The 71,802-nt window shown below is 38.0% G+C and overlaps 5 protein-coding genes across 8 annotated transcripts in view; 4 read left to right on the top strand and 1 right to left on the bottom strand.

Moving 5' to 3' along the window:
* The window catches only part of sesn4 (sestrin 4), a 17,555-nt gene extending 15,455 nt beyond the window's left edge, over positions 1–2,100 (top strand). For all 3 annotated transcript variants that reach the window (XM_017475161.3, XM_017475162.3, XM_047157169.2), the window contains one exon: positions 1–2,100. This exon is cut by the window's left edge and continues 897 nt beyond it. The gene's annotated coding sequence lies outside the window, so the exon portion shown is untranslated.
* Positions 2,101–12,028: 9,928 nt separating this feature from the next.
* Positions 12,029–19,123, bottom strand: foxo4 (forkhead box O4). Its single transcript, XM_017474488.3, has 3 exons — positions 17,476–19,123; positions 15,704–17,188; positions 12,029–15,470 (listed from the first exon to the last, which is right to left on the bottom strand). Exons 1-2 carry the CDS (start codon positions 17,905–17,907, stop codon positions 15,725–15,727), a joined length of 1,896 nt encoding a protein of 631 aa, XP_017329977.1. The 5' UTR covers positions 17,908–19,123; the 3' UTR covers positions 12,029–15,470; positions 15,704–15,724.
* Positions 19,124–19,547: 424 nt separating this feature from the next.
* On the top strand, positions 19,548–35,119 carry si:ch211-126c2.4 (serine-rich adhesin for platelets). Its single transcript, XM_017474487.3, has 11 exons — positions 19,548–19,687; positions 23,018–23,088; positions 23,206–24,731; positions 25,594–27,465; positions 29,463–29,520; positions 30,518–30,670; positions 30,778–30,867; positions 32,157–32,270; positions 34,247–34,339; positions 34,497–34,568; positions 34,714–35,119. The coding sequence occupies exons 4-11, from the start codon at positions 25,609–25,611 to the stop codon at positions 34,722–34,724; spliced, it is 2,448 nt and encodes an 815-aa protein (XP_017329976.1). The 5' UTR covers positions 19,548–19,687; positions 23,018–23,088; positions 23,206–24,731; positions 25,594–25,608; the 3' UTR covers positions 34,725–35,119.
* Positions 35,120–44,190: 9,071 nt separating this feature from the next.
* Positions 44,191–55,832, top strand: slc7a3b (solute carrier family 7 member 3b). Its single transcript, XM_017474386.3, has 12 exons — positions 44,191–44,347; positions 48,678–49,103; positions 49,432–49,593; positions 49,948–50,119; positions 50,445–50,557; positions 50,646–50,868; positions 51,435–51,574; positions 51,946–52,048; positions 52,320–52,519; positions 53,872–54,038; positions 54,167–54,275; positions 54,715–55,832. Exons 2-12 carry the CDS (start codon positions 48,734–48,736, stop codon positions 54,807–54,809), a joined length of 1,854 nt encoding a protein of 617 aa, XP_017329875.1. The 5' UTR covers positions 44,191–44,347; positions 48,678–48,733; the 3' UTR covers positions 54,810–55,832.
* Positions 55,833–57,173: 1,341 nt separating this feature from the next.
* ubl3b (ubiquitin-like 3b) lies at positions 57,174–71,481 on the top strand. 2 transcript variants are annotated; one of them, XM_017474387.1, is made up of 6 exons: positions 57,174–57,849; positions 58,520–58,661; positions 65,152–65,260; positions 65,500–65,586; positions 65,835–65,912; positions 69,879–71,481. In XM_017474387.1, exons 2-6 carry the CDS (start codon positions 58,632–58,634, stop codon positions 69,929–69,931), a joined length of 357 nt encoding a protein of 118 aa, XP_017329876.1. In that variant the 5' UTR covers positions 57,174–57,849; positions 58,520–58,631; the 3' UTR covers positions 69,932–71,481. The 2 variants fall into 2 exon arrangements, with proteins under 2 accessions (XP_017329876.1, XP_017329877.1); XM_017474388.3 differs by having other exon boundaries at positions 57,238–57,849; positions 58,524–58,661.
* The last annotated feature ends 321 nt before the right edge of the window (positions 71,482–71,802 follow it).

Below are 71,802 nucleotides of genomic sequence, written 5' to 3'. Positions count from 1 at the left end.
TCAAATGTCTACAGCATCTGAGCAGCTTTCTAAAAATAAGTTGTGCTTCAGTTGACTCGGTTTAAAGTGCCAGTTGTGCTGCTGGTTTATCCAGTGTCAGTGTGAATAGTATGGATAACACACACAGCACATTTGTGATCGAGGAGAATCTATCAGCACTTTCAAAACCAATTGGTGCTTTTTTTTTTTTTTTTTTTTTTTTTTTTTTAAATAAATAGGAATTTTACTGCATAAGTTAGCTTATGATGTAGCTTACACTCCACCCAAATTCCCACGTTTAGAAAAAAGCTTAAATTGAATTCATGATTCTTAATGTAGGTCAGTTCTAGTCAAATGAAGGATTTTTTTTTTTTTTTTTTTTTTTTTTTTTTTTTTTTTTTTTTCTTTCCCTGATTTATCTACAAAACCTTTCAGTGATACTTTGCCATCTGGATACTTTATAATGTAAAGAAGGTCAAAGGTCAGGCCTGCTGTGATGCTTCCTGTAACTGACCTGCACAACTTGTTTCCTTGCACTGGACTATTTTGCACAGAACTGCATAAGTGACCTGCATTGCCTCTGAGCAGCTGTAATAGTTATTGGAACAAATGACCCGGTGAGGCCTCTGTTCACTGGTACCACGCTGATGCCATACTTACTGCAAATGTTCTGGTTGTGGAAAAGGCCAAGCGTTACTTGCTAGATAAAGCCATGATAGTATTGAAGTGGTGCAGAAGTGTTGCTCATGTAGGACACGGGAGCAAAGAAACATGGGCGCCAATGTTATTATAATTTTTTTTTTTTTAACTTATTTTTAAACATATTGCATTACCCTGTCACTACGGCTGTGTTCAGACTGGGTGTTGTATTCCCTGTCCAGCCACCCCCCCCCCCCCCCCCCCCCCTCAAATGTGATTGGTCTTCTACATTTTGACAGGATATTGATTGATTGGAACTGAAGGGTTTCTGCATTGCATCCTCGTACGTGTGAGAAGAAATAATCTTAATGAACTTGAGCACCTGTTTAAACATAGCCAGTGATTGAGTTATTGTTGTCGATTTAGTTTTTGTTTTGGAAGGGAAGAGAAAGTGGAGCAAGATGGCCGACTTCAGTGCTGAATCTCATCGGCCTTTTATCAAGTACAGCACTGTGGGACTATCGGAGGGATGACCAGTCGCATATCGGAGAAAAAGAATTTTTCATCTAATGCTGAACTTATGGACTGACTTGTTGGATTTAAGAACTGTGTAGTGGAGAGTCCTCCACTGATGATGGAGATTTATTAAGTGCAGTGCCTTTTACTGATTTAAAGCTAAGGCAACCGTGGACTGCTGTTGATGCTGGAGGCTCGTTTAAAGAGTGCTGGATTCAGCCCTGTTTGGTAGCACGGGCCAAGCTGTTGTCGTCTTCATGCTGCTTCTTCCTGCTCCTTCCCAAGCAGTCAAACAGAATGGGGACAGTGGTTTGCTTCTCACTACTGGCCAAGCTCCAGCACTGTCGAGTTGTTCCACATTTTTATGGCGCTAATGTGCTGTCATTTGCCTGCCATCAGCATGTCCGTATTGGTTTCTTCCTCACTGCCTTCTTCTGTGACATCAAAACATGGCAGTGGACTAATCCCCCATTTGGCTTTCCTTCTGATCCATGGTGGAGTCTGAAAGACTGAACAGGTGTGGCTTTAGCCAAGTTGTTTAATATTTACCACGTAAATGTAGAGATGTTTAAAATAAAAGTAAAAAAATTTAAAAAACACGCAAAAAAATGTCAAAACTAGGAAAATTTAAGCAAAAAAACTTTTCGTTGCCCTGAAATAAGAACTTATTTTTTCTATAAAGAAATGCTATACCACTTGTGTCTGGGTTTTTTTTTTGTTTTGTTTGTTTGTTTGTTTGTTTGTTTTTCCTGATTTCTAATGCACATATTTCATCTGGATGTTTCTGGCTTAAGTTGAGTGTTATTTCTGTGCAAGCTCCTGCAGAGTCAAACCTGTTCTGCACTACTGTGGCAATTGTGCCATCTAGTGCCAGCTGTTTTTTTTGCTCTCCCATTCCCTGAAATGGAAACAGACCATGAATAAATAGAAGCCTTTTAGAATTGGAGGATATTGAGGCAAAGTTGATCACAGGTCCGTCTGTTTTCCTTTCCTTAGTGAATTCAATTCGGTTCTATTTGTGTAGCACTTTTAACAAAGGACATCGTCCCAGAGCAGATTTCCAGAAAAATATATATATATATATATAAACTCGGGAGATAAATTTTGCATTTATGAATGTATCCCTAATGAGAAAACCAGATGCGACAGTGGCAAGGAAAAACTCCCTGAGATGATATGAGCGAGAAATCTTGAGAGGAACCAGACTCAAAAGGGAACCCATCATCATCTGGGTGACACCGGCTATTACAGTTATAAATCATTCCCTTCTTTAACTGTATACTACTGTGTACCAGGAAATTCATTATAGTTTTCACAAAAAGGACTATTCTGCTGCACTTCTCCACTGTTCACTGATGGAGACTTGAGTGCAAAAGTGTTTGTGGCAGTTGAAGTCCTAAACCATCACAGCATAACTGTTCATGTTTTTTTTGTTGTTGTTTTTTTAAAAGTGGTACCATCCTCAATAATCTCAAAAATCAGGACTCTTCCATGTCAAATGTTCTTTCAAAAGCATAGGTAGTGCTTATGGGAATGAGTGAAATCTGTTGGTGCTTTTAAATTTTATTGAAAGCTGCTAAATCCATACTTTGGCCATAGTCTTCAAACTTGGTGATCTCCTCCGCCAGTAGGTCTGTTCCCACCAACAGTATATCGTCCTCAACCACATAGTCGATCTTCAGCTTCTTTATACCGTAACCAACTGGTACCAGTCTGGAGGCATTCCAGAGCAACCCATCGACCTCCTCCATCTTTGCCATGTCTCGTCATCCCAAGATTTGATATCCAACAGGATGGAAGAATTGGCACTGAATGCATGGTGGGTTTTTTTTTATTTTTAAGCTTTTTTTGGGCTGCATATTCTTGGAGTCGCTGCTCCTTGCGGCGCTCTGCCTCTTCGTCCACATCGCCATCCTCTCAGAGAACTTTCGTTCAGCCTCATCATAATGAGGCTTGTCAAACCATATCTTTTCTTGAACCAAGTACTCCACTGCACTCTTTTGCATTTTATTTTTATTTTTTATAATTGAATGAAATGTTTTGTCAGAACAGAACCATAAACACCCATTCAGTAATCTTCTGTCCCTGGATATGTGTTTCTGAATTGGGCATGGTTTTCAACTTACAGTGGCGGGGGGGGAGAATTTGATCCCCTGCTGATTTTGTAGGTTTGCCCACTGACAAAGAAATGATCAGTCTATAATTTTAATGGTAGATTTATTTGAACAGTGAGAGACAGAATAACAACAAAAAAATCCAGAAAAACGCATGCCAAAAATGTTATAAATTGATTTTCATTTTAATGAGGGAAATATGTATTTGACCCCTCTGCAAAACATGACTTTCAGACGTTTCTTGTAGTTGGCCACCAGGTTTGCACACATCTCAGGAGGGATTTTGTCCCACTCCTCTTTGCAGATCTTCTCCAAGTCATTAAGGTTTCGAGGCTGATGTTTGGCAACTCGAACCTTCAGCTCCCTCCACAGATTTTCTATGGGATTAAGGTCTGGAGACTGGCTAGGCCACTCCAGGACCTTAATGTGCTTCTTCTTGAGCCACTCCTTTGTTGCCTTGTCCGTGTGTTTTGGGTCATTGTCATGCTGGAATACCCATCCACGACCCATTTTCAATGCCCTGGCTGAGGGAAGGAGGTTCTCACCCAAGATTTGACGGTACATGGCCCCGTCCATCGTCCCTTTTCATGTGGTGAAGTTGTCCTGTCCCCTTAGCAGAAAAACACCCCCAAAGCATAATGTTTCCACCTCCATGTTTGACGGTGGGGATGGTGTTCTTGGGGTCATAGGCAGCATTCCTCCTCCTCCAAACACGGCAAGTTGAGTTGATGCCAAAGAGCTCCATTTTGGTCTCATCTGACCACAACACTTTCACCCAGTTGTCCTCTGAATCATTCAGATGTTAATTGGCAAACTTCAGACAGGCATGTATATGTGCTTTCTTGAGCAGCGGACCTTGCGGGCGCTGCAGGATTTCAGTCCTTCACGGTGTAGTGTGTTACCAATTGTTGGTGACTATGGTCCCAGCTGCCTTGAGATCATTGACAAGATCCTCCTGTGTAGTTCTGGGCTGATTCCTCACTGTTCTCATGATCAATGCAACTCCACGAGGTGAGATCTTGCATGGAGCCCCAGGACGAGGGAGATTGACAGTTCTTTTGTGTTTCTTCCATTTGCGAATAATCGCACCAACTGTTGTCATCTTCTCACCAAGCTGCTTGGCAATGGTCTTGTAGCCCATTCCAGACTTGTGTAGGTCTACAGTCTTGTCCCTGACATCCTTGGAGAGCTCTTTGGTCTTGGCCATGGTGGAGAGTTTGGAATCTGATTGATTGATTGCTTCTGTGGACAGGTGTCTTTTATACAGGTAACAAGCTGAGATTAGGAGCACTCCCTTTAAGAGTGTGCTCCTAATCTCAGCTCGTTACCTGTATAAAAGACACCTGGGAGCCAGAAATCTTTCTGATTGAGAGCGGGTCAAATACTTATTTCCCTCATTAAAATGCAAATCAATTTTGTAACATTTTTGACATGCGTTTTTCTGGATTTTCTTGTTATTATTCTGTCTCTCACTGTTCAAATAAATCTACCATTAAAATTATAGACTGATCATTTCTTTGTCAGTGGGCAAACGTACAAAATCAGCAGGGGATCAAATACTTTTTAACCTCACTGTAGGTTTCTTCATTTCACACAGATCGAACAATTACTAGTCTACTGACTATTATTTGGTCTTATTTGGTGACCAAAGGTCAGCATGACCTTAATCAAGGATGACAGATTCTGACTGACAGTATCCTTTCTATGTCAAGTGAATTCCACTTCTGTCCTGTTTCCAAATTATTTATTTCCAAAATAATTTGCTGTCTCAATGCAAGACATAGATCTATTTGTTATTTTATATAAAACACCTATACACTTGTTCATGCAGTCACCTAATCAGTCAATCATGTGGCAGCAGTACAATGCATAAAATCATGCAGATACAGGTCAAGAGCTTCCATTGATGTTCACATCAAACATCAGAAGATCAAAGGAGAATGGTCAGACTGGACAGTCAAACTGACAGGAAGGCTACAGTAACTCAAATAACCACTCTTTACAAGTGTGGTGAGCAAAAAAGCATCTGAGAACATGCATGACATCGGACCCTGAGGCAGATGGGTTACTACATCAGTAAACCACATGGGATTCCACCCCTGTCAGCTAAGAACAGGAATCTGAGGCTGCAGTGGGGACAGGCTCACTGAAACTCCCCAGTTGGCTGTAAAAACATCACTTGGTCTGCTGCTGTTGTAGGCCATTCACCTTCAGGTTTAACATGTGTGTTCTGAGATGCTTTTCTGCTCACCGTGATTGTAAACAGCAGTGTTCGTTATTTACGTTACCATCGACTTCCTGTCAGCTCAAATCCGATCATTCTCCTCGGGAGTTCTCTCATCAACAAAGTATTTACGGATCTAATATATAATGTGTAAGTATATACCTATCTAGTATATACAATGTTGTTTTGAAAGTTTGTGAATCCTTTAGAATTTTCTACATTTCTGCATAAATATGACCTAAAACATAACCGCATTTTCAGATTTGTCCTAAAGGTAGATGAAGAGAACTCAATTAAACAAATGAGACAAATATTATACTTGATCATATATTTATTGAGGAAAATGATCCAATATTACACTGTGAGTGGCAAAAGTATCTAGTGTGACCCGCTTGTGCAGGAATAACTGCAGCTAAACATTTCCAGTAACTTTCCTGCACATCGGCTTGGAGGAATTTTAGCTCGTTCCTCAGTACAGGACAGCTTCAGCTCTGGGATTTATTGCGTTTCCTCACATGAACTGTTTGCTTCAGGTCTTTCCACAACATTTCTATTGGATTAAGGTCAGGACTTTGACTTGGCCATTCCAAAACATTAACTTTATTAGTCTGTATCCATTCTTTGGTAGAACAACTTGTGTGCTTAGGCTCGTTGTGTTGCTGCATGATCAACTTTCTCTTGAGATTTAGATGTCAGAGAGAAATAGTTTGCATATATTGTAACCTTATTTTTGACAGGTCTAGGTCAAAGGTCAAAAAGATACATATTCTTACTCTATATCTAGGTCAAAGGTCATGATCATAAAATATATTTATAGTTATGTTAAATCGGGATCACATACATTCCTGACACAAACGTTACCATACATGGTGTGGCCATGTGTATTCCAGACACCCACACACGTTGCACACACGTTCTTTCTTTTCACATAGAATATGAAACACTCTGAGGTAGGTCATAAAAATATATATAGTTATGTTAAATCGTGATCACATACATTCCTGACACAAACGTTACCATACCTGGTACGGCCATATGTATTCCAGACACCCACACACGTTGCACACGCATGTTCTTTCTAACACTCTGAGGTAGGTCTAGGTCATAAAAATATATATAGTTATGTTAAATCGGGTTCCCATCTATTCCTGACACAAACGTTACTAGTTATGTTAAATCGGGTTCCTGTCCATTCCTGACACAAATGTTACTATACATGGAATGGCCATGTAGGTTCCCATCCGTTACAGATAAACACAGACACACGTTGCACACATGTTCTTTCTAACACTCTGAGGTAGATCATAAAAAATATATAGTTATGTTAAATTGGGTTCCCATACATTCCAGACACAAATGTTACCATACATGGTATGGCCATGTGTATTGCACACACACATCCAAACAAAAATATGACACACACAAACACACTTTATTTTCACATTATTTAAAAGGAATTTAAGTGTTATGTACTAAATTACCGTAATTATGAACACAAGTTGTTAAGTTGGCAATCATTTTTAAAATTAAGTTTCTCCATTTACATTGTCTGCAGTAGAATGCAGTCTGTTAAACCAGGAAAAATGACTGCCTTTAAGTTGTATAACAATAGTAAGTAAAATCCAGTGTGATTTACATTACAAATCTCATACGTAACATCTCTGCAGGATTTATAGACGTTAAAGCACTGAATGAAATGAGCAATATAGACAAAAAAGAAACACTCTGTGTCTACTACTTTTATCTCTCTCATAGAACTATCCACAGTCCAAAGGCTGTGGAGCTAGAAGGCTACGTGTGCGAATGACAAAAGATTTTTAAAAATAAAATAAAAAATGTATCAATACATAAATTAGATTACACAATGTAGTTGAGGTTTACATGAATAAGCAGAAATGTAATCATGCTTGTCTTTCCTATAGCACAAATGAAAAGCCCTCTCTAGATGAGCAGATTTGTCAAATGAAGCTTTTTCCTTCTTATCCACTGCTACGGTAAACTAAAGAGTAGACATTCAAATTACACTGCTAAATATGACTAGCATTAGCTACGTGTAGTAGTGCGAAATAGTCCATCTAATGTATTAGCAGGTGTAGCCTGTACACGAGTCCACTATTGGTCATATCACAATTGAGAACATGCCCCAAATTCACTGCTTTAGTAGAATTTAATTGTAAGTGAAATGATACTCACATTGTAACGTCCTTAGTATTTGTTCAGTCTACAGGTCCTCTAACATTCTGTTAAATGAATAAAGGTAAATGTACTACAACGTAAATTTTGTTTTAAATCAATTAATGCGGAAATTACACACAATATTAAGTTGATGTAATTATCAACATTATTATGTCAACACAGAACTCATCAAAATAATGTGTACAACTTTAAATATTTAATTAATTCAATAAATTAGAATTTTTATCTTGCAACCACACATTAAATTTAGATTGTGGGGGTTTGTTTTGTATAGCTCCGCTGTTAGAAAATACATGATGGTTGAATGTGAACATAAATGAGCAGAATGTAAGCTTGTGAAATAAATGAAACTTTATTGATTGCACTTTTGAGAAAATGGCATGACTTTGAATAAAAATTTACTGAAATAAATACTCTAAAACATTGATATACCCGAAGAAATGTAAAAAAAAAAAAAAAAGTTTTTACATACCTTCTAAATAGGTCCGTAGTTAGCTTTCAGATGTCAGATATAAAACAACTTTTTGAGTCACAGTGCCAAACTACTGGTATTATATTTTAATCCTACTTTTTCAGCATGAAGGACTGGCATTTATTTAATAGACAGATGGTGCAGCCATATACTTGGTCAGAGGATTTAGGAATTTCTTTGAGAAAGGTTCATTGTTTTTGTTCTTTTATCATAGCTTCAGTTTGTATACTTACTTTGGTTAGTGACTTAAACTGTTTTATTAGGTATTGACAGATTTTATTAACAGGGAACGATGATAGATGAAGATTAAGTTGGTATGCGTGTACAAAATAAAACTGTCTATATGTATATTTGTCTGCTATGTATCTGTTTAAACACTGCTGTAATGGCGATATGAAGAGATAGAGATACCCATTTACTAATTCATAGAACCCCTTTACACCTTTTCAAGTTCGTTATACATTTTTCTTTTCAAGCGTTGTGTTGACATTGCAAATCATCAGTCTGAAGGTTGAGGGTTACTTAGATGTTTGCTTCTTCAGCATAAAAAAAAAGTCTAAACATTAATCTTATTAAACTCAGAAACAATATAACTGTCTGGTTGTGATCATGATAATAGGCAACGTGAAAGGTGACTTAATTCCCAATGAGATTTCTCTATGTTCTATATGACCTTTCTACAGTATGTGCCATTAAGTCCTAGTTTTCAGCCATCATTACAGCATGGGAGAGGAGATCTCGTTTATCAGATGTGTGATGTACGTCTAGACAATCTGATAACAAACTACACACAACATTTATGTTGAGAAAATTCATCTTGATCTTTGTTCCCAAATAACATTGGATACCAGTAGTTTGGCACTGTGACTCAAAAAGTTTTTTTTATATCTGATATCTGAAAGCTAACTACGGACCTATTTAGAAGGTATGTAAAAACTTTTCTTTTTTTTTCTTCTTTTTTTTAACATTTCTTCGGGTATATCAATGTTTTAGAGTATTTATTTCAGTAAATTTTTATTCAAAGTCATGCCATTTTCTCAAAAGTGCAATCAATAAAGTTTCATTTATTTCACAAGCTTACATTCTGCTCATTTATGTTCACATTCAACCATCATGTATTTTCTAACAGCGGAGCTATACAAAACAAACCCCCACAATCTAAATTTAATGTGTGGTTGCAAGATAAAAATTCTAATTTATTGAATTAATTAAATATTTAAAGTTGTACACATTATTTTGATGAGTTCTGTGTTGACATAATAATGTTGATAATTACATCAACTTTAATATTGTGTGTAATTTCCGCATTAATTGATTTAAAACAAAATTTACGTTGTAGTACATTTACCTTTATTCATTTAACAGAATGTTAGAGGACCTGTAGACTGAACAAATACTAAGGACGTTACAATGTGAGTATCATTTCACTTACAATTAAATTCTACTAAAGCAGTGAATTTGGGGCATGTTCTCAATTGTGATATGACCAATAGTGGACTCGTGTACAGGCTACACCTGCTAATACATTAGATGGACTATTTCGCACTACTACACGTAGCTAATGCTAGTCATATTTAGCAGTGTCATTTGAATGTCTACTCTTTAGTTTACCATAGCAGTGGATAAGAAGGAAAAAGTTTCATTTGACAAATCTGTTCATCTAGAGAGGGCTTTTCATTTGTGCTATAGGAAAGACAAGCATGATTACATTTCTGCTTATTCATGTAAACCTCAACTACATTGTGTAATCTAATTTCATGTATTGATACATTTTTTATTTTATTTTTAAAAATCTTTTGTCATTCGCACACGTAGCCTTCTAGCTCCACAGCCTTTGGACTGTGGATAGTTCTATGAGAGAGATAAAAGTAGTAGACACAGAGTGTTTCTTTTTTGTCTATATTGCTCATTTCATTCAGTGCTTTAACGTCTATAAATCCTGCAGAGATGTTACGTATGAGATTTGTCATGTAAATCACACTGGATTTGACTTACTATTGTTATACAACTTAAAGGCAGTCATTTTTCCTGGTTTAACAGACTGCATTCTACTGCAGACAATGTAAATGGAGAAACTTAATTTTAAAAATGATTGCCAACTTAACAACTTGTGTTCATAGTTATGGTAATTTAGTACATAACACTTAAATTCCTTTTAAATAATGTGAAAATAAAGTGTGTTTGTGTGTGTCATATTTTTGTTTGGATGTGTGTGTGCAATACACATGGCCATACCATGTATGGTAACATTTGTGTCTGGAATGTATGGGAACCCAATTTAACATAACTATATATTTTTTATGATCTACCTCAGTGTGTTAGAAAGAACATGTGTGCAACGTGTGTCTGTGTTTATCTGTAACGGATGGGAACCTACATGGCCATTCCATGTATAGTAACATTTGTGTCAGGAATGGACAGGAACCTGATTTAACATAACTAGTAACGTTTGTGTCAGGAATAGATGGGAACCCGATTTAACATAACTATATATATTTTTATGACCTAGACCTACCTCAGAGTGTTAGAAAGAACATGCGTGTGCAACGTGTGTGGGTGTCTGGAATACATATGGCCGTACCAGGTATGGTAACGTTTGTGTCAAGAATATATGTGATCACGATTTAACATAACTATAAATATATTTTATGATCATGACCTTTGACCTAGATATAGAGAGTAAGAATATGTATCTTTTTGACCTTTGACCTGTCAAAAATAAGGTTACAATATATACAAACTATTTCTCTCTGATGTCATGTCATTTTCCTTTAGAATTCACTGGTGTACTTCAGAATTCATTGTTCATCAATGATGGCAAGTCATCCTGGCTGAGATGCAGCAAAACAGGCCCAAATCATGATACTACCAACACCACGTTTCACAGATGGGATAAAGTTCTCATGCTGGAATGCAGTGTTTTCCTTTCTCCAACTATAACACTTCTCATTTAAACCAATAAGTTCTATTTTGGTCTCATCTATTCACAAACCATTTATCCAATAGCCATCTGGCTTGTCCACGTGATCTTTAGCAAACTGCAGACGGACAACATTCTTTTTGGAGAGCAGTGGCTTTCTCCTTGCAACCCGGCCATGCACGCCATTGTTGTTCAGTGTTCTCCTGATGGTAAATTCATGAACATTAACATTAGCCGATGTGAATGAGGCCTTTAGTTGCTTAGAAGCCACCCTGGGTTCCTTTGTGACCTCACTGATTATTTCACGGCTTGCGGTTGGAGTGATCTTTGTTGGTTGACCACTCCTGGGAGGGTAACAATGGTCTTGAATTTCCTCCATTTGTAAACAATCTGTCTGACCGTGGATTGGTGGAACCCAAACTCTTTAGTTTTTTTCCAACCTGATGAGCATCAACAACTCTCTTTCTGAGGGCCTCAGAACTCTCTTTTGTTCATGCAATGATGCACTTCCACAATCATGTGTTGTGAAGATCAGACTCTGATCTTTAAATAAAACAGGGTGTTCACTCACACATGATAGTCATCCCATTGATTGAAATCACCTGACTCTAATTTTACTTTCAAACGAACTTCTAATCCTAGAAGTTCACACACTTTTGCCACTCACAGATGTGTAATATTGGATCAATTTTCCTTAATAAATAAATGACCAAATATAATATTTTTGTCTCATTTGTTTAATTCTCTTTATCTACTTTTAGGACTAATGTTATTTTAGGTCATATTTATGCAGATATTTAGCAACTCCTTACGGGTTTACAAACGTTCAAGCACTACTGTATAAATATATAAGCATCTAATATCTAAAGTCCTTCAACTTCATCACTACTATTGTTTCAGACCTGGAAAACATAGTTGCTTTAATACATGAATATGGATTTACACCATCAGAAACACAAGAGGGCAGCTGAGTTAAACTGATTACATTTATTTCAGATATTTTTGACTGGTTTCACAGTCACCTCTGGCTAACTTAACAATAAAGTAAGAAGAGCAGGGGAAAGACAAAATACATTAATCAATATAAAGCAATGAATGAAATACACATATAGTGAACTGGCTAAGCACTTACCCAAACTTTTATACCCCCTTCCCCATAACAACAACAAAATCTATCCACAAACTGAAAAATAGTGTTTTATCAACTGGGATATTTAGCAGACCAGGAAAAAAATAAGTAATATTAAACATCATGATGCACAGGACAGGTGTGTGATCTGAGGTCAAGCTATTTAAAAGCTCTGTCTATTGGGAATTTTTCTTCTTCAGTCAACTACTCAACAGAATGCTGTTAATCCTCTCGATTTTTAACATCAATCGAACCTTCAGGCTCAGTTTTGACAGGAGGCTCAATTTAATTTTTTCACGCCATTTTTCTTGCACATTTTTATTTGATCATAATTTAAGCAAATAATCACAATGGGATCTTAGCGGTGTAGAAAAGCATGTCCAAATTTCATTTCAGCACTCCAGCCTACTTCTCTAAACCCTGCCTGCTGGTTTGTCGCTCAAGTTGTGCAGATGTTCATTCTCAAATCCATTACAAGATTTTATCATATAATCCAAACACCAACAAACATGTAGGACTGCAGAGGAACAAAGGACAGCCCAAAAAGACGAGAGCAACAATGTAAACGGTTCAATGAAATACAGATCAAGATTAACAAAGTAACACTGTTTCTTTTTCTTTTTTTTTCTTTTAAAGGACTGATTTCAAGAAATGTACGTGTGTGTCAAGAGACTCGTTCAGTGGCGAATCTCTCATTTCAGCTTCTACAAAGTTACTTAGGATCTACAAAAGTAACAAATGTTTGTGGATTAATAAAGGTGAATGTATCTTTCTATGTTCTATATTTATAGAAAAAAAATGTGCTTAAGATGTGCTGCATAAAATAAAGGCCCTTAAATCTAAATATGGCCGACTTTTTCATATCTAGCACCGACTGACGGGAGGAAACAACCATCCTCTGCATGAACAGAGCGCTTTTAACAGTTAGTTCATATTTTAATATACTCATATTATTACCGTTAAATGATTAATAATATCCAGCTCTAAAACCAAAGTTCAATCTACATAGACAAAGGAAGAAGAAAAAAATCAAAGGAAAACCTACATTTCTAAATCAACAGCTCAAAGAAGGAGAAAAAAAAGAGAGTATGGAGATACAGGGTTTGTTCTAGAGGAACATGCTAGTGTTTGTTGGCAGTTTTATAACTTTCATAACGAAATTCGGTGAATGCATACGTTACACAGCCTCTTGTTTTGAAGTGAGCATAAGCTATACTTCTGTAATGTTAAAACATTTCCATTGATGGCTGAGTGGCTTTTATAAAATCAGCAATGATTATCTTACTGCTTCCATCAGGAAGTTTTTAATCAATATTACTAATTTACTTTATATTCCTACTGTTTTATTAAAAACCCTGAGAGTTAGACATTGCATCATCATCATCATAATCATCTATGTTCTGTTTTAACATTTTATTGATGAAATATAAATTGCCTGCCAAAGTGATAGAGCTCATTACTTCATCCTCTTTTTGTTTTTTTGTTGTAAATTACTCCAAATATAGTAGCGGTCACCATGCCAATTTCTAATTTGCAAGGCGTTATACTGTTAACTGCACCCTTGCAATCCATTTACTTGACATAAAAAGTTAACGTATAAAAGCTGCAATACTTTCCTCTCAAGCCATCCCAGTCTGAAATGTTCTTCTTAGTGTTCCTTTGGTTATGTATAAAATCTACATGCATCTCATCTTTTACAAAAATAAAAGATTACATAGAAAATGACCGTTAAAAATAGTTTCTGCACTTTTAAGAGGGGTGCTTTCTGATTAGTATGAATATTTTTCACGATATAGCCCCAATGTAAATTAAACATTAAAATTAGTCAGTATACTTAATTGTTTTGTCTTTTTTTTTTTTTTAAACAAATTTATACAAAAAGATAAGATTGTTAGTATTACATAAGAAAAAGTCAATCACTGAGAAAAGTATGTCTCGCCCCTTTTTGTACTACTGTACAGAATTCTATATAATAAGGGCACATTTTACAGAGCATCTTTCGAATAACTAATCAATTTCATCCTCTGAATGAAATTATTCAATATTATTTTTTGATTGTTTCTCTCTCTACTGAATTTTAAGCACTTGTAAGTACTTAAAACATCTCTCTCACACACACACAAGCGTGCACACACACACACACACACACACACACACACACACACACACACACACAAACCCTTCAAATATTGTATGTTGCAAATGAGCACATTGATAACAACACAATGCCATTAAACTTGACAGAGTTGGCAAAGTGGTAAAAACCATAGAAACAGGACCATTCAAATTCTATGGTATAATCAAAATGCCCTGTGTATAGTCACATTTCTTCATACTGTTAACAATTTAAGAACAAAATCAGCAATATCAAATTCTCACTCAATGATCAGCTCCCACTCTTTAGGACACACACAAAAAAAACACACCTTCCTGAGTAGAGTCATAAATGCTAAACAAAGCATTAATCATCATGAGAATAATCATTAATCAACCACCTCAAAATATTTTGCCTCCAATGCAAAATATTAGCACACTTCGTACCATTGAGAGTGTACTACTTGAGCGCAGCGTAAGTGTCCAAATATTCATTATGGTCTGGACTCATTGGGACAGTCCCCATTCAAACTCTGATTAATGCTGATGATGTTCATATGGTGTCAGGTTTGTGCTCCACCCGATCAAAGGATCCAACCAAGCGATCAATAAAGCATTGCTTGAGTTTGAAATTGCATGATGACTTTTACTCCATTCGTGTTGTTTTAAGCTGTTGACCAATGGAGAATGATCCTCAAGTATCAGCAAAGTTTGATCCTCCTGGCCAAATCAGTTCTGTCTTCAAATCTAGGAAAAGTACCATCTCAGCTCTGAACTACTTTGGTGTTAGTAACAGGCATTACTATAATAAACATGATTAGTAGTTTGTTAGCTGTGCTTCACCATTCATTTCTTCTCTCCTTTTCCCTAGTCAATCTCAATGACATCAATGAAAACAGCAACGTCCGGTATCCCCCCCCCCCCCAAGACATCATCTGGGTCTGGTGTCTAAAAGCCAACTTCCCTGTGTGTATTGGCACTTGTGTAAGGTTTGTTTTTGTGAGTCAAAAAAGTTGCCAAAAATGTTTGAAAAATTTGGCCAAAGTTTGTATATTCAGCCAAAGCAGTTTATGCATTTGAGGTACAATGGTAAAATATGGAGGCAAAAAAAAAAAAATTGAAGGGGTGACATTTTAATGAATGCACCATGTGAGATTCCATTATTTGGTGAGGGATGAAGGGCCGACCTGCAAAAAATAAGCAAATAAATAAATAACCCGAAGAATTATTAAATTCTTCAAATTCTAACTGACATTTAAGAAGAAAGGCACAAAAAAAGCTCAAAGGGAAGCCATATTATACCATGGACCAATAATGATGTGCAAGAATAGAGATGTTAATAATTTAATAGTATATCACTTGTGATTAATGCTCTTTTTAGTATTTTAGTCAAAAATGCTAAAATTTGTGTGTGCCTTACCTGCTCCTATCCTAAGCAGAATTAGCTGGGCACCCAGTTGTGAGATGTGCTCTGTGTGGTGGCTGGCCCAGTGTAATTTTGCCCACCTGGTACAATGGGGTCAAAGTTGAAGTCGCTCATATCTCCGTCCATAAGGTCACTGTTGATGATGTAATCAACATCACAGTCCAGGTTCTCTGTAAACATTTCAATATCCAAGTCTGTGGGCAGACGATCCTGAGAGGGCAGAGTGTAAGCTGGTGTCCCATATTGGCTTATCCCCTGAAGACCATTCCCAGCTGCAGAAGGGACAGCTCCATGTTGAAGGAGCCCTCCACCTGGCATTTGATGCTGGGTCTTCATTGCTGCTAGCTGTGGGAGTTCCTGGCTCATGCCAGACAGCATCATGCCAAAGCTCATTTGAGAGTGTTGCTGGTGTTGCTGTGGCTGTAGCTGGGATTGAGGCTGAAGGGTCATTTGCGGCACTGGGCTAGGTTCCATATTCTTGCCCAAGATCATTTGACCAGGCTTGGTTTGGTTGCCAGACATGGAGTCACCGAGGCCCAAAAGATTAGCACCTCCCTGGCTGGGCATCAGAGGGTCCACTTGAGTCATCAAGATATCGGCTGGTGGGGGTGAGTCAGAGGTGAGGAGTGCCTCAAGACTGGACGGTACATGGGTGCTGAAACCACTTCGAGATCCTGGACCTGGCAGAGGGTTAAAGAGGGAGTTTCCAAAGTTTGATAGGCTTGTGTTGGACTCCCCAGCCTGCTGAACAGAGCTCTGTGATCCTGGCTGGGATGGTCCTTGAGATCCCTTCACTGACTGCAGCTGACGATATGAAGCAAAATTAGACCCACGGGGCAGCAGGGTAGAAGCAGAAGGCAATGGAGTAGGTGGAGCTTGCGGTGCTGTGCTCGGGCTTGCTCCGCCTTGCTGTGCTGTCATTAAGGTAAGTCCATCAATTAGGTCCAGTTCCTCCATTAGGGTCTCAGTAAGTGTCGGTGGAAGACTGCTAGTGGGATACCCACTCAGAAGTCCATCTTTGGGCAAGTCATCTTCATCTTCTTTCAGTGGGGGAATTGGAGAGTGCCTGCCACTCAAAGTGCTGGCATTTGAACTGGTGCGTGGTCTGAAGCTTGTCCACATGTCTTGGTCATCCAAGCTACCACGTGATGATGGGCTGCTACTGTTCACACCCCACTTTCCAAACTGCCCTGGAGGGCCAGGACTGTCTGCACTCCCGGCACCAGACACACCCTCACCCTGTATGGCACTGCCAGGACCACCAACACCACCTGCTACTGCTTGCTTCTTGGTATTCTTTGCCCGCACACGACTTTTTAGCAATTTAGTGCTATTGTCCATGGAGGCAGCACGGCGGCGAGGAGCTTTCCCTGTCTTACCCCCTTCAGGATTAAGCATCCACCAGGAACTCTTTCCAGTAGATTCATTGTGTACTCTCAAAAATTTGTTGTGGAGGGATAAATTGTGACGAATTGAGTTCTAGGTGGAAGCAAAACACACAAACACACACACACACGCACGCACGCACATGCAAAATACAGTGAGGTGTCTACTCCTGAAACAATATAGTTAACAATGTCTAAAGTCTACAGATCAGACCGTTAGTAACCTCATAGTAAAGCATTCAATAATGCATGGTGAAAGATTAACAATAGAACATGGTGTAATTGTAGTCCAGAAAAAAAAAATTATGCATATGGCTTGTGTAATTTGTTCAGCAGTCTGAAATAAGTTATATGAATGTATAAGTGTGATTTTAACTCTACCTTCCATCCAGCAGAACTGTTGCTGTCACCTTTATCCTTAAAATATGGCACTGTTTTGACCATCCAGTCATAGATCTGTGCCAGAGTGAGTCGCTTCTCTGGTGAGTTCTCAATCGCTTGGCTTATCAGATCAGCGTAGGACTGATTCCCCCAGGCGTTGCGCCGGGATGAACCCTTTCGAGGTACAGCTCCACCCACTCCCGATATCGCTCCTCCCTCCGAGGCGGTGGATTTTTCGGGCTCGGATACGATTGGCTGAGACTCCTGTTTATCTTCCTCTGCAGGCGGGGTTCCCGCGGTGGACTCAGCGCCGTCTGGCCCCTCCACTTTGACAGCTGAGATGTCGGGCCGAGGCAGCGGCCATGTGCAAGACCTCGGTCTACTCTGCGGCTCGAAATCTGGGTCAATCGGGGGTGCCTTGTCCGTCTCCATTGTGCAGAGCAATTACTCCAATTTCAGGAAAGAGTCTGACAGTTTACAATTTGAAAATAACAACCTGTTTTTTCCCCTTCTAAACCACTTCAACTGTATTGGGTTTACGTTTGTTTTTAATACTAGTTTTGAATTTGAATGCTGTTTGAGCATTAAAACATATGCGATGCGGGTGGTTCACTTGTAGTTTGGCTGATTTGTAAGGATATTTATTACAAATTTTTTGGTTGGTTGTTTTTGTTGTGGATTGAGCAGAGACGTAATAATCCGTGGGCACCAATACATATGTATATGTATATCTACAGCGCCGCTTAATCCTCAGATTGGAGATTAAAGGAGACAAATAATCTCCTTAATAGTCACTATCATAAACCTCGCGAGGGTGTCTTTGTTTACATAAAGAACAAAGGAATTCACATGACAAACAGTACTGAATACATTAAAAGGTTTTTGTTTAAAAAAAAAAAAAAGAGTAAGAAATACGTCTAAAAAAGGGGGGGGGGGTTAAAGGCTTAAGGGTTAATAACAACAAGAAATAGGTGTGAAACGCTTGTAATGAAGGGGGGGGAAAGGAAACAATGTAGTAAACAGTAAACTTGTTCTACAATATCAAACACACACCTGAACTGATTACTTTCCTCAACAACTGAGATCAGTTACATTCAAGTCATCACTATAGTGACAGACACTTTTGAACATCTCTGTGCTCATCACTTTACGGCATCAACAGCATGCTGTTTAAATTACAACACCGTACATGAACAGTTAGGAAGAGTATATTCATGAGTAATAGTTGTAGACGCAACATCATGCCTGTCAAAATCAGCCAATCATCTGTCATCTCACGGCAGTGAAATCCACTGGAGTCCAATTTCGAGCTCGATTATCAGTGTATATGATGATATCATTAAGAGTTTGTGTGTGTATATGTATATATATATACTGGTTCTTCCACCCAGATCCTCGCCACCAATTGTGTATGCACCTAGCGTCGCCCTGTAAACGTGTTTTGGAGGCGGTTTGAATAGTCAAACCTTTCCGGGAGAATAATAGTTAACTGAACTAGTTAGTCACGATTATTTATAGCTGGTAGAGGGATTAAACTAAAACAGTCCGTGTTATTGTCGTTCAAGTGTGTCCGCTCCGACACGCTGTGTGTAGGCGCGTGTCACCATCTGCCATGTTTCTACACACACACACACACACACACACACACACAATCACTCTCACACACGCGCGCGCGCGCGCACACACACACACACACTCACGATGCTTGCGCGGCAACTACGCAGAATGCGTCCGTACGCGGTTCGTTAATTCCGAGTGAAATGTACGTACTTCTTGTAATTCGAAAGTGCAAGAATTCAACCCCGCATCTTGACTTCCGTCGTCAGCAACTCGTCCGTCCGGACAAAACTCGACACCAGAGTTTTAACGTGAGAAGAATCTAGGTAGCCACCTAGTTGGCTAACTCCTCCGGTTAGTTAAACGAATCCCTCTGTAAAAGTGGAAGAAATCTGCTTTTCCGCTGTAGTTATGCTTCAATCCTTTCCGTCGTGCGGTCGATTCGGATATTCAAAGAGTCATTCAACGTATGGAGCTTGTTTTGTTTTGTTTTGACTCGAGGCGAAGACTCCCTTCTGACGTCTGTTTACCACTACCAGCCCACGTCTCCTGCGCATGCGCTGAAGAGGTGTCTGGGAAATGGAGTTAGTCGTATGATGTTACACCGAATGTGTGCTGTAAACAGGGATGGCGGAAATCCAGAGAAAGCTCTCGGGTGCTCTAAATATTTCTTATGTAATAGTTTCCAGAAGCGGTGTGATGCTAAAACGGTGTCGTCTTATTAATGTTCTTAACACTGGAGAGAGGGTTTGTAATAGATGAGCTAACTGTGTGGCCGGGGATGGATGGGTTGATTGATTGATTTATTTACACCATTCAATAAACAAATACATTAATAAATACTTACAATGTATTGCAACAAAATAGAGTATAAAAGGGTACAATAAAACAATAGGGGGGGGGGGCATTTTTAAATAATTGTACAATTAATAACACCTTTACTAATGCAGTTTATAAGGCATATGTGTAGACTATTTAATACAGCCAGGACGTTATGCTTAATTATAAATTTACATAAAATCTATACTCCATATAGAAGAACGTGCTTTAAGGGTGTCAAATTGTCGAATATCACTTGTATAAAACCATATCATGTACATAGGAATATTACTTGAAAATGGCATGTTTTAATTGTAAAAAGCGTGTCATGATACGATTCTGACGTAGACAAGCGCACTGAGTTGAAGTGGTGCCGGTGGCTGTAGGTGACCGGCTTTCCGCCATTAGTTATTGAGTAAGTGAACTACTTGTGTTTGTTAAGCCTTTTTTTAAAACTACATTGACCAGAAGGAGGCGCGCGCCGCTCTGCTGCTGCCAGTGGTGGAGGGTGGTAGAGATGACACGTTGCATGATGCAACAGGAAAAACAAAGTTGTCAACTTAGAGGCTTTATTGCTGAAGTTGGCAATTTATAGACCCCTTTAGCGGATTTTATTTTTTAAATGACAAAAAAAAGAGCCTAGCGACAAATGTAACGACTTTTTGAGCACACTAGTGACAGTCTTAAACACGATACGGTTTGAGAGCAGATTCGCTCGACTCACCGTCAGTGTATAAGGTTTGACTGTGTTGCGCTTGCGACCAATCACTGATCACAATTGGTCCCAATGACCAATCACTGATCACTACTGTTTGTCCCGTCCTCGCACCGCTTCTTCTACGTTTTAAACTCGGAGATGCTCAACTTTCACGACTTCTCACTGATCATTCTGCGTTCTTGTTAGAAGATGTGAACGAGTAAAAGTTTAGTTTGTGGAACCATAACCAAAAATATCTTCTTTCTATAATGATTAAATTATACTCTATTATGTTCTATTCTGATCATTTTCTTTTCTGATAATTATAGTATATTATACTAGTTATATGTTAGTAACATCTATTCTTAAATCAAATATTAAATTATTTTGGTGGCCATGGTAGCTTAGTGGTTAGCACGTCTGCCTCACACTTCCGGGGTTGGGGTGTTGATTCCCAGAGATTACATGCTCTCCCTGTGCCTTGGGGGTTTCCTTCAGGTAGTCTGGTTTCCTCTTCAGTCCAAAGACATGTATTGTAGGCTGATTGGCATCACTAAATTCTCATAGTGTGTGAAAGTGCCCTGCGATGGGTTGGCACCCTGTCCAGTGTACCCCGCCTTGTGCCCCAAGTCCCCTGGGATAGGCTCCAGGCTCCCCGTGACCCTGTGTAGGCTAAGCAGTACAGAAAATGGATGGGTGGATTAAATTATTATACTTATTTTATTGTATGATATAAAATCATCCTTCTTCTAGTGACTTTTTGAGCATGCTTTAGCTACTTTCCTCAGAAAAGAGTTGACAACACTGTATAAAACTCGATTCTTCAGCTTGCTGAATCTTAAATGGGGGGAGTAGCTTACCCCATTTCGTAACATTATATTCAGTATTTTGAGCTAACTCAATGTTTGTAGCACTCCTGAGCATTAGCAGTGGCACAACTGGCACAGCATGGCAGTGGCAAATCTGCTGTTACTGTGGCTTGTGATCTTGCACTTGTTTCTTGGCAGCTGGTGGTAGTTTAGTCTTCTGGCTGTTGAATAGCTGCCAGCACCTTTAACAGCTCTATGCGTCTTTATACACTTAGAAAACAAAGTTCTATGCAGCACTCTATTTGGTTTGTTGTGAGATGCCAGTTTATCACAGGGCACCATGCACACACATTCACAGCTAGGGTCAATTTATCTTAGCCACTTCCCTACTGGCATGTTTTTGGGAGGTGAAAGGAAACCAGAGAACCCAGAGGGGACCTGCAGAAACAGTAACCCAATCTCAGGATCAAACCAGGTCCCTTGTGAGGTGGAAACACCAATTTACAAAAGTGCTGTACCAACGTGCCATACTTTCATTTGTATTATTTTCTACTATTTTACAACAACAACAAACAATAATAATAATAATAATAATAATAATAATAATAATAATAATAATAATAATAAAGAAGTTAACATTATTAAATAAGCTGGAATGAACAAAATGTGTTAAACAAATCACAAGTTCTTAGTTCAAATGAAAACTTAGAGAGAAAATAATTTTTAACAAAATCTACCTTGTTTACTTAAAAAAAATTGTTTCAGAAATTAAATTTGTAGGGGCATGGATTTTACTATTTACAATTGTCTTAGCAACAAATGTCTATAAGCCTTTATCAATAAATCTTTATCCAAATGTTTTAAAGATATCTTACACATAATGTAGTGACTTTTGAATGGTATTGTATATATAACCGCCAAAGTAATTTTTAAAAAATGTAAACGTATGCACTATGGATGGAAATATTTTAGGTTATAGTTTAAAGTATTTTTCTCTTGTTTTCTTTGATCTGTTTGAGAGAATTACAGTGAAGGAAATATTTTCCAATACATCTTTTTACTATGTAAAAAACAATACACATTTGATTCTAAGCCATATTTTCCTGCATTTAATTAACAAATGCTATTAAAATTAAAAGAGCTCCAAAACAGTGAAGACTGAAGTTTCCCGTATGACACTGTCATGGAAGTCTTCTCCTTATTTCAGCTGTGCTGCTCTGCCCAAATATTCTGTAGCATCACTGTTTCTAACAGAAAGTGTATGGCCTATTTCAACTGGATTCAATTCAGTGTTATTTGTATAAGCTTTTAACAACATACATTTTCACAAGGTTTTACAGAAAATCGTTTCAGATTTAGATCCCTAATAAACAGGCCAGATACAGCAATGACGAGGAAAAACTCCTTGAGATGACATTAAGAAGAAACGTTGAGGGGGAAAATGACTCAAAATTATTTCGTCCTCTTCTGGGTGACACCAAATAGTGAAATTATAAGTCATTGGACTTCTACATCTGTATACTATAAAGGTAAACAGTACTAAGTGTGTTGAAAGGATGTTCATTATGAGCAGAGTGTCAGCAGAATCCAGGTGAGTTTATCCACTGAGGAAAGGGTGAAAATTGGGCATAAACTGTTTTGGTAACTTATCTTTGTGCAGATCATCCATAGCAGCAGAAAGTGAAGAAGTTTCATGATGTCTCAAAGTCTGGATCTGAAATCATATTGCATGTAAGTTGTTGACATAATATATTATAGCCTTATAAGTGTTTACACTGATCAGCCATGACATTAAAACCACTGACAGGTGAAGTGAATAACATTTTTTTTTTTAAAATCTCATTACAGTGGTACCTGTCAATGGGTGGGATATATTAAGCAGCAAGTGAACAGTCAGCTCTCAAAGTTGATGTGTTGGAAGCAGAAAAAATGGGCAGGCGTAAGGATCTGAGCGACGTGAGGCATGGGAGCATCAGAACTGGACCATGGAGCAATGGAAGCAGGTGGCCTAGTCTGATGACTAGTCTGGTCACGTTTTCTTTTACATCATGTGGACGGCCGAGTGTGTGTATCGCTTACCTGGGGAAGAGATGGTACCAGGATGCACTATGCAAGCTGGTGGAGGAAGTGTGATGCTGTGGGCAATGTTCTGCTGGGAAACCTTGGGCCCTGGCATTCATGTGGATGTTACTTTGACACATATCACCTACCTAACATTTTTTACCAAGTACACCCTTTCATGGCAATGGTATTCACTAATGGCAGTGACCTCTTTCAGAAGGATAATGTGCCCTGCCACACTGAAAAAATTGTTCAGGAACGGTTTGAGGAACTTGACAAAGTGTTCAAGTTTTGACTTGGCCTCCAAACAAATTCCCCAGATCTCAATCTGATCGAGCATCTGTGTGATGTGCTGGACAAACAAGTCCGATCCACGGAGGCCCCATCTCGCAACTTACAGGACTTAAAGGATCTGCTGCTAATGTCTTAGTGCCAGATACCACAGCACACCTTCAGAGGTCTTGTGGAGTCCATGCCTCTACGGATCCGTGTTGTTTTGGTGGCAAAAGTGGTACCTACACACTATTAGGCAGTGGTTTTAATGTTATGGCTGATCAATGTATATGATTTAAGGCTTATGGATTTACTTGGACCTGACAGGTGCTATCTTATTAAGAGGAAAATAATCACCATGTCATGTTTTATTTATTTATTTATTTTTGCATTTCTACACACTTAGTGCTCTGTGATTCTTGGTTCATCTAATAATTAAGGTTTCTACTTTGAACCCTTTCTGATAGGAAAACATTTTTGCATAGAACCATTGGTTCCCCCAGAGGGACAACCTAATTTTAAGAATGTATAAATAATAAATGTTAAGAATAATACATTATTGCAAACTCTTCTTATATGTTTAGTATTTTCCCGTTCGAAACAGGAGTTAGAGAGAACTGGTGTTAGTTAGAGATATGTTTACACGGAGGGACAGGACGTGACACAAAATTTATGCGCAATTGATGTGTTTTGCTATTGCACTATAATTCACGTGTCTATAAGAAATTTCAGATAGATATCTGGCTAATGTTAGTACAATCATGCAAATTATGTTCACCCGTTATTTTAGTGATCTAGTCATATGTAAATGATATGATAAGACATTTTATGTCAGGATTTTCTCTTGATGCTGCTTCCGTTATAAGCGTGATGTTTTCCGGGGCGTGTGCTCTGTGGTGACGTCAGTCTCTTCTGATCCAATCCGAAACTGCGGTGCAACTTTAAAATCTGCTTCGAGTCAAACGTCTTCCGCATAGCAATGTAGTTACTTAAGTAGATTAGTAAGTTAACGTTAAAACACTGCTCTCTCAAATAACTAGGTAAGTCTTTCTGGCTGTCATATCTTATTAGTTACGTGGTACTGAGCGTCAATTATCTTTGCTCAAAGGATTAAATTATTACAGTACTTTTTAGCAAACATGATCCGTTAGTAGAACAAGCATGCAAACTAGAAAGCAATCTATCTATCTTTTGGTTGTCAGCTAGTTGTCTTTTGAGATCTCTCTCTCTCTCTCTCTCTCTCTCTCTCTCTCTCTCTCTCTCTCTCTCTCTCTCTCTGTGTGTGTATGTGTGTGTGTGTGTGTGTGTGGCTGCCTGCGTGTGAAAGCGTGTGGCTGCCTGCGTGTGAAAGCGTGTGCGTGTAAAGGTGACTCTCATTCTATGATTCAGTCGGTAGTCTCTACATTTGTCTGATCTCACGGAGCGATCGTAATCTGATGACGTTAAACTTTAGCGCTGCAGTCATGTCGTCAGCAGTGTGGAATTATTACGAGGTCTCAAACTATAAAAAATTCGCCGTTTGCCGTGTATTTGTAAAGGCTTATTAAAACGTTCATTGTGAAATGAATATTTGTTGTTTTCATTGAGAATCAAATAAACATACAACAGTCTACAACATTACTATAAATAATATAACCAAGGCAACATCTGTGGTATTACTTTATCTGGAAATAAAAGGTTAACAGTGGTAAACAGAAAGCGTGCATGTCACTTATATAAAACTTGAACGATTGAGATCGGCCGCTCATCATGAAAAGACATCGGTATCGGCTGCAAAAATCCTGATCAGAGCACCCCTGTTCATCCTATGGTTGATTTGTTAAAATGCTTAACATATAAAGAATAATGTGAATTTATTTCATAATCACTAAAACATTTGATATGTGGTATTTCTCTCTTTAGTAACTTTAGGTGATTATGGAGGGCCTTCACCAGGAGCAGGCCTGCAGCACAGGCAGTGGGCTCAGGATGTCCGTTCTCCAGAGGAACTCCTCTTCCCTATTACCAGACCTGTGCCGCAATTCCTCAGTTTATATCGCTGATGAGACATTTCCCTACGTGTCAGGAATCTTTGATGAGACTATTGATCCTTTCATGTCAAATGGACCTGATTTGCCTAATCAGGTACAGTTAAAAACATTGACTAAAACTCAGGATGAAGTCATTTCAGGTGCTGGAAGTCAAACAAAGGCTACATACAACAGCATACCAGTAGAGAATGGTAATTTAATGGATTTCAGCATGTCCATTACATCTGCACAGGATGACCCTGAAGACATTTCTAATGTAACTGAATCCAATCCAAAGGGAGCTATGCCTGATGTCAGCTGTAATTCCCTGGAGTCCACCAGTTGTACAGAAAAATGTGACTTTGGGATTGAGTCAACGAACAGTGCTTTTGATATGGCTAAAGACCTTAAAGAGAAGTTTTCTGGATTGAATTTGACTAAACTTGCTCCCAATGAAACGACGGGGTCAAGCAATGCTACTTTTGAAAAGTCAGAAGAACTTCGAGAAAAGTCTGCTGGACTTAGTTGTACTATTTCTAATGATGATGATGATGCAAGTGTGGAAGACAAGCATTTAAATGAAAAACTGTTAAACTCAACTGGTGATGTTTGTGGCCCCTTAAACTCTAGCACAGGACAGCCAGATCAGAAGCTCAATGGAACTGTAGATATTATTCAGTCAATTGGACCTAAACAAGAGCAGAGCAGTGAAGGGTGTTCATGTAGTAAGGACTATGTGAAACAAACCACTTTTACAAAGGCTACAGAGGAGACCAATGCAACTGTTGACTTGACTGCTGGTGTTCCCACAGAAGTTGCTCAGCCACGTTCTGTAAATGTGCAACCGGTTGACGGATCATTCACTAAACCCGATACAACCACTGACCTCACACCTCCAGAGCTTGTTCCCAACTTGACAAGTACCACTATGAATATGAATAAAAGCTCTGATGAAGAATTACCAATGCGGTCCAATACTAACTGTGGTGAGATGGTAAAAGACCCACTTGTACCTGGTCCGTCAGCTCCAGTCAACCCCGCTGCACCAGTGAGAGTTGATGTGACCATTTCCACTAACAGGACTCTAGATCTTCCTGAGATTGAAGGTAAAGAAGAGCAACAGTACCAATTTAGAAGAAGAAATGAAACTTCTGATGGTGAAGGTTACCTGAACTTGGACATCAGCCAAAGTAGTGTGTTTTCATTGGATGAGATGCTTGACTTGAAACCCTGTCCCCTCGTTGCATCCACACCGATTGTTCTGGGAAATGGTTTTGACAGACTGAGATCTGCATACCCCACAAATATTCAAAAACGACTCTCTGTGATCAACAGTAACACACAACTGAATGATGACACTGCTGGTGTTTGTGAGCATGAAGGATCGGATGCATCAAAGACTAATCAGTTGCCTGTCAAGTCTGAGACCTGTAGTCGGATCCAGAACGTTCCAGCAAACGGCACCTCAGATTCCACTACCTCTGAAGCAGCGAGTGTGAACAAACCTCCTTTGAATCTTTCAGTCAGAAGAAAAATTCCTCAGCCCTCTTTTAAATCCAATATTCCCAAGACCCAGCTTCCGCTAAGGCCTCTCACCTTACAGGTAACGTCAGCAGTGGTTAAATCAAAGAATACAGCATCTCAAACTTCAAATCAGACAGAGTCATCCTCATCTGCTCTGCCCGGCATGAGGAGGACAGTTCAGCTTAATAAAGGGAAAACACTCGCTTCTGCGAAGAGCACTTCCACAGCGTCCACTGTAAAGGTAGGAAACATGGTTTATCTTTACGGTGCCTAAATAGCATTGGTTTCATTATATTGGTTGGTCATTGTGTACAATCATGAGGAGGTTTCAGACTGTTACTATGTCTACTTCAGTGCTGGCGTCAGGAAAGAGTATGGTAAGAGCACATAGTATGCTCATGAGCACCCTTTTGAATACTACTACTATATAATAATAATAATAATAATAATAATAATAATAATAATAATAATAATAATAATAATAATAATAATAATAATAATGGGGGGTATGGTGTCTAACCTCCAGGGTCGGGGGTGCGATTCCCACCTGCCTTGTGTGTACGGAAGCTTGCATGTTCTCCCTGTGCTTTGGGGGATTACTCTGGTTTCCTCCCCCAGTCCTGAGACATGCGCTGTAGGCTGATTTGCATCTTTAAATTGTCTGTAGTGTGTGATTGTGCCCTGTGATGTGTTGGCACCCCATCCAGGGTGGCCCCCACCTTGTGTCCAGAGTCCCCTTAGATAGACTCCTCGCGACCCTGTGTAGGATAAGTGGTACAGAAGGTGGATGAATAATAAATAATAATAATAATATTATATGTTTTATTTGTAATGAGCTCTTCTAGAACCAAAGAGCTGCAGGACTAAAAAAGAAGCAAAATATCAAAGCATTAAAGAAGGAATCAAGATTAGTTACAACACAAACAAAATATGTCAAAGCGGCAGCACAGGATGTAAGATGACGATAGTAACAGCAACCAGAAAGGACTACTGGTGTTGAAAGCATTTCTAAAAATGAAGCCCTGAAATGCCAATTTAAACACTTTACACCTAAAAGGCCTTGCCAACTTGCAGACTACAGACTGAATTACTGACTGAAGCCCATGTGTGGCTAAGCACAATGAATTAATGAAAAAGTGGCAGTATTGCACCACCAGAGCCTGAATGTAGATGGATTATTCTCAGTCCAGCAGTGACCCTGACATCTTTGTTTGGTGCTGTTATAAGTGTATCCAGCTCGGCAGCATTGTTGTGGATTTTTAAACACCTCAGGATCCATATTAAGATTAGTTAAGCAATGTTTTGGAGGGCATGGATGTAATCTTCTTTTGCAGACCTGTTATTTTGAACAGGATCCCTGTATTTTGACATTTAAGCAACTGGAAGGAATTATGATTGAAAATACTTCATAAGTCAATGCAAAGTCGTCTTTTTTTCCCCCTAATAAATCGTCAGATGATGATGGAGAGTTGTGCAGAATCTTTGGAAATGGTAATTGGATTTAAAATGCTCTGTTTGCTTTGCTGTCGTGCACAGGTCAGTGCTCAGATGCGTTCAAGCAGTTTGTGTAGCAGATCAGTGAAAAGTGAAAAATTTTGGCGGTATGGAATCATTTCACTGTTTCTATGAGGGACATTAGACCAGTGAATTGTGGAAGGACTAGGCTATGTAGACAGTGCACCGTTATTTACTGTTGACTGTGCCATTCAATTCATAGGCAGTGTAATCTAGAAATATACATTCTTCATCTTCTTTAATTGGTCGGTACATCTCCGGAGCATTGCTGGGGACTTTTAAACACCCCACTGGCACTTCTGGGTTGAGGGAAAAAAGTGCAACATGTGTAGAAATCCCTGCATCACTGATGCGCCTGATGAACTCGTACCCACACCACACACAGTCCCATGCCACATCAGTGCCACTGCACTATGGAGAATGATTTGCCACCCAAATAAGATCTAGGTATCAGCGGCGGTTTTCTGGTGGTCCTGTTCCATTTATGCATTGTGTCATAGGAGACTGATGAATTGTACATTGAAAAAGATGGGCTATAGTCAGTAACCGTACTCCCTAGAAATGTACATCTGTATCTACCTGATAAAATGACCGGTGAGTATAGTTATGAGGTAGGTGTACCTAATAAACTGGCATTGTGGTCTACGTGAAGCCCATTATTGTGTTAAGGAATTATTTAATGTACACTGATTTAGTTAACTGGCTATTTTTTCCCCATCCCAGGCTTCATCTGTGGCTACCTCCAGCAGTACGTGTAATATGACCGCAGGAAAGAAAGCAGGTAAGGCAGCCAACCTCGCCCATCTCCACCAACCCCTAAAATTATTTTTGGCACCGGATAAATAGAACATCAGGTCAGTAACTACTTAGAGTGGTGTTTACTGTGCTTCCAAAACTATAGTAGAAATATAGTTGCACTCAGTATTTGATGTTTTTCTGGGTTTTTAGCTGTAATATTTTCATTGTAATAGCTTATTAGTTGTGATGTTAAACTCCGGTAGCACAGAAGGGGGCAGACTGGGGCTGTACTTCATCCTGCTGTGCCAAGTTAATATTGATGAGTTGATCTATAGGACAGGTGAAATTATGTGACTTATTTGATCCCCCCCTCCCCCAGTTGGTCGCATTGTCTATTTGTATATTATTTAGCCGCTAGATATGGAACACACTGTTCCATGTTTTGCTAGTCCTTTTTTTTGCTTCTTCTATTCTGAGACATTTCTGCTTACATCACTTTTATTAACTACTGATCTTGCACTTGTCTCACACAAGTGATTTTTTTAAATATTTGCACGTTATGTAGTCCTCTTGTACCGTGCTACTACATTGTGTCACACCATAGTTCTGAAGACACATTTAATTCCAAAGTTAATACGGTGGAATGACTGTAAAACCCTGACAATACACACACATTGAACCTCTTCATGTGACATGGTGTTAAAGCTGCACTTGCAATATTAGCGCCAAAATCATTTATCTGATGGAAATTCATTAAAATACTCCCAGAACCACTCCTTTGGAACGCCTGAGACTGGTAAGAATATTTATAGCGCAAAAAAAAACGTCTCCAAATTCAGCATCGCAAAGGTTTATATACAGGACTCTATAGAACCCTTTTGGGCATTTTTAGATGGTCAAAAATATAGTGTTCAGATTATACCACACCTCTGCATAATGAAGTGTTTTGAACCCAATATATTACAGCAAGTAGTTACAGTGGTTATAGTGTTGATAAATCCTATAGTGAAATTTGTACTGTTATTTTTTTGTTTTTGCAGATAAAAAGGCTGGAAATACTTGCATAACATTGCCTAAACCCTCTGGGTTTCCACCCCATGGTCGAGGGAGATTTGGCCTTAAGCCACCTGGGAGTGCTGTTTCCTCAGAAGAAACTGGTCATGCTCAGACTAACAAACCAACTAATTTATCAGGTGCTTTACTGTAGACAAATGTAGATATTTATTCTATTTGCTTGAACAGACCTATTGTACATACCATATCCTTTTGGGTTATTTACTATGTTTCACCTCGTTTAAAGGTATGAGGACAAGGAATTCACTGCTTCCAGGTTTTCCCCAAAAGCATGCAAGCAGCGATGCCTTGCCATTGGCAAAAAGGAAGAAAACTGGTATGCTATTTATTTACTTGTTAATCATTTAACTAATAAGCGCAATATATTTTGGCCTCCTTGGTCAAGCTGGATAAGAACTGATTTTGAATAAATCATTCATACTAACATTTACACAAGAAATGTAATGTTCGTGTTAATTCAGAAAAATGTGTCCTCTTCATGCTCCTGAGTGCGTTTTAAATATGTGCAGAAAAGACTAACTAATGTAGGCCTCGACTTCATCGACTTCGAATCATATCATTTGCATGGATTACTGCACATTTATGTACACCAATCAGCCATAACATTAAAACCACTGATGGGTGACATGAATAACATTGATTATCCTGTTACAGTGGCACCTGTCAAGGGGTGGGATATATTGGGCAGTAAGTAAACAGTCAGTTCTCAAAGGTGATCTGTTGGAAGCAGGAAAAATGGGCAAGCGTAAGGATCTGAGTGACACTGACAAGGGCCAAATTTTGAAGGCTAGACGTCTGGGTCAGAGCATCTCCAAAACTGCAGGTCTTGTAGGGGTGTTCTTGGTATGCAGTGGTTAGTACCTACCAAACGTGCTAAAAGGAAGGACAACCGGAGAACAGAACTTAAAATATCTGCTGCTAACATCTTGTTACCAGATACCACAGCACACCTACAGAGGCCTTGTGGAGTCCAGGGCTCAACGGGTCAGAGCTGTTTTGGTGAAACAAGGGGGATTTACACAATATTAGGCAGGTGGTTTTAATGTTATGGCTGATCAGTATTCGGGGATTATATATGGATTATACTCGAGTCAGGTTTATATTGCAGGTTTATATATTGAGTACCATTGAGGGGAAAATTTTGTGAATACCAATGGCTTTCTATTATTATTATTATTATTATTATTATTATTATTATTATTATTAACTAAAGAATTTAAAGAAAGCAAGCAGACACAAACCCATAATTGAAGACAATTTTTCTATTTTCACTGTTATGATAATTAAAGTAAACTGCAAGCAAATGCTTAGATGACACATTTAACCCTCACCTATTTCTTCTTCTTCTTCTTCTTCTTATGATGAAATATTTTATTGACATAAAAGTGAGCCAAAGTAACTTCCATTTCTGCCTTTACTCAAATGCAAATGAGCTGTGTCTGGAATGTGCTTTGCAGTTTACAGGTGATTAGCATTTCCAAAACTTGTCAATTTTTGTTTTATTTTAGTTTTCACACAACTTTATTAAAAGATTGATAAATGAGACCCATTGTGTGTGGCTGGACAATCAGATGAATGTTAGTTCAAGACCTTTTCTTCACTCAGATCTGCAGAACCAGCCCAGCTGTGCTGAAGCTCCAACAGGCTCAGTGGCAAGAGAAGGTGTTCTGAAGAATGTAACAGCTCTCACGGGCATCACTTCAAAGAGACCCAACACTGGTATGAGTGTGTGATGTGGTATAATGGACAGCTAGCTGTGTATTTGACTGCCTTATTTGCTTATTTGTCACCTGAATCACTACTAGCAACACGTTATCAACCACCATTATCAGTCAGGCTCCAGATCTGATCAAGAGTCACACCTAGCGGAACCTACAGCTGAACAAATTGATCAAAGATTTAGATAGCTATGCTAAATAGCTAACTTATATTATTGCTTTTACCATATAGTAAGATCCTCCTTTATGCCCCTTATGTCAAAGTCCAGTATCTCGGAGGCATATATTAATGGACTGTGATGGTTTCAACTTCTCTAGGACTTTACTTTTTCTTTCTTGAAATCAGTTGATTCGTATGGGGGGGCAATTAATTGAGGCCAGATTTAGTTTTAGATTTTTTTTAATTTTTTTTTTATCGAAGATAAAAATTTAATGGGAACCCCAACTATGAGAACTTGTATGGCTTATTAGATTAATGCTGATATCCGCTATATAAATAGATTTACGTCTCAATGCATTCTGGGTAGTGATGTCAAATGGTTGCAACAATCTTGATTCTCCAGCCACCCTACAGTGATATAAACATGTCTTCAGCCTTTTCAATTCGAACCCGAGTGTAACATAAGTGAGGAGGCTAACATAGAAGACATTACTTAAAATGTACATCAAAATGAAGACGATCAGAGAGGTGAGGAGGTGAGAGTGGGGCAAAATCGACGGTGTCTGCAGCAACTGCATGTCTATGCCCACCGAGAATGTTTGTTCAAGATAAGTATATGGATTAAACTATCGTTTTATGATGAAATCTATTCTAATATCAATAATTTGAGGTTCAGCCATGTCTCGGGCAAAGGTCCAAACAATCCAATTATGTATAAATATTTAATCCACCTTTCAAAAGAGACCCAAACCACGCATGTGCTCCAAATGGTTCAAGAACAACTTTAATTTACTTTGCGTATGCCTTGGCTTGGCGTTTTAGGCTCATTTTACAGGAGCTTTACGTTATGAGAATATACCAAAAAAAAAATGCACCAACAAGATGTTTACGGTTTGACTATATTTACAGATATCCCCTGTATCACAGCACACATGAACTAGAAAGTTACAGCCAAATGCAGCACAGTGTGACTTTTTTTCTTTTTCTTTTTTTTTTCCTTCTTCCCCTGCTGTGTGGGCTAGTACCTTTTTATTCTTCTGAGTGCTCAAGTGAAACCATTTTACGTCATCAAGCCATGTCGCGTAATGGCGGCTCCGTAGGTTAAAATATGTATTAAATATGAAGGATTTTTAAAGTAATAAACACATGAAATATGTTCTTAACAACATATTTTAGTAGGAGAGGGCAATTATGTGTTAAGGCCTACAAGTCTTCATAGTCTGGATTCCTGTTAAAGAAACCTTGTTTGGTAGCTGGCATGATGTTAAATTACAAACAAACTTTTACCATGTGGTGCTTAAAAACAGTAACTATATCAAGCAGAAGAAATAACCTAGCCAGCCCAACTCAGGACCATTTTTATTTTTTATTTGCCATCATCCATTTGTACAACTCTATTTATACTACGGTGTTGTTTGAAATCTTGATTCTGATTGGTCAGAAATTTGTAATGCAGCTGTATGTAGTTCTGGCTGTAAGGCATATTACTGGTTTATTATTTATATGATGTTCTAATGTGTTATTGTTTGCTTGTTCTATAGTAAACTGGTATTTGTATGGCATTTTTCTCCTTAATTCCAGGCTGCCGCCAATCATTAAAGTATCTGACATGCAATAATATACAGGATAACCGAAAGCAACATTTCCCCAAGTTTGGTGCCCACAAAGTCAATAATACGTTTCTGTGCTATTAGGACTTCAGTAGTTTTTCCATCAAGCTATAAAATGAATATCTTGAACATATCTTTATTACAGAATATCTAATATGTAGTGCATTCTTAAATAAAACTCCCCCCTCCCCCTCTTCCCTCACACAGACTGTGGAAATTGTACACTACTTCAAGAGAAATTACACAAATGTCATGAAGAACTGGGGGAATTGCTTGAAGAACTTGGTCGTCTACCAGCAGGTTTGTAATAATGTTAGACATCAGTCTTTTTAGCCTTGTTAAAACCCTCGCAATGTATCTTTTATTTATCTATTTATTTATTTATTTATTTATTTATTTGGTGTGCATATTTAGGCTTTTATGATGTTATGAATCTATGTGACACTATCTTTTTCAGATTGTAAAAAGTGTATCCTGTTTCAACAAAAATTGGACTCGTATTTAGAGAAGGTTAAGAGATTACAAACAGGTATTTTTCTCAGTCATTTCCAATTGGTTCAATTTACTTTTGGTATTGAATGCTATCTATGTTAATGACTCAGGTTTTGTGGTCACTTTATCTGACCTATTGGCACTACTTACAATGCTAAATTTAAAATGTAATCTTTTCACAGATCATCATTAAGGAACAGGACCTTGGCTGGCCTACACTCAATGTATTTTGTGGATTTAAAATGTAATTATAATTAATAAAAGAGTTTATTATTTCCCCTATATTGTCTCTTTGAACAGAATAGGTTAACATCAAATTGGTTTTAGGTTAGATTTCATCCTTGATGGAACACGTGGCAACATCTTTTTGTATTTTGTGAACTTAATTGAGTCAGAAAATGTGTTGATGGTTTTGCACTACACAGCAAGTTAGAACGTGTTAGTGTTTTTGTAAACGATTTTTCCTAAAACAGAACATTTCAGAAGGTTTTTAATAGTATTTCTGTTTATTGATACGTTTATATGCATGGATACAATTGCCCTGTATAAACTGTATGACATTTCAAGTAAAAATAGTCATTACAGCCATTTCAGTTTTACACTTTTGTATTTAACAAAGTTGATATTTAATAATAATGGTCCTTTTACCTCTTTAATGTTTTTGCTGCCTTGATATTTCATGAATGAAAGATACAGTAAGTAATGCTGTTTGGTTTTCTGTAATCCACACCCTGTCCAATCCTGTCTGTGTGGAACATTGTTTCAAAGTTTCATTTAGTTAACAGTATAGTGCACAATAGTATTTTCATAGCTCTTGGTGTAATGTTTTGCTGTTTCTCTGGCATTTACAATCGCCTCTGAAACTATTGGAACAGCATAGTTAACAGCAGGTACTCGATCCCGGACTTGAGTCCAATTATGAACGAATTTGGACTTGTCACGCGCTCTGGTAAATTTGTGCTTGAACTTGACAGACTCGTACATCTTGGACTGGGATTTTTCCAAGTACGGTCAAGTCCACGTCATGTGTAACATGAAAAGAGGATAACGGGAAATTAATGAATGTCTCTCTCCCTGACCAGGGGGCTTTCTGTGCTCGTGTTTCAAAGCCACCTCATCACGCGAGTACCGAATTGAGTTATCTTTAATGGCTTATTATGCTTGGACGGTCACACACACACACACACACCACACACACACACACACACACACACACACACACACGTCACAATGCAGGTCAGGCCGAGTATTCATGCAAACAGTCAGTTATGTCTTAAGTGAATGTAAACAGTTGTGTGTCAATACAGTGTATTGGATCTGTGCGTTAGGTCTTAAATTAACAGCAGTCTAATAAACCTGCTGCTGTCTGTGTCATTAATGTTAATCAAACAACAAAAAATAAAGCGAAAATCGCTCACTACTTTGTCTTCAGTAACTTTAATAAGAATCACTGTATATGTTATACAGTGGAGTCTATTTTATTTTACATTTCATTGCTTTATTCAATTTCAGTAGTATTTCTTACTTGAATACTGATAGTCCTACCTGAGAAAACGTATTGTTCTCGTGAAATAAGATTGTAGTCAAATCACTCACCCCTAAACCTTAGCATTTGGTGATTCCAGTCTTAAATTTCATGTAAAATGTGAAATGTACTTCTTAATGTAGTTAATATCATAAACCCTGCTGATAGGGATTTTTATTTATTTATTTTAGGAATTAAAATGAAAAAAGTTACCAAAACAGATCTGTGTTCAGAAATGAGTTTGTTGTCATTCATAGACCGATTAAAAGCAGCGATGAAGCTTGTTATGACATGCTGCTAAATGTAACTCTACTCTGTACTCTCTCAGCCTATATAACTGTGGGGGAGAGGCATCAAATAATTTAAATGTGTACTCAAACTGGAGGACAGAATATAGTGTGATACAATAACAAAACAGGTTCATTTGTATTTTCATACACTTGTAATATAATAAAGGTTCTACATATACCTCTATATCACCTTTTTTCTTTGAAACTATTTTTATTTATAGTAAACTAGTTGAGGTGCTGATGACATGAAATAAAAATATTATATGGCAGTGCAGGATGGAATAGTAGTATTTTTTGTTACATTTATGCTGCCATTGGTTTGTGACGGTTAAAATATTAATTCAACAGCTAATGTTGAGTTTGCAATTGCAATTTCAAATCTTTTTTTCAAGTGAATTACTTTCTGGACTGGACTTGGCCATTAAGGACTCAGACTTGAGTGCAGCTCGGCCCCTTTTGGACTTGGACTCGAACTTGACAAAGTTGGACTCGGACTCTATTGGTTAATGATTTGGTCTCGACAAAGGTGAACACAACACTAGAACATAACACATTTTTTTTATCAGACAACCCAATTTGTAAGAAATCAAAAATATATGACTGGCAGGTGTTTCTTGTTAGATTGATTGTTTAAACAATAAATGGCTCTGAATATCTACTCTTGGTCTTAGCCTTTGGTAATTTGTTGTTAAAAAGGATAAGCCAACATGAAGATCGAGGCCTGTTTCACGAAGCTGGTTTAGGTGGCTACCCAGGTAAGTTTGAGTTTAGTTTGAGCAAACTCTGGTTTTTTGGTCTCAAGAAGGTGGATTGGTTTTTAGCGGGTTTCATCGCCATGGCAACTCACAAAAGATTGAGAACCTCTGGTTTAGCACTACGATAGCTTTAGGACAGAGGTTCTCAACATTTTGTAACTAAAGCTCCTCCAAACCTCCCCTATCATGTGGCATGTCACCCCCCCATTGGAGGAGACTAGGTATAATGATTATATTTGATATAGAATATAGATATCTATATATAACCTAATCTATAATCTGTTTTGATATATAGGTAGATAGATATTTTTGCTTTTGTGTTTTTGTGCTTTTTTAAAAGTACTTTTCATAACTTCATGATTTTTTAAAAACATGACTTTTATGACTATAAAACTATATATAGTGGACAGGTATGCAAAATGAATGTCCTTGTAGGACAGTACTGCCGACATTTGGAAAGTTGCTAAGGTTTGTCCAGAAAGTCACTACATTTGTCTTTAGGTGCCTTTTTTTTTTTGCAAAAAAAAAAAAAAAAAAATGTCACTAAAGGGGTCTTAAAGGCCTTTAAGTTGGCAGCACTGGTCTGCACTGACAGCTAGATAGAAGATAGGCTAAGCTCCGCCTCTCCCCAACAAAAAGAAAATATAGAAGGAGAGGGAACGTGGGGTTTTTCATTTATACACATTCTATTTGTGACAGCATCCAAACATCCCAGTTCACTACAACACTCTATGCCTGTGAGCCCTCTAGCTCTGCTCCTTTACCCAAGAAAAAAACTATTTTCAAAAGGCTTGACTGAACAAATGTGTTTTCAGTCTGGACTTAAACACTGAGACTTTGAGTCCCGAACACTAATTGGAAGACTGTTCCATAACTGTGGGGCTATTCAAGGTACCGACAGCTAGCCTGCACCTTTTTGCTGAAAGTGGGCGTGGTAGATCATAAAAACCAAAAGTTTGTTCGGATACTGTGGCGTGAGACCATTTAATGCTTTATAGGTCAAAAGTAGTACTTTAAAATTAATGTAAAATTTTTCTGTGAGCCAATGCAGTGTGGATAAGATGTGGTCATACCTTCTGGTTCTAGTAAGGACACTTGCATCTGCATTATGGATTAACTGGAGCTTGTTTATTGACCAACTGGAACATCCAGTTCTACAATGTATTCAGAAAGCTCATGTCTAGTTACAGGTAGTCCTAGTACAAGTATTTCTTTCTTGTCAGAGTTAGGTAAAAGGAAGTTAATAGGCATCCAGTGTCTAATGTTCTTGACACATTCCACAACTTTATTAAGGTGGCATCTGGCTTTGCTGAAACATACAACTGTGTGTCATCAGCATAACAGTGGAAGCTAATACCATGACTTAACTGGAGCCTCATGAGGAATGGGTTAAGATTCCTCAGGAACGCTGCCAGAAGCTATGCATCTCGTTTGCAGCAGGTCATAACAGCAAAAAGTGCTCTACTAAGTACTAAAGATGTTTGCTATGAAGGAGTTGAATAATTTTGAAACTGGAGAAATCATTAAGTTGCATTTTCAGTTGAATTTGGGGAAACCACTTGAAGCATTCGCTGTGTTGAACTATTTCAAGTGATTTTGTTTGAGTTGTTCATTGCAAACAGCTGAAAGTCTGTAAATTTTGACAATAAACCTGATTTGCAATGGGGGCTGAATCATTTTTGATTGCAACTGTAGGTACGAGCATAGCTGCTGTGCTACAACTTTTTCTAAGATCTTGGAGATAAATGGGCAATTTGATACTGGCCTAAATATATCCTATTATATAACACATTGTGTACAATATAGACTATATTATATATTATATATTTTTGTACATTTCAGCATTTTGCAATGATCAATAGAATAGTAGGCCTGTAATTAGGAAAATACATGAAATTACTGAAGCATAAATCATTATTTCATCATAACATGTTAAGTTACTGTTTTTTGTTTTGCCTTTACAGATACATTCTCATTGTGACTTTCTATAATGTCTTACTTGTAAAAAGAAAACCAAACACAGGAATTTTTCAGCAATTATTCACGTAGTTGTTTCCTGGGGAGAAATATGGGCTTAGAAAGAACATCAGGAAATTGATGCACTGGTATGAGGAAATTGTAGAGACAATAAAACTAGTTTTCCAGACAGCCTATGACTGTGAATACTATCTTATTCTTTATATTCATTCCTATAAGGAAGTCTCTGATAAGAAAATAGAATATGACTGGTTTTCTGGGAATAGTCAACCATTAAACTGTCAGTAGATCTGTCAAAGGTCCTTTGCAACTATTCATAAATTTGATGACATTGTCACCCAATATGTACCTGTGGGCAAATGCAAATATGCTTTGCATTTCTTTCCTCCTCTGTATTATATACTGTATTCATATTCTTATACATTCTTATCTTATGTTCCCATGGTCAACCAAAGCAAGCCAGTGGAACTTTCCAAGTCTGAGTGATGTTATTTTTTTGGTTGGATATACAGTAAGCATCCATCTTCTACCACTTACTCCTTCTTCAGGGTCACAGGGGAACCTGGAGCCTATCCGAGGAAGCATTGGGCACAAGGCGGGGTACACCCTGGACAGGGTGCCAGTCCATCGCAGGGCACAATCACATACACACTCACACACCCATTCATACACTACAGACACTTTAGACATGCCAATCAGCCTACCATGCATGTCTTTGGACTGGGGGAGAAAACCGGAGTACCCGGAGGAAACCCCCACAGCACGGGGAGAACATGCAAACTCCGCACACACATGGCCCCGGCCGGATTCGAACCACGGACCCTGGAGGTGTGAGGCGAACGTGCTAACCATGCTAACCATGCTAAGCCACCGTGCACCCCGTAAGTAAGTATGTAAAGCTTTTATAGCAGTTTTTAAAAACAATGTTTACAAAGTGCTTTACATAAGACATATAGTAGACACAGGAAAATAAAATCAGTAGTAAGAAATAAAAGAAATAAAAGAAATAAAAGGCTAAACAAATAAAATAGAATAAATAAAATAATACAAATAAAATCAAGTATGGAAAATTAACTGGCTTGAGGAAAGGCCCCAGTGAACAAATGTGCTTTGAGATTCTTTTTAAAAGTGCTAATTGAATCAACTGCACGTAGGTTATCACAGGGAGAGAGTTCCACAGTTTAGACCCATAGTTATTAAAGGCTGTCGCATTTGGGTACAACAAGCAGGTTGCAGTTGGTTGGTTGACCTATGTGATCTAGCAGGTGTATATTTAGTGATCATATTACAAAGGTATGTAGGGGTACTACAACAAACACATTTGAGAATTAATAAAAGGATTTTAAAATCAATTCTGTAGGACTCAGGTAGCCAGATTTTTCAGTCTAGTACGTGTCAGCATTGTTACAGCTGCATTTTGAACTCTTTGTGTTTAATGGAGCTCTTTGAGAAGCCAACCAATTGCAGTATTCGAGTCTAGATGTAACAAAAGCATATATGAGTTTCTCACTGTCTGTGGGGGAGAAAATATCACGTACTTTAGAGATGTTATGAAGGTGATAATATGCTGTTTTACAGACAGTGCTAATATGTTTTTTTAAAACTGAGATCACTGTCAAACACTATCCCTAAATTCTTAACCCAGTCATTTGCCTTGAGAGACAAGACTTTCTCTGTGCATCATTTCCCATAATAGGTACCCGTCAAATCTTTATTTAGCTGCAGAAAGTTCTGTGACATCCACAAGTTTATGCTCTTTGTGTAGTTTACAAGGGTACTTGTCGACTTGTGGGCATCTGGTGCAAGTGAGAAATAGAGTTGCGTGTCATTGGCATGCTGATGGAAGGAGATGCAGTAAAGTGGCTAAACCATTCGTAGAATCATGCTTGCAATGACTATCATGGTCTTGCAATGATTATCTAGATCAGTAGTGTCCAAGCTTATGCGCAAAGGGCCAGTGTGAATATTAGTTTTCTAGCAAACATTAGTTTTCCAGCACAAAATGAAATGTTAGAGAAAAATGTTTCAGTAAAGAAAGCAGCATATTACATAAGAGAGCACTTTTCAAACAAAAACACAATGAAGGCCTGCTGGGTTTTGCTGCAAAAATAAGAAACAAGTACAACAGTCAAAGTCTCCAGAAGAACCGTGGCTGGTTCGGCAAGATGTTCAATACAAATTACAGCTCATTTCCTTATAAAACTGCAGAGACTACCATTTTTATTTATTTTTTTGCCACACAAAATATTGACTTTGTTTCATTTCATCTGTTTACTGCTCTTTACTGTATTTTAATGATTTCATTATTTTTAAGGCATCTTTGCTCTACAGTATTTCTTTGCATGTGCCTAAAACTTTTGCACAGTACTGTACTCTGTCGTGGAAATTAGACAACACTCGCAGACTCGTCTTCTGAAGGTAAAAAGCTTTATTACAGAAAGATGGTTAATACAGGATAGAATAAAGCAGGATAGAATAATTTAACCTGCTATGAAAATCAAGTGAATATGCATTCTCGTGAACAGACAGAAAAGGCTCAAAATGTGTGCTAAATCTCTAGACATTCAATTAATCATATAACCTATAGGCTCCATAGAGTAAACCTTAAGAATGTAAAAGAGTTTACGTGAGGGTGAGTCCACATACAGCAATTTGGTAGGACTTACAGTTTTCTCTTCCCTTCTTCTCTTTTCTTTTTTTTTAAATAATTATTGTTTTTTTTTTTTTTATTAATATTTTTATATCATGTACCGCTGATATGATGGAATGAGTCAATGGGGCATGCCACTTGATAATAACTTGCTGCAAAAATACTGCGCCTCTTGTGCTTCTTAATAAGTACACTCTTTATTTATTTATTGCTCGAACTGGATTCTTTCCGTTAGCAAATATTTTTACCGTTATTATCTCTCTCCATATATATATATATATATATATATATATATATATATATATATATATATATATATATATATATATACCCCCGTCGGTATATATCTTAGTTTTGAAGCTGTGATCTAAGAAACACCAATCTCTCTGCCGTCACAGAGGCGAAGTTCTTGTTATAAGAAAACACTCCATGTAATACTTCTCTCAATACTCTATGACTTCGTAAAATTATGCTACTAAAGAACTTTGAAGACTTATGCGGGACCTATAGAAATCAAGTCACCTTAGACACTTAGTCCCATCACCACAATCAGCTAAATACCATATTTGGGTATAAGTGTGTGCGTCATGTACTCTTTCTGCCACAACGATGTGATTGGGGGGATTGATCATTAAGTCTTCCACCCAATAAACTCCAATATCGTGCTTTGGTTTATCTTTCCAGCTTAAGGGTCTACCCCCGGACCCCCAGTGTTGTCGGGAACGGTCCCAGTGATTTGTGAGTTTATTTCTATGACCGGGCTTACTAACAGATACCACCTATACCAGGAGAAGGGTGCACGATTAGGAATAGGTTTGTATGTATGAGTGGATGTGCAGGTTGACATGTAATGATTTGTGTCTAGTCTGCAACAGTAGTCTGCGGTCAGGGAGCTTTGGGGCGTAAGAGGTGAGGTAGCAAAATCACATCATTTAACCTCTGTCCTGGTCATGTGGCTATATAGTACACACTAATGAAGTTCAGTCTCCTAAGAGTACAGTTTCCGTATCGTCAACATTTTCTCCAAAAACTACATGTCCGTGATTTCGCAGGCTACTAGATACCACTTAAGACCGTCTATTGTGGAGTCGCATGGGATTGGTGTGTTGATGTGTCGGGTTGTAGTGTGTCATGTGTCATGTGTGTGGGTGTGTATATGCAGATAGAGACAGCAATACACCATTTCATAAAATTCTAATTCTAAATTCAAGACTCCCTTCCATAGAGACAGCAATACACAATGACTTCATAAAATTCAAATTTCTTGATGATGCCTACCAATCAGTGGTAAGGCTGCATCGGTCTTTTGCTCTTCACAATAAAGGACAAATCACCTTCGTGTCAACAGGGATTTTAGGGTGAAACTTTTCCATGAGCGTACTCCGTTTTTGCTTGTTGTCCAGAAAAGCTGAAAAGACTCGCGCAGCCGATCGAAGAAATTAGACAACACTCGCCGACTAGTCCCCTGAAGGTAAAAAAGGTTTTACAGAAAGATGGTTAATACAAGATAGAATAAAGCAGGATAGAATAATGAGAGTGCTCTAAAGCGCTTGTGCTGAACCACTACTATATATATGAAATGCAGAGCATGACACACTTCTGTGTACCCATAAGAAGCAGTTTGAGGCAGTTCAAACAGGCTTTGTTTTAGGGGTCTTAGAAGATGTGCAGACGAACCTTAAACAGAAGAACATGTTTGTGTCTCTGTAAACAGATAAACATTCTGTACTAATCTAAGTCACATGACATGGCCTTCTTAGGCGTTATCCTCAGATGAACAGAAAAAGAACAAGAACAAAACTATTACAAAATAAAAATGAGTAATTTCCCTCACAACTCACAATCGCCTCTCTGGCACCAACAACCCTTCCACAGTCAGTCCCTGAGATCACATTTTCCCCCTATTCTGATGTGTGATCTGAAAATCTCTTACTTATCTTTTTAAAGTACCATTCCAGCTCTGCAGATTTCCCAACAGAAGCAGAGGCAATACTATACAAGCATGCACACACAAAAACACACAAAAGTGAGTGTCTTTTCTTCATTCAGCTTCAGCAGTATTTCGATTTTCTCACTGTTCAGACACAGCAGACATTTTCAGTGGTGGCCGAGGTACCAGGGTTAAACCATAGGTGATCAGAGTAAATTAAAAAAGTAGAGTAAAAGATATAGGTGTTAACAGAGATACTTTTTACAATGCATTGCCACCTCCTAACTTTGAAGTTCTCAGTGACGTCATCAGCTTCATCAACCACATACAATAATCTGATTAAAAAATACCAATAATCTAATTACAGGCAAATGTATCAGATGTATTTCTGTCTGTATAATCAGATTTTTATATAATTTGTAATGAACTGCGTTGATTGATCCAGTCGTGCGTGAAACCACTGGAACAGACCGCCCCATGACGTATTAAAAACGTCACCTGAATAAACCGCCCGCGTTTTTTCCCTTATATGGATTTCCTTTGGTTCAAATGTTTCCTTTTCTCCGACTCACAATCGCCAGACAAAACACATCTCTGTTCTTCTTCTTCTTCTTCTTCTTCTTCTTCTCTGTCTGTACGGATCTGGACTGTAAATCCACACACACACTGTCTCTGGCACACAAACGCAGGTAATTATGTTCTATCATTTCTCATATTTAACACGTCATAACTCCGATCTCGCAAATACTTTGGCATTTAGCTATTCACTTAAGTCTCAAGTTGGGTTAGGAAAAGGCGGGTTAGTTGCTAGTAGACTAGTTAAGGACAAGAGCTGACAAAATTAATCATTTTGAATAATGGTGTTTTTTTTCTCATCCAAAATGCTCAGAGAGTGCAGTGATGTGACCACGACTTCATCTCATTTAATCCGTAATCTGGTGACAAACTAGTCCAGAAACAAACGATGTGTAGAATCTGGTAGTATATATGTTGAGATATTAGGGGGGGATTTTTTTTTGTTCCAGGTGAGGGTTTAGAGGCTGTTTATTCTTTTTTTTCCTGCCCAAATGAATGAAACCAAGAGATGCTTCACTGACATCATCCGAGTTAGTCTGGGAAGGTATTCATTACATTCACACCAACGAATAGACTATATGTTGCTGTGTTATAGCATCGAAATGACTTTGTTGTTATGATTGTTCTTGTTGAGTTTATTCTGTGTATAAAGTCCTGTCTCGTCTTTCAAGATGATGATTCTTTCAGAATCTCCGTGTCTATGATTTATGATGCAACTAATGTGGTTGAACACGTGGACCAAAGCACTAGACAGTATTATCCTCGTGTTCCGGTTTTACATTGTGGCCTGCGTGTTAGTTTTCTCAGAGCTAGTTTTAAAACATCATACCATTCTTTGTGATTAAATGTTGCTTATTATTACTAGTAACAAGTACTTGATCATATTTTTTCCCTCCATTTGTGTACTTCTACAATACATTATATGTTGTGGGCATGCAGCCAGAGTGGCCTTAAGGACATTTGATTAACTTTAAAAGAAAAGAAAAGAAAAAAAATCTGACAGTGTTTTATTTTTCCAGTTGAAACTTAAAATTATTATTATTTTTTAATTATTATTATTATTATTAGAACAAAGTATGTGAGTACAACAACATAAATACAGAACAAACCAGGTATTGCATTGTGTGAGGTTGTGTTGTGCTGTACATCTCTGTTCAGTATGTATGTAAATATAGATATAAATATAAGGCAAGCTGTAGAATAAAGAGTAGAAAGGAGGGGGGGGGGTTAAAAAATTATGTGTGTATATAATATAATAAACTACGGTGAATAAAATAAATAAATAATGGAAAATTAAATTAAATAAATAAACAAAGGGAGGAGGCATACCAAGGAGATACGGGGACGGGCCACCATTCGGGATGGAATCAGAGTAGGACTGTAGGGCAGGACTGTAGGGCATCCCAGCCAGTATTGTTGTTGTTGTTGTTATTACTATTATTATTATTATTATTATTATATTTATTTATTTTTGAAAATGGGATGGACATTTCTATTAAGCAAAACACCTAGACTAAAAATGTTTCTATACTTGCCATTTTTAAAAATTCTATACATGTTTCTGTGAATGTGCCAACCAATTCTCTCCAAAACAGCTCTTTAAGATTCAAAAGCCCATTTCTTGCTTATGATGAAACCTAACTATAGTGTTACATCAGAAGTGGGTTGAAAGGTCGAGTTCCTGTCCCGGTTAAGTGTAAATTTGCCGTGCTTATTAAACGGCAAGAATTTTGTGTTGTTTTGTTGCTGTTCTTAAAACACGCTGATTTTACACTAAGACAGCAAACTTGTAGGATTGCTTAGTTTGCACCAGTATTTTTTGTCCTGGCTCAAATGACCTCAGGGGTTAAATGACATTATATCATGGATTTTGTAACATGTTTTCACTGTGGCCTTCTGAAGGACGCTGAGCAGGTGTATCACACTCTGTCCTAAGATCCATTATCCCTGCTATAAAATAAAATAACGTTCTTGATACGGAGCAAGAGGTGACATGGGATGGCTTTTCATCCAGGCAGAGATAGAGTTTTTTTTTACTCCCATAGCTGGAATCTGTTGAGAGAGATCTATTTATGGGACTTGTCATTCGCAGGTTTTTTCGTACAAAGGAGTATCGAATATGACATGAAAGTTGATCGCATTCTGGTCGACATCGTGTATTTTTATACAGCTCTCTCTACTTAAGAGGTTACTGATATGGGACATTAATATGCTTATTTACTGTAAAATTGGCAGTGAGTCTTGTTAAATTCGTTGTGGAAACAACTTCCTTTAAGCTTGTACGGTTTCTTCTCAGTAGAAGAAACGTGGTATTTGTTGGAACTTACAGGTATGCCACAACTCTACATATTGCGGTTTTCTGTTACTTCCGCCTTTAACACTACAAGATTTATACTATAAACAGATGTTCTTTTATGGTTGAGGAAGCTGATGTCAGTAGGTGTACTAAATATAAATTCAGTATAGGTCTAGTAAATAAAGTGAGTTTTTCAGTAGTCAGAATTCTTTCACTATGTTCCTGACTAAATCTCTGTCTTGTATTTGACCTTCTTGATTATTTTGAAACGAAACATTTTGCTGTCTTTTATTATTAGTCATAGAATGCACACGTTTTCAACTAGATTTTGGCAGATCACGTGCTACTTGTATGTGACTACCAAATGAGATGATGTTGAAATGATCTCAGTGTAACTCATTTCCTTCAGCGCAAAGCATGGTGCAACATCTAAACCAGCTTGTCCTGGTTTATTCCTGTCCCATTAGGTTTATAATTGCCAGATAGTGCTTGAACAAACATGCATGGTTGCTCAGGTTGCTGCGCAAGACAGGAATCTGACTCCAAATAAGTTCCGTAAAATGGAAACTTATGTGCAATCTGTCTGATTAATCTGCTGGTTAATTCAGGTTAATCTACTGATGTACTGTTAGCCTTCCTCGCATCATTATTCATTCACATGGGATCAAATTAAAAATGTAATGAGCGATGAGTTACTTGGCTAGACTTATTCCCTCAGGCCAGACACATCTTTGCCACGTTTTCTGTCTTCCGCTTTCTATTTTTGGCATTCCTTTGTGATTTGCTTGCTTGATTTCCTCATATTCTAGTTTAAAGGAATCCCTTAATTTCTTCCTCCTCAGTGTTCTATCCTCAGTTTACATAGGTTAAATGGTTGCTTTTGGCATTTTTTTTCCCTTCAGTATAAGCACTAATTTCCCCCTTTTCAGTGCTCAATAATGAAACTCCATTCTTTTTCCTCACCATAGCAATAGTAAAAAAAATTTACATTTTCCTAAGCTATTCCCTAAACGAGTTAGCCTAAACAGACATGGTCAGCATGCCCACATGTCCCAACCATTAACCGCCTGGAGGTTTTTTTTTGTTCTCTGATTGGAGGCATTGTGTGTGTGTGTGTGTGTGTGTGTGTGTGTGTGTGTGTGTGTGTGTGTGTGGTGATGCACACAATACCAGAAAAAACTAATACCAGTGGAATATTGATATTTGTAAAGTTTATTGACATTAGTTTTGTGTTTGTTTTGCTTAGAGGTTTTATCTTAAACCAACAGACAGCAGAAAGACAAATTGCCACAGGTTACACAGTGGGAAAAAATGTAGGCCAAAAACTTGATGTTGATCTAATGTGGTTTATTATTTATCGGTCTCTGGTTAAATAAAGTCTTTTGTGTCACGTCAATATTATTGTGAAATTCAATGAAAAAATATAGAAGTTCAGTAGTAAATATTAAAAATTGAAATGAATCTCTGAGAGATACAGTATAGATGGTGTGTTTGTGCATGTGTCCACATTTGTACACTTGTGTGTTTGTATGGTTTTATAAAAAAAAAAAAAAAAAATTGGTGCCTTAGGTTTGAATAAATAGTTTAATTCATGTGAATATTGTCTAAAAAATTGGTTTGGTGAAAGCAAATATAGACAAATAGCTAATGGAAAAGTGTTTTTTAAGAGTGCAAAGATAATTGGAGTCAAAACATAAAATATGTCTCTGTATTAAATGGGACTCACCTAACCTATAAATGGATCATTAAACGTTTTTACCTGCCTAAAAAGGTTCTACTACTTCTTTCTGATAAGGAACCACTCTGTCATAGGGTTGTAAATACATTGCTTTCTCAAGAAAGACAACCAAAGAACCCTTACATGTATAGTGTTTTTACCTATGTAAACCCAGTGATAACAAATGCATAGATGTTTCTTCAGAATTTTATTTTTTTTAAAAACTTTTTTTACTCAGTTTCTGTCTATCTGGGATTTAGAGCTGATGTGGGATTACGTAAAACATTACATTGTCACACCGCTGTTCCAGGATCCATTAGCACATTTAGAGCATTTAATTCTTTATATACAAACAACAACATCTGAGCCAGATTTTGAACAATTCAATAAGTATTCAACCCACTAATGCTTGTTTTTTTAATCTTTCCAGTATTTTCTTCAACATTCTTCCTCTTTGCTGCTACCACCTGTGATTGATTTGGCACCATGATGCACTCACAGTTGATTAGATTTGGGAAGATGCTGGTGCGTAGACGTGTGCTGGACACCACCAATATGGATACTCGCTTTGCTCGCTGTCTGTCAACTCTGGACCTCATTGCTCTGGGTGTTGGAGCCACATTAGGGGCTGGAGTGTATATTCTAGCTGGAGAAGTGGCCCGGGAGAAAGCTGGCCCAGCCATCGTGATTTGCTTCCTGATTGCAGCTCTGTCCTCTGTGCTTGCTGGTCTATGTTACGCTGAATTCGGTGCACGCGTCCCAAAAACAGGCTCCGCCTACCTCTACAGCTATGTGACAGTGGGTGAAATCTGGGCGTTCATCACTGGATGGAACCTCATTCTATCCTATGTAATAGGTGAGTGGGTGGAATATCTTCCAATAAATGGAGTTGGTGCATCTGGGAATGAAGGAACACATGCAATTAACTCTTACTTAAAATGACCACTTGACATTAAAACAAGCTTGGTAACACTTGTTATGTTTGGATTTGCCACTGTTGAATACTAATAGATGAATTAGCTGTCAGCCCATGAGAGCTTATAAATAAGGCAAAACACTATAACTTGTTACAATCAGTCTGAAATAACTTAAAACATGTGAATTGTTTGTCTGTTTGTGACGGTCCTGAGGGTGTGGTGAGGTAACACTGCATTCAAGTGCTTTCTTTTTGCTTTCTTCTTTAGGCACAGCCAGTGTGGCCCGAGCCTGGAGCTCCACTTTCGACACCCTGGTGTATAATAAGATCTCAGGCTTTTTCAGTGAATACATGTCTCTTCCGGACACTGGGAACGTGCTGGCGAAATATCCAGATGTGTTTGCACTTTGTCTTGTCATTCTGCTTTCTTGTGAGTCCATTTTCTTAATGCCACTTCAGATTATTAAGTCTTTTCAGCTTCTGAAATGACTTCTTTTTATCGCTCTGCTCCAAAAGAGAAACAAATGCTGATGCAGTTCAGATGATATATGATATTGAGTACAAGTTAATAAACTGACATCAGCTACAACTTGATACTAATAATATTTTGTATATTTATGCAATGGGTATAGTCTATAGCATGCAAAAGTTGACAGTCACATTCAAATACCATCTTGAAGTGATACATACTAAAGCACAACTTTGGTTGTTAGTGATGAAGAATCTGTACCATGCCTGTGCTAAAAGACAGCAATGGCAGTAATTCTCACCTCCCACTCTGCAGGCCTCTTGGCATTTGGCGTGAGTGAGTCAGCCCTGGTGAACAAGATCTTCACAGGCATCAACCTGTTGGTGTTGGGTTTTGTCATCATTGCTGGCTTTGTGAAGGGTGACATTGCCAACTGGAACATCACAGAGGACGACATCAAAAGCAACAAAAGTCCTGCAGTACCCACGTGAGTCAATAAACCTCACCTCTGATGTGTAGGAGGTGGCGGAACATGTTGTTTTCAAGAAGTGTTGATTGGGCATCATGAAATGCTGTGGCTACACATGCACATCCTATATCAACTATGAGTCTGGACTTGGACAACATGGATATTGTTATAGAACACAAATTCTGAAAAGCTATGACTTTTTGATTAATAAGCAATGTGTGTACATACATTACAGCCTTCATTACATTGTAACAACTGTGCAATATATCTTTATAGATTGTTTTTCATGTTTTAATGCCATTACAGAATTAACGTATGCATGCATGTATCTTGTGTTTTTCAGTGAAACGGACTTTGGCACAGGGGGTTTTGCACCATTTGGCATTTCTGGGATTTTGTCTGGTGCAGCCACTTGCTTCTATGCATTTGTGGGTTTTGACTGCATTGCCACCACAAGTAGGTCACATACCACTTCTAGTGTAACATGTAGCCTTTTGATTTGTAAATCATGCCAACTAACTGGTTTACTTTCCCCTTTACATAGGTGAAGAAGCCAAAAACCCCCAGCGTTCGATTCCAATAAGCATAGTTGCTGCACTGCTCATCTGCTTCGTTGCTTACTTTGGAGTGTCTGCAGCTCTCACTCTGATGATGCCTTACTACCTTCTAAACGTTAAGAGCCCATTGCCCGAAGCCTTTACCTATGTGAGCTGGTCGCCTGCCCGCTACATAGTGGCTGTAGGCTCCCTCTGCGCCCTTTCCACCAGGTGTGTGTATTTTTTACGTTAACCCTCACGTTCTTTTCACTACTTGGCAATGAACATCCCGTTGACCCATCTGTTCTGACTTTATCACAATAAAGGTATGCAGTTTATTTTAGAATACCCAATATATCTTATTATTATTTCACTTACTAGAAGTGGAAACAGTACAAAACTTAACTTGCTGATGGCAGGTGTGAGTGAAACTAAGAGTCCCATTTAATTTCTCCCTTTTATTACTCTCGGGTCTAAAAAAATATTCAGAAGCCACTTGAATATAATCTCTTTATTTAAAGGATTTAAGCCAAGAAAATGTAAAAATTACTTTTAATACAGCCCCCCCCCCCCCCCCCCCCCAGATGGGTCCTTCCTAACCTGAAAAGAATGTAAGAGTTAAAGCAATGATATGAATTCGCTAATTATCTCTGCATCCTTTTTTTTTTTTTCATTTTCTTATTTACTTATTTATTGACTGATTTTTTTTTCCATTTCTGTGGCATGAAAGTAGGGGTTTTGTTTTTTTTCCTGTTAAGATTTGCATGTTAATTAGTGTTATTGTTGCCTGGCTCTAGCTTGTTGGGCTCTATGTTCCCCATGCCCCGTGTAATCTTTGCCATGGCTGAGGACGGACTGCTGTTCCGTTTCCTGTCCCGTATGCACAAGAAAACGAAGACCCCCATGCTTGCCACCATTGTGTCTGGCATCGTAGCAGGTAGAGCTGGAGTGCTATTCAGATTAGGATTAGGCTTGTGTGATATTGATTTTTCCCCTCTCACAATTTTATGTTTTTAAATATTGCAATAATTTCAAACCCTAACATAACTGTTTTATACAAATTGGGTTTCTAATGTCCACATGGCCAACATTTTCACTGTCAGTGCTGCTCAGTGTTGAGCAGGAAAGTACTAGTCTAAACACTGCATAAACATCACTGGACATTGTGCCAATATAATATCATGTAGGGATGATAATCATTATATCACACAAGCCTACTTGTACTTCCGAAATCTTTGCGTTCTCACAGATTACAACTTTATTTCCTTCTTGCTGAATGAACTTCTATGCGCTGTTTCCTCTGTGTAGCTCTGATGGCCTTCTTGTTTGATCTGGCTGCCTTGGTGGATCTGATGTCCATTGGGACCTTGCTGGCTTACACACTAGTGGCAGTGTGTGTGCTCATCCTCCGGTATGTGCACTTTCACACAGCACATACAAACACACATACAAAGAGAGGCACTGGTGGGTGTACCCAATGGTTTCAACTCAGTTTGGGGCTATTGGTCCAAATGACTGATCTTATTATCAGTCATTATTAGAAAATTAAGAACGGTATTTTCAGACCAATTTTATCGCTTAACAAATTCTCTCTTTTATTTGAGCTGTTTTGGTATGATTAAGGAAATGTCAATGGGACATCATTACTACTGCATGATTTATGTTTATCATTGTATTTGTAGGTACCAGCCAGGCAGCCTGAATTCCAGCGCTGAAAAAAAGAAAGTGGAGCTGCTCACACTGACAGAAATGGAGAATATGAAGAATCTGGAGAAAAAGCTGGTTGATGAGACGTTCTCTCCCAGACATCTGCTTCTGCCCAGCTCTGAGTCACCCACCAAGATCTCAGGCCTCATCGTCTATGTCACCACGGCTGTTGTCTGTAAGAGTTCCTTCACTGACAAGCTCTGTTTATCAGTAACTAACACCTTTCTTGTGTTTTGTTGCATGGGGATATTCTTTATTGTTGGGTATTTAGACACTCACACTGAGCTTTGTAACTCAAGGCAGCCAGGACTGTATGTAATTGGAGAATATTTCTCCAGACAAAATGTAGGCTTTTTTCATATGGTAAAAATGTATGGCCCATTGCAAGGGATTGTGAAGACAACATGCTAACTAAGAAGTATAAATACACTGAATGTGCTGACAAAACAGCAAGAGTCCAGTCTGTAGTGCAACTAACCGGAGAGATGCGAACAATAATCAGGGCTTGTGGCCATAACAGTGACGAACATTTGAACATTCTGACTGAGCTCCATCAAATAGTAAAAATAAATAAATAAAATATCATTTTAAAAACCATAAACTTATTGATAATGTTCTTTTAGGGTTCATATAGCTAGAATGCATATAACTTGTTTCACACAGTTCTTTTTAGTTTTTCTCAATGGAAAAAAAGTATGTTTTAAAAAAAAATGTTCATTTGCGCAAAACTAACAAAGTATTTGCAACAAGCTCATGCTTGTATTGCATCACTGTGCCCTCAAGCTTAGCAGAGGATATATATTTATGTAAAATGCTAACATAGTCTTTTAGTCTTTCTGGATGACTGTATGACTGTCTTGAATTTACCAATGTATCAATATCACTTTTTTCCCCCCATTTTTGATATGATGCCAACATTAGAGCCGATGCAAAATCCTCTCAGTAATCAAGCCATGTCTCTGCAAGCTGTTGTGGACAAATTATGCAAAACATCAGAGGCATGAACGTGTTGAGCTTTAATACAAGCTGTGTCTTGAAAAATCTCAGTTGAGTCAGTCAGCATCATATGTGTGGAGGATGTCACTGTGGCAACAAAAGAAAAATGAGAACTGGCCAATATGCCTATAACATTGACATAGCAACTTAGAAACCATAAATATATTTAATAATATAAAATGTCAACAACTATTATAATACTTTGCCAAAATAACATGGAAATGCTTTTTTTATTTACTTCTAATTTCTTGGCTAGGCTATTTTCCAGCAAAGATCATGTAAGGGTAAGGAACTGGTTTAACAAATGCAGAGGTAAAAATTTTATTAGAAATTTCATGATGTGAAGGGGTTTCTCAGGCTGCCATACATAATGTCTTTCATTATTGTAACAACCTGAAACTGTTATTCGTTATCAGATCCCTACTTTATAGGATTGAGGCAATGTTTGATGAAAAAATAAGGATATTTTCTGAGACTCTCTCTCTCTCTCTCTCTCTCTCTCTCTCTCTCTCTCTCTCTCTCTCTGTTTAGGTGTGCTTTTCACTATACTGTGTTTAGTGTTGGCAGTATGGTTTAAGAACATCATAGAGGGGCAGGCTGTATGGGTCACTGTAGTATCTCTGCTTAGCATCATCTCCGCCATCTGCATTGTCATCATCTGGAGACAGCCCCAGAGCACCGAGGCCATCAGCTTCAAGGTACGCATACATTCTTCGGTACCTTTCTTTCTATAGTGATCTGACTGCACAGTACAAAATGATCAGTTCTGCTATTAGTCCCTCCTTTTTCATGCATTCACCTTTAATGACCTCCTCTTTCATTCCAGGTCCCTATGCTTCCCATCTTGCCTTTAGTCAGTATTTTTGTTAACATTTACCTCATGATGCAGATGGATGGAGGAACATGGATCCGTTTCGCATTATGGATGGTTATTGGTAAGATAAGCAAGCATTTTTCTAGCACTTAAAGTGAAGATATTTTGACATGGAATAGAACTACACATGATATGAGCGTTCACTAAATTCTTTACCTTGAAGTATTGTGATAATTGTCAGTGCTAGTGATTTACATTTATTCATAGTCTATTATTCAAACCTACTTACAAGTGAGGCAGAATTCAATCCAAGCATAGACTTGTAACAGGAGCTGACAGTAATACAAGTGCTGCAAGATTGATTAAAAACAAAACAGTTAAGATAATTGTAAAAAGAACAGAGAGAGACACAACTAACATGAAAGTTGAAGAATGCACCACTACTCTGGCATGCTGCAAATACAGCCATGTAGCAGTCAGTCAGTAGACTACAATGTCAGTGATGATTTTTCTATTTAACGCTACGCTGGTCTCTTATCATTTCTTGTTGTTTCTTGTAGGTTTTTTAATTTACTTTGGGTATGGACTCAGGAACAGTTCGGAAGCCCAACAGAATTCGGAGGCTGTTCTGGTTGAAACTGTCGATGTATTGTAAAAACATCAGTAAAATTGAAGGACGTGCAGCCTAAGGAGGACGAGTAAAACCTAGTGTACAGTTTACAAGGAGTTTATGAAACCTTTCATACACGCACAATCATTTGATTTTTTTTTTGTATATTTATTGTATAAATCAGCTGTTTCTCATATAATGAACTGTTACGCTACATTTTACTTTTTCAAGCTAACAGAAAACTCCACCCTGACTAGTGTGTGAGTTGCATATCAATATTTATCTTCTTTTCATGTCGAGGTTCCACTTCATAATGGAACCATCGTTGTGGAAGGATTAGCTGATCAGCAGTATGATATTGAACATTGGCCAGGGTGCGGCAGAGGAGGGGTTTGCTCTTTTTTTGTATATTTATTGTATAAACCAGGGGAGGAATTTATTGTATAAATCAGGGGAGGAAACCGGCGTACCCGGAGGAAACCCCACAGCACGGGGAGAATATGCAAACTCCGCACACACAGGGCCACGGTGGGAATCGAACCCCCAACCCTGGAGGTGTGAGGCGAACGTGGGGGGGTGGGCACAGTGAATTAGTGGTTATCATGTTTGCAATGTATCTCTGGGGTTGGGGGTTCGAGTCCCATCCCTGCACTGTGTGTGTAGAGCTTGCATGTTCTCCCTGTGCTTCTTGGGCTTCCTCTGGGTACTCTGGTTTTTCCTCCCCCAGTCCAAAGACATGCGTTGTAGGCTTATTGGCATTTCCAAATTGTCCATAGTGTGTGAATGGGTTGGCACCCAATCCACATTATTACATTATAAAAATGAAGTCTTTGTAGTGTATTTGTAGTATTGATATTTTATTGCCTTTAGTCTCTGAAATGTTTTTAATGGTTTGTTGTTGTCTTGTTGTTTTTACTTTTTATGTTTATTTGTTTGGCTTGTTTTATTGTAAGTGACCATGTGATTTGTAATTAAGTAATTGTTTTGTAAATAAATTTTGTTCTGTAAATTTCCTGTACATTTTTAAAAAATAATAATAATAAAATTCATAAGTACAATTTGACACAATAGTATGTGTTTTATTAAGCATTTTAAAAGATCAGTTAATAATGCTAACAATTAAAAGAAGCTTATAGCTGTCACTTTAACACTGTGCAAACCGCAAGTCTGAATCATTACAAACCTCAAATTCATTTCTCTATGTATTTGGCCTACCATCAGTTCGGAACTATATGATCATCTGAATCAATTCTAATGCACTTACTTGCCTTGTAACTGAGTCTGATGCTTGCATAGAGTCTTACCTAATACTTTACTATTATTATTATTATTCTGGTGTGGTGTTGTTCCAAAATCTTTGTACCAGCTGGCATCATACCATACGCAGCTGCTCTCGCTAATAACTTCCGTCTCTAATGGGAAAAACAAGTGGTTGCATTTGTATGATGACTGGATTCTGCTGTACATGCTGGATGCTTTATAAAATTCTGTTGGACTTGCAGCACCTGCCAAAATCTTTCTGTATACCTATTTTCAACAACAACAAAAAATTGTATTGCTAACATTCTCCAACTGTGGATTATATTACATGTTTTGACCAAGGCAGGGTAAAACATCAGGAGCTGGATTTGCAAGATTACTGGTTTCTATGTTTCCTGTCCTCAAGTTAATAATATATGGAGAAATGTTCTGAATATATTATTCTTAAGATTTAATATCTATAGGCTAGACTATTTTGTTTCAAATCGAAAAAATAATACAAGATGGCCTATACAAATATTGCACTTTAAGAGGTCTAAGTGCCTCATGCCTAAAGCATGTAAGCATCCATCCATTTTCTATACTGCTTATCCTTTCAGAGTCACGGGGAACCTGGAGCCTTTCCCAGGGAGCATCGGGCACAAGGCGGGGTACACCGTGCGCCCTAGTAGGTAAACATAATGTAAAGGTAAAGCATATGTAAAACTATTGTATCATATCATCAATTAGTTCCCAATATTCTTTCATATGTTATCATTTCCCTAGCTATGTGACATACTTGTGAGGTTTATATATATATATATATATATATATATATATATATATATATATATATATATATATATATATATATATATATATATATAACAGTGCTTTAGCATCACAGGCAAGTCCATTTTAGATTAACAACTTCATTTTCATTTACTTATTTACATTAGACTCATAGATCAAACAAGAAAAACAAACTGAATACAGTAAACTGACCAATTACATCTAAATATATAGTCGCTTTAACCTTTAACCTAGATACAGATGCAAAACTTCTACTCATATTTTGTGACTCATTCCAAGTGTTCATGATTGCAGAGGAGACAGCCTACTCCACATAACAGAACTTAAGAGACTGAACAGATCAAATCAAAATGGAGTAATGTTTGATAAACTACAACTCCCGGTCTGTCAGGCTGAGCGGTGACGTTCCCTGTGTACTGTATCGTTCCAGCTGCTTTCCGGTGTCTTTAAATGTTCAGCCATTAATCTGAACCTGACACCGATGGTATTTTTTTAACCGAAAATATCCGAAATACAGTATGGCTATACCGATAAGTTAATTGATTAGGAAGTGACTGTGTAATTGGGCGCTTTTGTTGGATTGTTTTAGAGCCGTCGAATTGAAGAACTCGTGTTTTTGGGGCTGTTCGTGCTCTGTGATCGGTCTCGGTTCCTCTTATTTTCTGCCGCAGTCAGAAATTGTTTCAGTTCCCTGAGAGGAGCTAACTGTAGCTTCCTGCTGCTGCTAGTGCTAGTGAAGGCCAGCTAGCAGGAGCCATTGCGTTTCCAAACAAAACGGCGTACTGAGTTGGACTGGTTGACTTCCCAATGCTTCGTCAACAAACTAAACACTAATGTTATTCTTTTTCTTTACTGTGTACTGATTCTGTTTGACCTTGTGGAGCTAGCTCCGTCCGTTCGCGCAGTTAGGCCGTCTGTTTGCACCGTAGCTGGTTTGCTAGCGCCAGTATCGGCTAGCTAGCTAACTTTTCTCGCGGTCAGATAATGCAGCTGCAGTAGGACACTTTCACCCGAAATAGAGCCTCGTCTAAAGGTATGTGGCGTTTTACCGTGATGTTAATATGTGCTGTTAATATAGCTTACGGTGTTTGAAAGGTGCAAGATTCATGGTTTCTTTAGCATTTAGCAATTTAGCCGGAGAGCTAATCAGCTGTTGATGTTGTTCGCACCAGATTAGAGCTTGTCATTTTATTGAATAATTTGCTGTTTTTAAATTATTTTGATTTAGGTTACGTGATTGACGGCAGAAATCAAGAGTTGATTTAATATAGAAGTGTGTGTGGGTGTATATATATATATATATATATATATATATATATATATATATATATATATATATAAAATGTGTATGTATGGAGGTTAGGGATAATAAATAAGCATCAAATCAACATCAAAATGGAGTCTGAAATCGCATATATATAATAGTTATTATTTATATTGAGACATATAGTACACATTTATTTATTTATATATATTTTTATATATATATATATATATATATATATATATATATATATATATATATATATATCTCGGTGTGTGTGTTCATGTGGTAGTAATGTATATATTGGTTTCATATGTTGAGTGTGTTGCGACACATTGACGTTGTGACTTGGATAATTACCACCTTACTTTATGAAGTGTGTTATAAACAGAATTATAACCCAGTTTGGGAATGGTGTGAATGTTTGTCTTGGTGCCAGGCAGTGTGAAGCAGAGAAAGGCTTGAGAGAAAAGCACATACAGGCTCTTTGTGCCAGGGTTTGCAACCTCCACCACACCATTTCCTGTGTGCCTTCCTCCTGAACAACAGCCATGAGCTCGCCGAGAGACTCGCAGGACACAGTGAGTATTCTGTTTCCCGCTGCCCTCTTCTCCTTTACCTCATGTTCTGCTGTGCAATTAGAGACACGGCCTGGTATGAAGGAGACATCAAACTGCCTCTGACGTGTACGAACATATGATCTACACACTTGATCAAAACGTATCTAATTTCCAAATAAATTGTGTTTGAGCATTTTTGAATGTTCCTTGAAGATGTTTTAATCGTTGCAGGGTCGCATTGAGAAATCTTTTTCGAGATAGGGTAGGGTTTTTTTTGTACGTATTCAGGTTAAATGACTTACCTGATTTAATAACTATTGAATTAGAAAAGAAATGATTTATATATGATTTCTAGTATTTTTATTATCTGTAGGCCAGAACATTTCAACCCTCTCGGGTTTAATATTACAAGATGGAGATGTCTCCTACAAATTTTCCACTTTACCTGAAGTCTTAGGGCCTTAAACTTTATAATGTTAAAGTAATACATGTGTAAAAACTATGAATCATGTCAACAATTAATTTACAATGGGTTTTGAAACAAGTTTCCTGAACACTACCAACTAAGTAATAACTATATATTAACTATAACTGTGTGACAATCTTAAGCTTTTTTTCCCCTCCAGACCGTGTACGTTCTTTGGTAGTTGTCAGTATCAATACTGATACAGAGAAGATTAACATACTTATTAGTTTTAAGCACTCTGGATTGTCATGGAACATGTTGTTTGTTTAGCTTTGTTTTTGTTTATATGAAATATGAGCACAAGGTGTCACAAATGCTCGCCTGGTGATCGAGGAGGAAGGAAAAATGTTAGTCTCAGTGCTCCCTCATGTGTGGGGAATTTCCCTGCACACTTGTCACTGCTCTGTGTTTGTGAATAAATTTTGCGTGTACTCAGTTCCTGGCACCTTGCTCTTCTTTTTTTTTTTTTTTAAAAAATTAAAAAATATTTATTACATTTTTTTAAAATAGTGATCACACTCCTCCTTGTACGGTGGGAAGATGCTGTAGTTCCTACTCTTCATATTTTCACTGAGATTGCCATCAGCAGTTATGAAAAGCACCCAGATTCCTGTCATTAGTGCGACAACATGCATTAGGCATACATCCTATAGTATTTGGTATCACAGCTTTTTTTTTATTATTTATTTATTTATTTAGTTTTTTATGAGGATGAATAATTGACTAAAATATGAGGCAGATTTTTGATCCCAGTGTAGGTGCTGTGCCAGTAGGATTGGAGAAATCTTTCAAAACAGATCACGTTAAGGAATCCATATAGGTTTGGTGTAATGCTCGACCTTGAAGTGATCTCATGCCCTACTTTTTAAATATTGTATTTCGTTGTTCAGTGCAGCTCGGAAGCACTCTGTGTTGTTCCCTGATACACATTTTATACAGTGCATTATACAGTGCAAGTGTTCCTCCATGTTGTGCATGTGAGCTTGTAGCGTTCCATAAGATGTGCTGGTTCATATGGTGACGTGAGTGTTGCTAAGAGTAATGCGTCAGATATAATATGCTGTTTCTTTAGAGTTTTAGAGCAAAGGGTACACGTGGTGGATGTGGTGGTGCTGTTGTTGAAAATATTACAACTACCCATTATCCACCATAGATTTGCTTCTTAATGCCCGAATCCATTAGGGCTGGGGGTTGGTCAAGCGTTCCACCAGCTTTGTGAGGAGCTGAGTGTTTGTAAACAGATGATGCCGTGATGTCATTGTGTGCTCCATTGTTCTCTTTTTTGTGATGCCCATCGGCAAAAGTCAAATTGTTCTATGTGTGACAGAATGGGGAAGGGCCGTCCTACAATTCAGCAGCACTCAATGACAGATCTGATATGCTTGACTGTACTGAATAACATCACGTAAAAAGGAAATGCTGAACATGACACAGCCATATGACTTCAGGATGTTAGAAGATTATTGTCTTCTTGCCATGGTTGTTATCATTTTGGAGCAGTCACTGTCTGAGTAATGAACTAAAGTTCTGTTACAGTAGGCTAAGCTTTAAGTGATCACAATTTTTGGCAACCTTCATTTAATTACACAACGATCATCGTGAGATAATTAGCTGACATTAGACATCAGTTTGTACTACTCTGGTGCGTTAAACCACAAGCTCCTATTTATATATTTTATGTGTGTCTAACCAGCCACATAACACTCTTAATGATTTTCTTCTCTCTGGTTCTTGAACGTGTTGAGAATGCAAACCAAGCCACTTTTCTTAGGCTTGAACGGTTGCCACTGTTCAAAAGAAAGGGCAGAATTGTACGTATTGCAGGTGATTTACGTAAACAGTTAATATCATTAGGTACACAGTAAAAACAAAATGTAAGTTTCTTGTAATTTGGCAGGAATTGAACACGCACGCACGCATGCACACACACAGAGTGAGGTGGATGATAAGGGAGACAGAGATTCAGTATTGCTATTCAGTTGATTTCTGGGGTTCCCACATGTCACTTTTTATAGGCCTTTTCTGAAAAATACAGCACTGACCACCACTAACATTTGGAATTGGAGCTGTATCATGTGGTCAGATGAGACCGAAAACACGATGAGCAACACTGGTGTGCATAGGAGAAAAATCAGTGTAATATACAGTAAAGGATCAGTGGTGCTTCTGTACTATATTGTGGCCAGTTGTCTAGGGGCTCTTGTGAATATTGATGGCATCATTAAATCTGCTAAGTACCAGGATACTTTAACCCAAAACCTGGTCTCCTTGTCTTGAAAGTTCCTGAAAGTCTGCAAAGGAAAATGCAGATTTATCTGTCTCTCCATCAGCTACAATCATGTGCACATCTTGAAGATGGCATAAGTGATTAGGTTGAAAAAAAAAAAAGAAAATTGTACCCGTACCCACAATGCATGGCTGTTGTTTACAGAAAAAGAGAACCAAAACAATAGTTTAACAGATAGATTCGACATTTGATATTAATTTATTCATTTTCAGTGACCGAGTTATCCTAGTCAAGGTAGAGTGATGTTTGATTATGCTTCTGTTAATGAAATTCTGAAAAACTTTTGATGTAATTTGACTTTTCTTTCTTCAAACAGTGCATAAGTTGCGACTTGCATAATCATTTATTATAAATATAGAAATAAAATTAGCTATTCTTTCCATTACTCTTTATCCATCTTACTCTTTATCAATAGTCTGTCTTTTCTAACGTAGTGAAGTTTAAACCCTGTTCTTATATTATATTAATATAATTAATATAATATATTAATTATATCAATCGCTACAGGATTCAAAGGCAATGTGTTTAAATGGCCATCTCATTGAGACTCTATCCCAGGAATGAGCATTAGCCAGCAAAACATCCTGGATGTAATGTGAGTCCATCACAGGCTGCAATTGTAAACACACATTCATGTACTCCTTCACACCTAGGGGCAATTTATTGGTTTTGGGAGGTGGAGGAACTCGCATAGATCCAAGGAGAATATGTATAGAAACTCCACACAGACAGTAACCTGAGCTCAGGAGTGAAGCAAGGACCTCAGAGCAGAATCATGGACCACCATTTTATTTATTTACTTATTTATTTTCTATATTCCTGTCTCTTTATTTCAGAAAGTGGGAGAATAATTCTGTAGATGAGCTTAGCCACACATTGGTCCTTATTCTGAGTTGCTTATGGAAATTCCATTGACCAATCCATCCATTCCATTGCATTCATCAATTTTATAGTGGTCATATCTTTAGCTGTCATATTTTCCAATTCGTAATGGCACACAGTCATAACACCTGTGTGTGTTGTGTCATTTGAGGATAAATTGAGGTGTGCCCATTGCACATGACCTGTATATAGAGCTGAGCTATGCACAGCTGAAGCTGATTTGTCACCGCTCGTTTTTTAGCTCAAACTGCAAATTTCATGAGTTCGACACAGATTTGTGAAAGATTTACTCATTTGTAGGAATTTGGGCTAAATACTGATACAGTATAGTACAACTTACTTTTGCTCCTACAGATTTAAAGGGACTTTCTAAATAATCATTATTTTAATACTAAATGCAGAAGTAATCGTCACTGATATTGTTTTGCTCATTATCATATAGTCCTGCCTATACTGGTTCTTGTGATTCTGTGACTGAGACACCAAAAGGTTTGAGGACCTTAACAGGAAATTCTTGTTTTTCTCACTTCTGCTTTCAGAGACTAACCTTGATTTCTCTCTATCTATCAAATGTGTGTGTGTGTGTGTGTGTGTGTGTGTGTGTGTGTGTGTATTTGAGAGAGAAATAGTTCTGAATGCATGGACTCAGATGATGAGTTGCAGTTTTATGCATTATGGTCATTCTTTGCTTTTTGTTTCTTGGCCCTATGTCTCAGGGGCCTAGTGGCAGCATGAAAAACCCAAAGCTGTGCCAAGACCAACTGACTTGCTTTTTCCATCCTTCATCTTCCACCTGATTCTGAACGAGTGCATTTATTCCCAGCCAAACCCTGTATACAGCATGAGGGTGATGTAATATAACCAAGGAGTCATTCAAAACCAGGAATGGCAGAATGTACCTTTTTAAGCTCTTGGTGGGGGGGGATAAAAAGAGCTGAACAAGAGACCTCTTTTTGGATTCTTTTAGTCTCAAAGTGAGCTCAGACACTGTTCCTTGTCTCATTTTATTTTGGGAGCAGTAATAAGGTCTGGTGGTACCTAACCTCAATCCACAGTGCAACAGAGCTGCCATCCGTGCTTCCCTTTTAGAGCAGGATGTTCAAAATCAAATCAGGTCACCTGCATTTGGTACGCTAATTTCCATGATGCAGCTTAAATGGCAACTTTTTCTTCTTTGAAATGTACTTTAATAGAATACAGCAAACACTGACTTTTTCAGCGTTGCTAGTTATAGGAGAGTAATGAGGAGTAAAACATTTGCCTGTAATAAGAGGTGCACAGTCACTGGCCTCAGTGCCCCAGGCAGATATTATATGTCCTGACTATCAATTTTTTTTTTTTTTAAATTGTTGTTTCTGGTTGGCCTACTGGGTTCAGAATCTTGCTGATTAAAAGCAGTCACCAGCATTTTCCTCCTGACTAATAAAGAAAACCTCGCTCCCTATTGAGTTTCAAGAAACAATTTTCCATTTGATTTAACTGTTTAAAATAAATGTACATTTTTACATTACATTTATTGTGATGTACCTTGACGCCCTACTCGCTCTTAAATCTTTCTAGCTGCTAAAATGCAAACAACTGAGGTGTGGTCTGTTCCTTGATGGGAATTAATTTCACTAGATAGATTAAGTGGCTTGCATGAGCGATGGACAATCTTTGTTGAATTGGAAACATGCAGTGATGTATAAACTATGACAAACCTAAGCAAAATATAGAACAGTGCAGCTCAAAACTTTAATACAAATGCAATGTGCAATAATTCAATAATTATCAAGGTCATAGACTAGACATGCTACATAAGAGACATTATCAGTTGAGTATAGGGCCTATAGTTATATAATCATAACCTCCATGAGAATTCCAGTCCTAAGGCTGGAGTAATGACCAGCAAACGAAACTACTAAGTTTTAGCTAATTTACGATTTCTGGGCAACCAAAACATTGAAGTGGTAAAGCACATTGGATCATTTATTTATTTATTTATTTTTAACTTACTAGCAGATATTTCCACCCACAGATAATAAGCTGGATTTAAGATTTTAGTTCTGCCAGTTAAGCATTTTTGGTTAATATTGCACAAGGTTTCACTCCGTTATAGACTGACATTTTGGAGTCCACATGATGGCCGGATTTGCTACCAGGCCTTTTCATGATGTATGGAGAGTTCGCACCAATGCAGGACTATCCGATCTGTTATATAATTATGACTCTGCTGTTCTCGAGTCTTTAAACACATGATGCATAGCATTTTATGGCACTCACTTAAACATTACCTGTGTTACTTTTATGTTTTGAGTCTGCAGTTTGAGGTCTGGCTGGTTATGTTTATAACAGCTTGTAGTGGCAGGCTTCTTTTTTTTGTTGTTGTTTGTTTATTGACTTACTGTATGTCTTCCCATGTATTGGTGTGTACGATGCATTTGCTACAAATCAAGTGTATTGCTTTCACCTCCGGTGACAGAGTTTATGAAAATTTAATAACTCTGTATTGGGATGTCTGGAACACCTAGGGTTACTACATTAAGGCGTTGGACCAGAGAGAGAGAGAGAGGGAAGCAAAGGGCTAGTTGTTCTTGGTTTCACGGCACCAGAGAGTGCAGGAATGCATCTTTTTGCCCCACCCTGTCTGTCTGGTCACTCTAGTCCATTTAACAGGAAGTGTTATAGGAAACGACTGATTTGAGAGACAAGCAGTTGAGGCAGCACATTGGAAACAGTATCTCTTTCAGTGGTTGTGTTTTTAGGTTTCATGTCATTTCAGCATGTGGATAAAGGGACAAGTCATGTGTAACTTAATGGTTGTTTTGTTGAATGTGATAAAGGTTTCAGTTCACTTTTAAACAGGTGGTTATTACTGGTTCTTTTGCTGCTTTCAGGTGAACCTGCGTCTGATCCTCGTGAGTGGTAAGACACAGGACTTCACCTTCTCCCCTAATGATTCGGCCACAGACATTGCTCGTCATGTCTTTGAAAACTGGCCTGCAGGTAAGTTTTGAAAGCTTAACTAGATGGCATAGTCATGATTGGTCCAGGTAATTGTTTCAGTTTATTTAAGTCTGCCTGACTAAAGACAGTTGCTGGCTACTGAAGACAGTATTTGGGTTAAACTTATCTGTCTTGATTAACTAGCTTTGAGTAACATTTACTTTGTATGCTTTCAGATATGCTTCTTCCCACAGTATGTGTCGAACGGTGTGTTGATTTTGTCTCTGTTTTGTTTTGAGGATGGGAAGAGGAGCAGGTGAGCAGCCCCAGTATCCTAAGACTCATTTTCCAGGGCCGGTTCCTGCATGGCAACGTCACACTAGGAGGTAAGAGGCACATTATGCCTGTCAAGCACAGTCTGATGACCTGACTGGCAGTCTTTTACTTTCTTTTGTCTTGGACTGTTTTAAAAAAAAATAAAAATAAATAAATAATAATTTTTAAGCTTATTCTGTTGTTTACTTTAAGATTATATTGGTGTTCAAAAAGAGCTTTAAAATGTTGGTTATTTGCTGAGAATCAGACATTCATAAATTGTAAATAACCAGTAAATACTGTATTGTTTCTTGAATAGCCCTGAAGTTGCCTCCTGGACGAACAACTGTTATGCACTTGGTTGCCAGAGAGACACTGCCAGAGCCCAACTCCCATGGTAAGAGCTCAATTGTCCCTTTGGCAGTCCCTTTACACACATCCAAAGCATGTCTGAATGTGTGGGTCCTTTCTTTGTCTCGGACTCTGTGGCTATTAATCTTCAACAGCATATTCATTTACACTTCAAACCCCATTTGGTGGTTTTTCTGGGGAGGAGCAGGACAAAGCTGATTTGTTGCCATATCTGAAATGTGACTCTACTAGTACAAAATAAATTGAAGAATACACCACACATACAAATTTGTTTATGAAATACAGTACATCACTTGAACATTATAGTTCTGATTGCTTAAAAAAAGTATTCTAAAAACTATAATAAAAGCAGTGACGCACTATAATTATTCATCCGTGCCCAGAGACCGCCCAGTACATTTCCAAACTTTGTCAAATATTTGCTCTTGCGTTATTAGAATAATGGTTCTCTCGATACAATATTAATTATTTATCTTGCACACATTTCATACACTGGCACAGATTCTTCTTTTCCACGAGTAAAATAATTTTTTTCTGCTATTACCATGCCAAGTGAAACTGTATAAAACAGCCACGGTTAGAATACTTGTTACCCCTGCAATTGCTATAAGTGGCTTATGGCTCCCAGTTCTTATTAAATGCTTTAGCAAAACATTTTATACACTTTGTACAAAAAATATACAACTGCTATATATTTTTTATTACAGACAGTTGGGTAGAGATTATGTGCAACTTTCAGTGATCTAGACTAATGTATCTGTTTGAGAGGACCGTCTCACCAAAACTTATGTTCCATCGAGCTCAGTTGACAAACTTGAGTGCATATTTGTCTTTGTTATATCTGATAAAAAAATAAGAAACTTGTCCCTGTTTAACTGGATTTATTGGGGGTTTTTAATGTGTTGGTGTATTGTTTTTCTAAAGTATCATGTTTCTTTTATATAAAGCTGTAGAAGTATGCTGGTGTGGAAACAGTGAAAGGGTGTGTTACTATAACTTGTGAAATAACCTCCTGAGCTAACAGGCTGTACTGTGGTATTATCAGGGGTGGGTCTTTTAGAGGAATAATATGGAGCACAGTAGCTATGTGTGGAGAGCTAAAGAGCTTAGTGTGACTATTACAGGTTGTATATGATAAACCATTGAAATCACATGACTTGGTTACACCAACTAAGATTAAACTTTAACCAGTATTAGATCGGAACCATTGGCTATAACGCCCTGCTTTTGTTTAACGTTAAACTAAGATTAAACTCTCTTAGTCACTTACTTTAAACTCTGATCTAAATTAAATCAGGGGTTTCTTTTGATCTTGAAGCTGAGGTGATTGAGGTTTGTGAAATGGCAGAAAATATTCAATGGATGACCGGAAATCTTTCATGAGATTTTTGAGCAATTGTCACGCAAAACATTTTCTTATCCAGGCACTGAAAATAATGACTTTGTGTTAAGTCAGAGACTATACACACAGCAGTTCTGGTGTAACAGCTTTTTATGTTCATTGACCTTCACGGTGCAAGAATAAGTCAATGATAACATTGACTGTTGTGTTTGTATTGTGATTGTGGTTCAGCAGCCAAAAACCATCAATTTTTATTTTTTTATTTTTTCGTACTGGGTATGTTAGACACCCATGAGAAGGGTGATTTTTGTAAAATCAATGTAAATACTTATGGTTCTATACGCAGAGCAGTTTTATAAGCCGTGTTAAACAGCTTCAAAAGCTCCAAATAGGTGGGTACGGAGTTACTATCCGATAAAACAACACAGTTTCTAGATGGAGAAAGAGCCAAGTTATGTTTCCGAGTGTTTTACCAACCACTTAATGGTTGAGCTATTAAAGTTATGTGTTATGTAAGGGTTGATATTTGCATAGGGAGCCTAGCTTCCACTTGATAGCAACTTCTTGCTTTCTGACTTAATGGTAAGGCACATCATAAACTCTAAACTGTTCGCCTTCGAGGTAAACGTAAAGCCTAAGAAAAGAAAAATGAACACACCCGTCTTTAACATTGACTGTGGTTTCTGAATGAATGTGTTCCTGTCAAGTATATTTACTGTCGAGCTTTTTTGTACCTTACTAAGCTGTTCTGAAAGTTACATGGGAACTAGGGTTGTCACAATACCACAATATCTTAGGATACTATACCAGTTGAAGTATCACGATACCACGTAGTAACACGATACCATGCAATATTGTTAATTCATAATTCAAATTTACAGAAATACATGGATATACAGTTGCAATCAAAATTATTTAACCCCCATTGCAAATCAGGTTTATTGTCAAAATTTACAGACTTTCAGCTGTTTGCAGTGAACAAATCATTCAATCAATGAACAAAAGCAATTGAAATAGTTCAACACAAGAAATGCTTCATTGTGTTGAACTATTTCAATTGCTTTTGTTTGATTTGTTCATTGCAAACAGCTGGAAGTCTGTAAATTTTGACAATAAACCTGATTTGCAATGGGGGTTGAATCATTTTGATTGCAACTTTAAATGAAAACAGACAAACCAAATTTACCTCTGAATACATTATCAGTGAGAATGAATAACTAGCTATTGGGAAAAACTCAAGAACAATCATACAACTGACAAGCAACTAATTCAATGTGCCACGTATTTCATCTATAGTTCCCTAGAGTAATAAAATCATGCAAATTGAAATTGTCCTCAGAGTGTGAGTTTGGAAATTAACTCCAAAAATATAATAAAATCGGGAATGTTATCTTGCTTACTAGCAAACACAGCTAACTTCAGGGTTCATACAGATGCTTCATAATGAAATTCCAGGACGTTCAAAGCATTTAAAATGCACTTTTAATTCTTTCTTTTTTTTCTTTTCTTTTTTTCTTTTTCAAGCAGTATACAAGATATGCCATTCAAATATATTCTTTATTTCTTCTTTTTAAATTCCAAAAACCAATAAATATAATAATAATAATAATAATAATAATAATCAAAATAAATAAAACAACCAATATATTTTTCTGTTTGTTGTCAGACAACAGAACGAGAACTATTATTATTATTATTATTATTATTATTACTTCTACTAGTGATTGAGACGCGGCCCATTAATAGACTACATGTTAACCAGCAGTCACTTCCAAGGCATTTCCAATTTTATAACCACAACATCGTCTGACAAAATCATCATACACAAGTTAAACACAACGGCTGTGCTGTGATTTCTACTATATTTACATGTAAAATAATTACTTGGAGACAGTTAGTAATGAGTGAATGTGCTGCTCCTCTCTCTCTCTGCCGCTCCCGGACCAGAGTAGGCACAGAGAGGTCGGGTTGGGGGGAAGCAGGACCTCGCGCTCGCAGGGCAATACTGGCCACTCTCTTCTACAGAAAGTAGCTAAGGTTTTCCCAAACAGTCGCTATATTTGTCACTAGGTGCTGTTTGAGGGGGAAAAACAAAGTCGTTGTGAAGGAGTGTGAAAAGTGGACTGGAGCTGTCTGTCAAAATGAGTGAGTGAATAGTGGGAGGAGGGGGAGGGGCTGTAGCGGGAGTCATATATTTTAAGTGAAAGGATTGTATTTGTGTTCTATTGAAAATAAACACTTTAATTATTTACTTATTTAGCTTTTTTTTGTATTTATTGACTGTATAATTGAAGCACGTTTTACTCATCCCTAGATAGAAAATCGCCAGTACTTAAATTTCAAAAAGCCAAATTCAAGCACTTCAAGCACCTTATACGAACCCTGATTTTAGTGTTTAGACACAGCGGTTAGCATAACGTTAACTCGCTTACTAACAAACACTGCTAATCTTATTATTTACACACAGCAGTTAGCATAAGATTAGCAAACAGGAAATCTTTAAAGATTATGATAAGGAATTTGGGTTATATGAAGTGTCACCATGCAACCCTTATGGGAACATAATGCAATTTTTTTGGTAGGTTTTGGGTACTTTGTTGGAGCAGTGATTTTGCCTGCTGCTCATTTTGTTTGCTTTTGTCTTTAAAGGCCAAAGAAACCGGGAGAAGACTACAGAAAGCAGCTGCTGCTTATTGCTGTAAAACAGAAGAGATCTCCCTGATCTACCTGGAACTCCCTGATCCCTGAACATGCCTTCTATTCCTCTATCCCTGCTCCCTTTTTCTGCTCACCAACCTATGATGCATTCTGAATGATTATAGAATGGCTCAGAGGGTCAGATAAATTTGTCATTCACTTTATTCCTGTATAGTAGCTGGAAACCTTCTGTGCCAAGTACTCAAATCTTTCATTTGCCCTATTTTCTTGCCAAAATTACTTTTTGCTTAGTAAAACCATGATCCTTTGTACATAGATCTCTATTAAAATCCAAATATCCAGATAACTAAAAAGGAAAATGTAAAATAAGAGTGTGATAAACTGTTTAGGGAATTTCTTGTACTCTAGAGAGAATACCGAGGTCCCTTTCTCCACATACACAGAGTATTTTCTGACCAGAAATGTGGATTTGGACATGGCTCAGCTCTTAAGGGCTAGCTGGCACTTAAACTCGCACATCTGATCATCACCATTGATTGCACTCTACTCAGACCCTTATCTGAAGCCAACAGTGGTTGACAGAACATCACTTCACCACTTTCCAACTGACATCATAACATGTTTGGAAATCTCTTGCTTTGTACAAATAGGACAAGAAAGAATTTACCCTTACATTGGTGGACTGATAGGACATGCCATGACCACCCCATATGCCTTTGACGCTGGACCAAGCAAGAGTTTGAACTCAATCATAAGGCTTTTTCTCTCCTGATGTGACGGCTCTGTCGACACCTGTGCATGCCCTAGTCTAGTGTTTTCTTATCCTGGGTGTGTACCTGACTTCTTGGAAAACTGTTCACCTCTTATGTGCTTGAAGGTCTGTCTGCCTGAAAAGGAAGTGAAAAGGTTGCCAAACATGCTTGAACTGTGAGAAACTCATCATCTCCTTAGCCACATAAGATACACTTTGTCTGCTAAGATGTCCTGAGGGACAGTCCGTCTGATGCAAAGAATAAAAAGAAGGGAATCGTCAGTGGGCTCCTGCCTGAAAGCCTTGGCCATAAAGGCTGCATTGTAAGCATGGTAGATTCCCTGAGCACCCCGGCGAGCTCCACGGGCTTCGGAAAAGACTGCAAGTGAACAGGGGGTGGCATCCCTTAATGGGCCCCAGCATGGGGTTAGGAGGAAAAATGGGTGTTTTTATTTCCTAATGTTTGTATGCTGTCTGCTTTTCTTTTGACTTCAAATGGTGGAGAATTAATATTAATATTAATAATGGAATTCTAAACAAAGTTATTTGTAATCTTGTGTCTGTGTATTTCAGCTTTTAATTGCTATACATTTAAAAGACGACTGATGTGAGTGCGAGACGGGTTTTTGTGGAGGGATGGCCCAAATGATATGGGAGAACAGATCAGTCATGGTTAATAATGTCCAGTGGTCTTCGCTCTTCCTTTGAGTGGTCATCCCTCAGCGAGTGTGTATTAAAAATTGTCTGCTATAAAATTAGCTTCAGAATATTAAATGTACAAATACAGTATGCCTAAAATCCTGTATTATAAATTAATAATTAAAAAAAAATATTTCAACTAAACTCAGTGTCATGATCTTTTGATTTTCATGGAGGTATGTGCTCTCAGGTTTTCTGCTGTAGATGGCAGTGTTGCTTCGATTCTATGAGTAGATGCCCAAATCCATTTCTCAGCATCCATCCATCCATCCATTTTCTATACCGCTTATCCTTCAGGGTCGCTGGAGCCTATCCAGGAGCCTATCCCTGGGAGCATCGGGCACAAGGTGGTGTACACGCTGTACAGGGTGCCAATCCATCAGCCGAGCACAATCACGCATTCACACACCCATTCATACACTACAGACACTTTGGACATGCCAATCAGCCTACCGTGCATGTCTT

Source organism: Ictalurus punctatus, chromosome 8 (genome assembly GCF_001660625.3).
Source record: "Ictalurus punctatus breed USDA103 chromosome 8, Coco_2.0, whole genome shotgun sequence".
Classification (NCBI taxonomy): Eukaryota; Metazoa; Chordata; class Actinopteri; order Siluriformes; family Ictaluridae; genus Ictalurus; species Ictalurus punctatus.
The sequence above is the reverse complement of the archived record's forward strand: the minus strand, read 5'-3'. Positions and strand labels throughout refer to the sequence as shown.

Excerpts from the sequence above, each read along its gene's own strand:
- si:ch211-126c2.4 (XM_017474487.3), top strand. The coding sequence starts at position 25,609 with ATGGAGGGCCTTCACCAGGAGCAGGCCTGCAGCACAGGCAGTGGGCTC. Across the intron at positions 30,868-32,156 it reads GGCAAAAAGGAAGAAAACTG|ATCTGCAGAACCAGCCCAGC; the intron begins GTATGCTATTTA and ends TTCTTCACTCAG. Across the intron at positions 32,271-34,246 it reads TTCAAAGAGACCCAACACTG|ACTGTGGAAATTGTACACTA; the intron begins GTATGAGTGTGT and ends TCCCTCACACAG.
- slc7a3b (XM_017474386.3), top strand. The coding sequence starts at position 48,734 with ATGATGCACTCACAGTTGATTAGATTTGGGAAGATGCTGGTGCGTAGA. Across the intron at positions 49,594-49,947 it reads TCTTGTCATTCTGCTTTCTT|GCCTCTTGGCATTTGGCGTG; the intron begins GTGAGTCCATTT and ends CCCACTCTGCAG. Across the intron at positions 54,276-54,714 it reads CGCATTATGGATGGTTATTG|GTTTTTTAATTTACTTTGGG; the intron begins GTAAGATAAGCA and ends TGTTTCTTGTAG.
- ubl3b (XM_017474387.1), top strand. The coding sequence starts at position 58,632 with ATGAGCTCGCCGAGAGACTCGCAGGACACA. Across the intron at positions 65,261-65,499 it reads CTTTGAAAACTGGCCTGCAG|GATGGGAAGAGGAGCAGGTG; the intron begins GTAAGTTTTGAA and ends TTTTGTTTTGAG. Across the intron at positions 65,913-69,878 it reads GCCAGAGCCCAACTCCCATG|GCCAAAGAAACCGGGAGAAG; the intron begins GTAAGAGCTCAA and ends TTGTCTTTAAAG.
- foxo4 (XM_017474488.3), bottom strand. The coding sequence starts at position 17,907 with ATGGAGACGGACAAGGCACCCCCGATTGACCCAGATTTCGAGCCGCAG. Across the intron at positions 17,189-17,475 it reads ACAGTTCTGCTGGATGGAAG|AACTCAATTCGTCACAATTT; the intron begins GTAGAGTTAAAA and ends GCTTCCACCTAG.